The sequence below is a fragment of the Nuphar pumila genome, chromosome 7 (genome assembly GCF_984573655.1).
Source record: "Nuphar pumila chromosome 7, dmNupPumi1.hap1.1, whole genome shotgun sequence".
Classification (NCBI taxonomy): domain Eukaryota; kingdom Viridiplantae; phylum Streptophyta; class Magnoliopsida; order Nymphaeales; family Nymphaeaceae; genus Nuphar; species Nuphar pumila.
The window spans coordinates 14,021,976-14,087,759 of NC_143255.1; the positions used below are offsets into that span (position 1 = coordinate 14,021,976).

Genomic DNA, 65,784 nt, shown 5'->3' on the forward strand with positions numbered 1-65,784 from the left:
TAATATACAATATAATACTTTGTGCATATTAACATCATCAATTTATCACATATAAAAACATTTGCGAAAATTTATGAAAATTCTTCAAAAAATCGTGAGTATTACGTAGCTGCTGCAGGGAGTGTTGAGAGAAAGAGGAGAGATGAGAACAATTTCTTTTTTTGAAAATCCCCCACCGTAAACTCTGGTAATTGCATTTTGTTTTTAGGATTTGAATCTCTTAGTTCAACCGTTACCCTACTTGAGGGACCCTATATCTATCTATATATATATATATATATATATATATATATATATATATATATATATATATATATATGAAAACCTGCTCACTAAAAAATATGCCAAACCTACCAAATAAAACCTAATTGGGATCAAATGCATTATTTCACGCGGGTATGTCGTTTGACTAGACGAGCACTCATAGGTTCTAGGCTCATAGTGCGGTAGGCATGCTAACGATAATTGGTGTGTCACGAGAGGTTGCCGAACAATACCAAAAAATGATGATAAAGTCGGCCAAAAAACCAAAACTTTACAACTATGCATGGCTCGAGTACGACAAAATGGATCACATTGCAAAGTATCTCCTATCATCAATCCGAGACGACCGTTGAAAAGATCTAGATGTGTAGTATGTCAAAAAGTACTTGGCTCACCTAGATTCTGTCGGAATTGGCCAAAATCTTCGTCGAAAGTTACAACTACACCACTAGTGGGTAGGTTTGACAAGTTTTTAGTGAACAGAATCATTCCTCTCTCTCTCTCTCTCTATATATATATATATCCTAATCAAAATATGTGCAGAAAATGAATTTGTTTAGCTATTTTGTGCTAACCAAATCCAGTCCTATCCTGTTTTCATATAAATATGAAATTTGAATGTGAATTCTAATTGATTAGGGCAGATTCAATAAATGCTACATCCGAACTGAATCTGTCCCTTTTACATTTGTATGCGTGTATAGGGCCCATTTGAATTGCGAACACATGTAGACGGGGACGTCCGGTCCTGTTTTGTAGGGGCATTTACAAATGCATTGACCCGCCCTGTCTATGGTGTCAAATTTTTTTTTTGCAAGTGGTAAACAGTGTCCGGATGCTGCTATTTCGCGTGCGCGGGAGGGGGCACAGCGGCAGACGCTGTTGGAGCGTCCGCACGGGCCCAACCAAAGTGCATCCCATGGATGCCGCTGTTACTCGCGTCAAACACACCCATAGATTTGCTGGGCAGGCTTGCAAATGCGCTGGATTTGGGCTGATCCAGTGCTTACTCCAATTTTCAATAAGTGATCTAATTTTGCATGTGGATCTTACTCCAAACACATGATAGAATTATGGATCCAGATGTGATCCAACCCCCTCTCACAATGGATTTGCTAAAAAGGGGGTAAGGTATATTAGTTTTCTCCTCTAGGTCTATGCTCCTGGTGGTGGTTTATTCGTGTAAATATAAAAAAAAATATTGATTTTCTCATAGAATATATAAAATGGATTGGTTCAAATCGAGATCTGAACATATTTATCTCCCCGTTTCTATCTTAGATGAGTAAATCCTGCACTACTCATAGTGACAAATCTTGTGAGATTTATGAAAATCTCACAAAAATATCGAGAGAAATTACTCGAAAGTTAAAAATGATAAGTTTTTTTGAGTTTTTCATCAAAAACTTAAATATCGCGTTTTAAACAAAATATTTATGTTTTTATCGGTTACTTATCCTGAAAAAACTGTTAATTTTATTTTTGAATATTTTTTATTAATATTTTCTTGTAAACATTTATTTTTTATATTTTTTATTTATTTTTATTGCCAAAAAATTTCAAAAAAAATGCAAGATTTTTCATTTTTTTTTTAATTTCTTACAAGTTTTTAGCTGCCAATATTTTGCTCTCTTTAACTTTTGTCACTATGACACTACTCAATCTGAATCTAACCCATTTGAGTAGATTATCTGTCCAAGTTTCTTCACAGGTCGGAATCGGTTAAAGATCAGACTTTGTTAAAGCAACACACACAAACATATATATATATATATATATATATATATATATATAGAGAGAGAGAGAGAGAGAGAGAGAGAGAGAGAGGGCACACTTTTTTGTCAGGGTGGGCACTGCCCTCCTAGCCTTTGCTTGGCTCCGCCTCTGCTCACCACCCACTCGTGGGTTTCATACTTGTGACTTTTTGTCAACTTGTTGACATTCACAATCACCCCTCCCAGATGAGCCCAGCCCTTGCGGGTGACATGTATTTTTTTTTTCTTGAAAGGCAAGTTGAGATTAGGCAGACCCCTACCAGTTATACCATTGGGTTTTGAACATGCAACGTCTCAACATAAGGTGACGCGCACTAGCTGCTCCTACCAGACAAGCGGAGCTCCCGATTGGGTGCAGGCGACATGTTTACGATATATTAATGTACAGGAAAGAAACCATGAAACCAAGAGAGAGATAGAGAGCCGCTGATTCAGATCAAAACAGCGGGCAGATTGGATTAGGATCACCCCTCAAACCGTCCTATTATCTTATTCTCAACTTCCACGAGTAACGAAGAATTCTGCTCGGATGCGCTGTCGTCAGCACTGCTGGAATTTGGCTTAACCTCCTATGAGAGAGAGAGAGAGATGATACTCCACACGTAAAAAAGCCTGGCCTCATAAGCAGACAATCTCAACTTAGATGTGGACTAATCCGGGCCTTTCATATGCATCAATTCGACGGATAGGATCGACATAGCTCTTCTGACATGTGATAGGATCCTTTTTGGCCGTTGCTTCTGCCTATGCATGCACGATGGGATAAACATGATACGATTGTGATGATGCACCCATTAGTTTATTTTTATCCTCATTCATTTCAACATTCATGACGTCAATTATTTGAATTTTTACCAACATATATTTATTTATTTTTAGAGATTTTCATTCAAATGCAATAAGATTACTAATTTAATTTGAAAGTTCGATTTCGTGCCTCTTTCCCAAAAGGCGTGCATATGAAGTTAAGCCGTAACACTTGTTTCTTTTTTTATTAAAGATTACTATTCTTGAATTTAGTAGCATAATTTAGTCGAGAGGAAAGTTGTGAAAATCACTAAGTTGGTGAGATGTCACGAGTTCAAAACCCACGGATGACATCTCTGCCTATAATACCGTCAGAGGTGCCTTGGATGCCATCCATCCATGTGGCGAACGGCAGAACCAAACACCATCACTGCTTGTTTTCAGCCGTTCATTTTATGTGTTGTAGATTTTGTGAACGACAGATCAGGTGCACGTCAGCTAAAGACGGAGGAGGACCTGGGCAGGGACACACTCAAAGTGTGTCTAATCCACCCTAAATTTTGTGGGACTCGTCTAAGAAGCAAGCGATCAAGTCATGGTGTTTGGGTTGCACGGCATCTGATGGCCTCTATATAACCTGATCAGACCAATGAGGGTTCATCTTGTCAGGAGAGGTTAGTGTACGTCACTTTGTGTTGGGACATTGGAAGTTCGAATCCCGATGGTATGGTTGTATGACTAGTAGGGGTCTGCCTAACCCCAGCTTTCACTGCCAAAAAAAACCCTGATCATGTCTTGATTTTTTCTTCTTTGGTTTAAATCACCTTAATAAAAAAAAGAAAAATAAATTTATTCTTTAAAAAAAAATTGCTAGTCAATTGTATTATAGTTCTAAAAATAACATTTCAAGCAAACGATCGTTGTATAACCTGTTTGAAGGCTTCCAATAAGTAGTGCTACAGCAAGAAGCTTAGTCCCTTTGGTTATAGTGTCAAGCTAAAAAAGGTCACATCACTTAACAGTGGATGGGTAATCGTGGAACAATGCTTGATCAATGATTTTGCGCAAAAATCAACATTTAGGGACTGTCACAACCACCACAGAATTTCTGGGCAAAAAAATGACATTTAGCGGCCGTCACGACCAACTAATCTGTGTTACTCCACGATCTGCTTAGAAATTGAGTTTGTTGGTTTTGCCTTAAAAAAACGGCCATTTACACTAATGTAAATCAACAATGTTCAGAATAAGTTGTCTAAAAAAAATGCTAAGAATAAGAAAATATGTTGGACTTTGGATTGGATCATATCCAACTTGAATGTGACCTATATTGACACGGACATATCAAGAGACATACATGAGAGAGGCTCTTAGGTTTTGGGGGTTACATGATAGTTATGAGGTCTCATAATTGTCTATTCATGACCATTATAAACCTCCACCAGTACCCATCACCACAAGAAAAATGTCAATTAGCGATGGATAGTAGCGACAAAATTTTTTCATCGCAAATTAGTGACGGCTTAGCGAGCGACAATAATCCGTTGCGAAGTTTCGTGATATTCACAGATGTAGCGACGGAAAATATTCCGACGCTAAGCCGTCGCTACGCTGCGATGGCTTAGCGACAGATCATTTTTGTCGCAACAACACGCTGCGGTTAGCGACGGATTGGGAGACGACATTTTTCCGTTGCTACGTAGCGACGCCGTTAGCGACAAACATATTCTGTCACTAAGGAGTTGTATATATTTACGCCGGCTTAGCGACAGAATAATTCTGTCGCCCAATCCGTCGCTAGTTTTTGCGTAAATCTGATCAGAAACCCTTTTCCCTCTTTTACTGTTTCCTCTCTCCCACCCTCCCTACGCTGCCCTACGCCTTCCTCTGTCGCCCGCCGCCCCTCGTTCTGCCCGAGCCGTCGCCCCATCGACCGTCGCAATCCCCGACCCGTCGCCCCACCGACCGACGCACTCCCCGGCCCATCGCTACGCCGACCGACGCCCCGGTCCGCCGCCCATCGCACCCCGGTCCGCTGCCCCCTGCCCGCCGCATGTAAAATTTTTTTTCCAACAAAGGGGGGGGGGGGCTGCCCCTTCTATTTTTTCCGGCAGGGGCAGCAGGGGGTCCGCATTTTGTTTTTTCCGGCAGGGGGCTGACCCCCTGCCAGCGATGCAACACTTTCCGGGGTTTTTGGTATCTAATTGATAGACAATGTGATTTCCAGGTTCTGTTTTTGTACCCAATATGTTATAGATCTCTTTTTGGGGTTTTAGTTTAAATGCGTTAAAAAATTACTTGTTTGTTACATGGGTGTCAATTGGATTTGCCGTGGGAAGCATGTAAATGCGTGTTTTGGGTGTTTTTATTTTTCCATTCGACAATTAGAATAAGTAGTTGAATATAATGTTGCTTTTCAGATGTCTATCATCGTCATGCTTATGAGATTGCAGTTGTTTGGGATTTTGTGAAAAAGTATGGTTGCATTTCATTGTTATTGTGTTTGATTAGCATTTGTGTTCGATGGGTATTGATCAGATTGATGTGAAAGGTTTGGAGATGGATGTCCTGACTGAAGTTTTTAATGTCTAAATGGGTGTTATTGTCAGTTGGGGAGCCTTCTTCAACAGAGTTAATTGACCTTTCTGGTTTTTGGTCGTGTGTGCCTGAGTTCATTTTGGTATTTGATTGTTGAGTGGGTCATGAAGACCATGATCTTGTAATATTGATTTTTAAGTATTTGTGAGTGATTGCGTTAAGGATGATGAGGTTTTCTATTGACATACCATATAAAGTCCTTGGGAAACAAGAGGGCCCCCAACATTGCATTGCATTGCAGCCCTTCTCAATATTTTGCTTTCCTTTATGTCTTTTTTTTTTATGTTTGTGAGCCTACTAACACCACCACTTTCCAACTTAATTTTGATGATTCTGTGTCCGACAAAAGTCATCTGACATGTCAGGTTAGATCCTATTCTAAAATAGAGAAAGCAAGTGTGGCGGTTGGATACTCACTTTTGTAGAAGTGCAGTTGAAATAAGCATATGAGATAACATAGCTGAGAATTTTTCTGTAGCAAATTAAGTTATGAGCATTGGAAAAGTTTATGGTGTTTGAAGGTGTCGTTCTTTGTGAATGGGGAGAATTTCTACAAATCCTAGAGTCCTCTTGCTACCCAGTGATGTCTTTGTAGTCTGTTTATTTTTTCTGGTCAGGTATATGAAAACATACAAGTGAATGATGATATTATTATGATGTATGCTTGGTTGCCCAAAGTACATGACTCATTCTGTTGTTGCACTACCATTGATGAGTTGAGGTTTATGATTGGTCCATTGTGTCCCTAGGAGTTTAGGTTGGATAATTTTATGCCTTCCTTTATTCTTTGGTTTAATGTCATTCACTCTTGTTTTGATACGAAATTAAGTTTATAAGTTGTGCATTAAACAATTTGAATGTATTGCATGATATTTTTTATTTGTTAGAATATGGTTCGTGGAGGTTACAGTGGTCATTCATCCAGTGGTAGCCAGACTCACCCTTCATCTTCACGAGCTCCTTTGATAGGTATACCATTTAACTAATTGGATACTTGATTAGTTGAAATATGCATTCTAAGAATTTCTAACGTATTTTTTTACAGATGATGTTTCGTCTGTACATGACCCACCTACACCAGTTGATCATACAAGTCAGGAGCCAACACAGGATGCAGAGTCTTCCCAGACTGGCACAAGAAGACTCATTCAAATAGTGTATATCAATAATTGACCGTAAGTATTTCACTTTCACTTATTGCATATCTTATAAATATTGTATATTGATATTTATTGTGCACCAATTCATGTGAAGCACGAGATTCGAGCCATAAGAAGTAGTACGCGATATTAGGAATTCACTACTTCAACATCTAGCAGGACCGGTTGCTCAATGGAAAGAGTACCCAAAGAAGGTGTTAGACAGATTGTGGTCCTCATTCACGGTGTACATTTGTTTCTCATAGCTAATGTGTTTCATATTTTTTTTTTTTAGTCATGTCTACTAACTTTCTGAAAATATTTGTAGGCTTCGAATCGCTTCGCAACTACGGTGGAGGAAAATGATGCAAGGAAGGTGTGACAGAAGGTGGCTGCCAATTGATTTGCAAACATGCTGCACAATATGAAGACTGCAATAAAAAAACATCTGGCGGAATAGATGATCCACTACAGTGGAAGAGCCATGACCCTATTACTATCAGGAGAGATTATTGAGAGGGAATGTGTGACAAGTGGGCAGGGGATGCATTTCGAAACCGCTCAGCGAAGACTGCACAAAATTGAGCGAAAATGCCCGAAGCCCATCTACACACAGGTGGATCTAGGACTTTTGGGAGCCACCAAAAGAAAATGGTAACTCATCAATAAATATATTATCAATTTTATTAGTATTGTTGCAAACCTGTTAACTAAATCTTTTATCATTTCACTTCGCAGAAAGCAGAAAAAGGTGACATTGTGCCATACAAGGATGTATTTATTGAAACACATGAATGTAAGACCATGGGAGAGTTCATATCAGAGAAGGTGAGAACGACAACGATATGTATTTATTGTATTAATAATCATTGTAATATACAAGTTATCATAAACATCGTAATTCTTAATTATTAATGCATACTGTAAACATCATTTTGTAGGAGGCATATGAGCAACAGATGGTAGAGCGATATGGCGATGACTCTACTCAGCATCCATCATTTGATTCTGCAGCATAGGTGACTGCAGCAGGTAAATTAAAAAAGGGTCGTGTGTTTGAGTTTGGGAGTAATATGAACACCTCACCAGTCGTTGCTTCCTCCAGTCATGGCTCACAGACTTCTCCCATCAACATCAGCTCCAAGCATCCTATTCTTGACAGTGATGATGTACGCCAGATCGTTAAGGACACAATGCATGACTACTTCCATGAAACAATGCGTGACGTTCTCCGAGATGAGTTCAACAATTTTTTGCAGGACAAGGGAACTTTGATTGCAGGTGCTTCTCAGGTATGAAAGTTTCTTGTGATGTATTGCATGTCGTTAGATTTCATATAACTTTGATTGCCTTAACTTAGGCGCATTGGATATAATTTATTTCAGTATATGAGCATGGTAGAATCACATATATAATGTTTTGCCTGCCTTAGAACACATATGAGCATAGTAGAATCACATATACGGTTTTTTACTGCTTTATAACACATATGAGCATGATAGAATCACATATAAAGTTTTTTTACTGCCTTAGAATACATATGAGCATGATAGAATCATGTATGAAGTTTTTTTACTGCCTTAGAGCACATATGAGCATGATAGAATCACATATAAAGTTTTTTTACTGCCTTAGAACACATATGAGCAAGATAGAATCACGTATAAAGTTTTTTTACTGCTTTATAACACATATGAGCATGATAGAATCATGTATAAAGTTTTTTTACTGCCTTAGAACACATATGAGCATGATAGAATCACATATGAAGTTTTTTTACTGCTTTATAACACATATGAGCATGATAGAATCATGTATAAAGTTTTTTTACTGCCTTAGAACACATATGAGCATGATATAATCACATATACAGTTTTTTTACTGCTTTAGAACACATATGAGCATAATAGAATCACATATGAAGTTTTTTTACTGCTTTATAACACATATAAGCATGATAGAATCATGTATAAAGTTTTTTTACTGCCTTATAACACATATGAGCATGATAGAATCACATATGAAGTTTTTTTACTGCTTTATAACACATATGAGCATGATAGAATCATGTATAAAGTTTTTTTACTGCCTTAGAACACATATGAGCATGATAGAATCATGTATAAAGTTTTTTTACTGCCTTATAACACATATCAGCATGATAGAATCACGTATGAAGTTTTTTACTGCCTTATAACACATATCAGCATGATAGAATCACATTTAAAGTTTTTTTACTCTCTTAGAACACATATGAGCATGATAGAATCATGTATAAAGTTTTTTTACTGCCTTAGAACACATATGAGCATGATAGAATCACGTATGAAGTTTTTTTACTGCTTTATAACACATATGAGCATGATAGAATCATGTATAAAGTTTTTTTACTGCTTTATAACACTTATATGAGCATGATATAATCATGTATAAAGTTTTTTACTGCCTTAGAACACATATGTGCATGATAGAATCACATATACAGTTTTTTGCCTGCCTTATAACACATATAAGCTTGATAGAATCACATATAAAGTTTTTTGACTGCCTTAGAACACATATGAGCATGATAAAATCACGTATGAAGTTTTTTACTGCTTTATAACACATATGAGCATGATAGAATCACATATAAAGTTTTTTTACTGCCTTAGAATACATATGAGCATGATAGAATCACGTATGAAGTTTTTTTACTGCTTTATTACATATATGAGCATGATAGAATCATGTATAAAGTTTTTTTTACTGCCTTAGAACATATATGAGCATGATAGAATCACATATAAAGTTTTTTTACTGCCTTAGAGCACATATGAGTATGATAGAATCACATATAAAGTTTGTTTACTGCCTTATAACACATATCAGCATGATAGAATCACATTTAAAGTTTTTTTACTGCCTTAGAACACATATGAGCATGGTATAATCACATATACAACTTTTTGACGGTCTTAGAGCACATATGAGCATGATAGAATCACATATGCTATTTTTTTACTTCCTTTGAACACATATGAGTACAATAGAATCACATATAAAGTTTTTTTTACTGCTTTATAGTACTTATATGAGCATGATAGAATCATGTATAATGTTTTTTTACTGCCTTAGAATACATATGAGCATGATAGAATCACATATAGAGTATAATTTATTTCAGTATATTTTGTTTATCAATACTGACATTTCTTTTCTCGTGTAGGTTGCTGGCGATAATCAGCGTAGTGGAGCTGAAGGGACAGATCGAGATAACGAACAAGAGGACAAACAAAATCTTGGCGATGATTAGATTTATGTGTTAAATTTGTTTTACTTTCTTTTTGTTTCAAAAATGTAATTGTTGAATTGTAAATAATTAGAACTTGAGAATTTTATAGTGGATCAATTAATTGTTTCAGTTTCCATTTATATGTATTTTGATGTGTACTTTGTTTTGTATTCATAAGAAATATAAATTGTATCACGAGAAATTTTTTCTCGATATTAAATTTTTAAATATTTTTTTTGTTTTTTTCATTTTTTGCGATGGATTAGCGACGAATATATCCGTCGCTATTTTCTATAGTCGCTAAATTTAGCGACGGATATAAATCTGTCGCTAATCCAAACCTCCGCAGAGTAATGACGACCTTGCGACGGATTTTGGCATTCGTTAATCCATCGCAAGTTAGCGACGGAACGGGCAACATATCTATTCTGTTGCTAATTAGCGTCGAAAAATTTATGATGAAAGCTATCTGTCGCTAATCCGTCACTAAACTGTTTAGCGACGGATTGGCGATGGATTAGCGACGGATTTAGGTCATCGCTAATCCACAGATTTCTTGTAGTGCATTATGAATCCCATTACAGACCTCTACTAGACCTCCCTATAAATAGGAGACTCGTAATGGTGTGATGAGTGTCATCTATGTATTGTCAGTCTTTCTCACCATTTTTGAGTTCAAAGAGTCTTGCTCATCTCTCAACATTCTGGTATGGGCTCATGGGTGTCGATTGGCTGAGGAGAACGTCAGCCATCTACATCCACCGAGGCGTTGTTTAGATCGTCCATGACTGCTTCTGGTAAATGGCACTTCTGCGATCTATTTTATGCTACCATTGGGTTATGAGCCCACACTTCACGCATTTGGTGCACATGTTTGGTTGTGGGTGTGCCAGCATCCGTGCGACGCTCACCAAAAAAATAATGTTGGCAGACTTCTCCCATGCCAGACATCCATTCAGATTTTTGGAAAGTCGATGACGAAGGGGAGGCATTGGTCATCAACCCACCACCTATGGGTCGGAGGCAGTCGTTGCCCCCTTGCGAAGGTTGGCGGTAGTCTTCATCAATGAGAACAGTCATTGAAATCTGTTCTCAGTCAGGATTTTTGAATCCCCTTAAGGAGCTCCCCGCCACCATTAACCATAGTTGGTCGCAACCAGTCCTAGGTTGGTTGTTCACTCCCAGTGGATGACCATGGATAACGATGACAGACGACAAGCGATGGTGGATGACCAAGCATGATGGCGACTGGTCATCGGATGTAGTCGACGACATCTGGGGCCAGTCACCGAAGGCCATCACTAGGGGCAGTGGTCGAATGTGAAGGGGAAAGGGGGCAGTACCCTGAGAATCTGTTGGGTTTCGGTTTGAGGTTTAACCCCCTTCCATCACTGGCCTCCACTAGAGTTTGGCTGCTGGAGGGTGGTCATTGTTGATGGTGACTGTAGTCGATCACCGAATGGATTCTAAAGGGGTATGGGGGGCGGTATCCTGAGAAACCAAAAAGTCAGAGCCACAATTTTCATCTGTTGGGCCATTGCCTAGCTCCCATCTTTGGCGAATGATCGCGGTCGATGGTAGTTGTCTGCCTGAGGCTGGCAGTCGCCGACGGTGGATGTGGCTTGTCCTGGTGGCGGGTGTAGTATGATAGAACAAAGAACACCCCCCATTTTCACCACTACAGTCGTTGATGGATGACTAAGAGGTTGCTGGAGGAGAGGGTGTAACCCTCAACAAAATAAAAGAATCGTGTTGAGGGAGAGGAGTAGTCGGGTTACACTATAGCAGCTAGAGTGGATCTCGACCAGGGTGGGAACTCGATCTAAACCTGGAACCGCCAACAGGTCCTGGTGGATCAAGTCTGTGTCCATCCCAGGGGGGACTCGAAAACTATTTCTGGGTGGATCAGGTCGGCACCCTACTCAGAGAGACCCGATTTGGGCTAAAAAATTTATTAAAGGGTTTTCGGGTGGATCAGGTCTACACCTTACCCAATGGGACTCGATTTGGGCCCAACTTTCAATGAAACTAAGTCATGTTTGGATCAGTTCGAGGATTTCTAGACCAAGCCAGGTTCCTTGGGTCAGTTCATGTCCAGACCCAGACCCTTTTGATTGGAATAAAATCAGTTCAAAACCAATTCGGTCCATCTGGGACTGATTCAGGTATTATGAAAATCAATTTTGGGGTTTCTAGAACCACTTCAGCCATTCTGAAACTAATTCAGGCATCCTGAAAACCAGTTCAATGGTTTTTTTTATCGATTCATGCATTATGTGACCGGTTTAGGAGTTTTCTTGACTGGTTCAATTATTTTCTGGACAAATTCAAGTTTTTCTGATTGGTTCAAGACCTTTAGTGATCGGTTAAGGGTCTTTAAGGACCCTTTTAGGTCATTTTAAGACCTCAATCCTGGATATGACATGTAAATACATGTCTTTGTCATTGATCTCATACTTTTAGGAAACTTTAGTATGATATAAGATGTGTTTCATATTATTTTTGAGTTATCCATGATTATTTATGCATGAAATTATGAATGTATGAACTTTATTTGTGTTATGACTTGTTTTACATATGCTTATAGCAAAAGATCTTGAACAACTCACTCTTGCAATCACCAAAATGATCATAGTTGTGTTGATAGAGGGTTCTATAAACTGCGTTGAGATTCAGTATTGTGATTGTGTGTGACTTTATGAAACAGTAATTTTACTCAAAGGTAGGTCATTATGTTCCAAATTCAGACATGGTGTAATAGACACCAGCCTGTAAAGCAGGATTGTAACCAAATGTATAATGCTGAATTGTCTCTCATTATATGACCAATTAGTTTTATCAATTGAAATCAATTCCTTAAGAATTAAGAAGGCAAAACAAGTTTGAGTATTATTGTTTTCATCAAAGTGGAACGATAATGACTCTATTATGCTTGCCTTAGAAAAGGTAAATTAAATTGTTTCATGTTTACCTTTTCAATATGAATATCATATAGAGCCATTAACCTCCTACTCATAAAGAGAATAAAATAACTTATCAGAAGAATGTCTATGAGAAGTGATAAGTTTATGAGAAGTGAGAGTACTCATAAGGCTGTCTATGAGAAGTGAGAACGCTCAAAAAGGTTGTCTATGATAAGTGAGAGCACTCAAATAGTCTTAGCCTACTGCTGTTGCAATCATGAGTAAATAAGAATATTCGATGTTCATCTCTCACTGTAGGATAGTAAAAGAATTTCTAAAAGTCATTAAGGCAGAAATTATTGATTTAAATGAGATTTCATCTTAGGCCATATGGATAAGAAACTTTATTTAGGATCTTGGTATTGTGGACTCTATTGAAAGACCACTGAAGGTCTTTTATAATAATGAAGTTGTTGTTCTTTACTTTGTTGTTAAAGAAAGAACATAGAATCATTTAGTGTGTATTGATACAATTGGTATCAAAGAAATAATTGTTGATCCTCTTACTAAATGGCTAACACCAAGATTATATTCTCAACATGTAATGAGAATGAGTTTATTTGATTTCTTCTTATGTATGATAATACATTATGGTCATACGTGATCACATTTATGAAACTAAATTGATTCTCTATAGTTTTGTGCATTGTTAATTCTGTGTAAAGTGTCGATCATTTTGAAAAGAGAGAATAACAAAATAACAATATTTAAAAGACCAATAGAACGGGTTAGAGACCGGCCTATTCATAAAGGTATTATTAATATGCTAATCACGAAAAATGAATAATACTATAGTACATGAAAATATAACATCTCATATAGAGATGTTCATCTCCATGACTCATGATTCATTCATGTGATACAGGATAGAATGTGAACCCACATGAAAATTAAATCAAGATAAAGGTAGTAAAACCTCGATAAAGTGTTTTTTCATATCAATGGGTCAAGTGGGAAAATGTTGAATTTTAGATTGGATCGGATCCAACTTGAATGTGACCCATATTGACATGGGCACATCAAGGAACATACATGAGAGAGGCTCTTGGGTTTTGGGGGTTGCAGAACAGTTATGAGGTCTCATAATTGTCCATTCATGCCCATTATAGACCTCCACCAATGCTTATTATGAATTTGTTATGGTTTTTTACCAGATCTCCCTACAAATAGGAAATCCGTAGTGGTGTGATGAGTGTCATCTATATATTGTTGGTCTTTCTCATTGTTTCTGGGTTCAAAAGATCTTGCTCACCTTTCGACACTCTGGCCTTGGCTCATTGTGGACATTGATTGGCTGAGGAGAACGCCGACCACCCGCATCTACCAAAGCGCCATTCAGATAATCCATGACCGCATCCGGTAAGTGAATATTCTTAAATTCAAATATATAAGATTCGCTCCCTCCAAGTTTGTCAAATATCACAAATGACCTTGAGATTCTAGACTTACAAATTGATAGACCAAAAATACTTATTTTGCCTTGACAAAGTTTCCTTTTCTTAGCAATTGTTGTCAGTTTGTACCTCATAAGTGACTCATTTAGTCAGTAAATGAGCCTTATTGTTTTGCATGGGCACTATGATGATTAAGGAATCATGGTCTCTATATTGCCTGTTTAAGAAATAAGACATAAAACAGTGAATCTCAATCTTGACTTGGTTTACCTATTTCTTTGATTGAGACTTAGTTTACCAATTTGCTTCTGATGTTTAAAACAACACCTCATTTTGGAATCTAAACATTCAATCAATTAGAGGTGAAAGAAAAAATAAGATTTATAAAGTTGACTAAATTAAAAAGTATTAGTAATTAATAGTAGTTAAGGAAAATTTGAAACAAATACATAATGAATCAATACAAAGCAAGATTTGAAACTCTAATGATAATAGGAACAAAGAAAATCGGCTTGTGCCCAACCTCATTGGCAAATGTGGCATTGTTTGCAAAGTATTTCTAACTAGCAATAATTAACTTATTAGATATATGATCAAATTTGTTATGATAATAAGTGTGAGTTTGACAATATAATGACATAAAAACAATCAACATGCATGTGAAATACATAACTTTGAAACATTAATGGGGTACCCTTGAAGATTATCAAGTTTAAGATTTTGTGAAAGACACAATAAGTTGCATCATAGATCAATTGTTCATCCTGTTTATCAAAAATGATTAGCTCACTAACCATTACATTTTTGTTCCTTAAATTTGTGTTCATGATTCATTAGGGAACTGTCAATTGTTCCATTCCGATTAATGTTGAATACCAATTTGCATAACAGTAAGAGGCAAAGGATTTGTTCATTGACCCATCCAAAATTTCTTTTTTTCTTCTTGGATAATCAGTGAAAAACTGCCTTAATTACTCATCACTGGGTCCATTGATATATAATCTAAGTCACTTGTTTACAGAGATTGCACACAATGTTTGCCTTGTGGCAGCACCAGCGGGCTTCGAACTCGTCATGTCCTGTCAACTTGGTGATGTTCATGATAAAGAAAAGAAGAAACAGAATATACGTTGGTCGGTTCGTATTAACCTACATCCACGGCTCAACACACACAAACTGTATCTTTCATTATACCAAAGGCATATATATACATTCTGTGTGATAATCTGTACTCATCTATATCTTAACAATAGATTTAGACAACTCAACCTTTCCCTTAATATACGACTTCTTTCCTTTATCTCTTTCCTTTATTTTACGATTCTGCTGAACAACCTTCTTAACATGATAAGATCCAAGACTATCGTGTTTATAGAAATAACCGACCTTATCATTATCATAATGAGCATAACTGCACACCTTTCTTTCATGCTCCCTCAAACTGAGCAGACTAGATTCATGGAGGCCGAGTTTGCTTCAAATCATATGAAATTCCCTTTTTCCAAGAGCCTTAGTGAATAAGTCTGCAAATTGCGCTTCAGATCTGACAAATCGAACATCAAGCTGCCATTCAGTGACCTTTTCACGAACATAATGAAAATCTATATCAATATGTTTAGATCATTGATGATGAACCAGGTTGGTTTTCATATGGATAGCACTGATATTGTCACAAAAGAGAAGAGGCACTTTAATAATTTGGACCTTCAAATTTTGTAAAATAAATTGAATCCATGTTAACTCTACAACGGCTGAGGTCATTGCACGGTATTCTGCTTCCGCACTTGATCTGGCAACTGTCCTTTGTTTCTTAGCACTCCATGAAACACAATTAGCACCCAAAAAAGTGCAAAAAACGGAAGTGGACCTTCTAGTGGTTTGACATCCTGCCCAATCGAAATATGAGAAAGCATAGATATCCAACAAACTTTGAGATACAATATGAAGCCCAAGATTTATTGCTTCTTTCACATAACGAAGGATCCTTTTGACTAATTGAAAATGCCAATCAAAAGGCTTATGCATAAATTGACTGACATAATTGACTGCAAAGGAGATTTCTGGCTTTGTAAGGGTTAAATATTGTAAAGAACCAACAATTTTTTGGTATAGGGTAGCATTTTCAAAAACTTTTCCTCCTTTTTTGTTCTGAATTTTGGAACTCATGGGCGTGTTACATGGTTTACAATCTAGCATGTCTGCCCTCTCAAGGATATCAGTGGCATACTTAGATTGAGTTAACATAAGGCCATTACTTTGCCAATTGACTTTAATCCCAAGAAAATAATGCAATCTTCCAAGATCCTTTATCAGAAATTCCTTTTGTAAATCTTTAATAAAATTTTCTAGCAAAATTAAGGCACTCCCAGTAAGAACCATGTCATCAACATAAACAAGAAGAACAATGATATTTGTCTCATGGTTATAAACAAACATGGATGGATCAGCAGTACTCCCTTGAAAACCATAGTCAAGAAGAAAACTACTAAGATGAGCAAACCAAGCTCGTGAAGCTTGTTTCAACCCATAGAGGGCCCTTGAAAGCTTGCAAACATACTCAGAATGAATAGCAACCTCATAACCAATGGGTTGCTTCATATAAACTTCTTCATGTAATGACCCGTGAAGAAAGACATTTTTAACATCAAGTTGACGTATTTCACACTTGCGAACTGTGGCAACTGTAAGAACAATACGAATGCTACTAGGTTTTATCACAGGAGAAAAGGTGTCATGAAAATCAACACCTTCGATTTGAGAGAATCCTCTAGCTACAAGACGAGCCTTGAGTTTATCAAGAGTGCCATCAGAATTTAACTTAGTCTTAAAAACCCACTTTGATCCAACAATGTTCATATTGTGACATGGTTCAATAAGTTCCCAAGTATTGTTAGACCATAATACCATCATTTCTTCATCCATAGCGCGTTTCCATCTAGGATGAGAAAGAGCTTCATGAATAGACTTAGGCTCTTTAGGAATATGCTGAATGACATCATGAAGGTTAGCATACTTGGGATTGGGTTTCGATATACCTGCCATGGCCCTTGTTACCATGGTTCATGACTCAACGGGTTCTTTAGTGTGAACATTAGCTTCATGAGATACATCTCTTGGTTCTTCACTGAGGCCATTTTCGGCTTACCTTGCTCTATTCGGATCAATGTCTGGACTGAAGGCTGACACCAATGGATCCGAGACGTTAGATTGACTAAGGGAAAGGTTGCTTCCAATATCCTCAGATGTTGGAGATCCTTCATTAATTGCAATCGATGATGACGGCTTGTCTTGTTCAACAAAGGTATTCTGAGTAGAGGCCAAAAATGGAGAACTTGAATCCTTAGGACATCTTTCTTCCTGTTTAACAATTTGTTGTTCACCAAAAATCAGACTCAACAAAAGGATTGGAATACAAAGACGAAGGGTCTCGATAATGTGGTGAGGAGTTTTTACCTTGATTATTTTGATAATAGCCTCGACCACTTCCACGTCCACCTCGTCCTCGACCATAACCACGGCCTCTCTGATTAAACATGGCCATGATAGGTTGAGCTGAAGTAATTTTATGTCTGGCATCATAGCTTTGGAGAAGAGGAATCACATCCTTGAATGAAGGAACATGGGGTTTCAACATGATTGTAATAAAAGACTCATAACCATCTCCAAGTCCTTGAAGGAGCAAGAAAACATGATCCCGATCATTCACTGGTTTCCCAATGGCAGAGAGGTCATCAGAAATCCCCTTAAACTTGCGTATATACTCATTGATAGAATCATCCCCTTTCTTTAGAGAGGTTAGGAGCTGTGTGAGATGAAACTCACGCTCCTGAGATTCTTGGGCAAAAGCCTCCAAGAGTGCATCCCAAAGATCTTTGGAATTGTCGAGACCAACAACAAGACCTAGCACACTTTCAGACAATGTGCTCGTTATCCAGCCCTTTAGAAGCCTGTCAGTTTTTCGCCAAGCAATGAAGAGAGGGTTGACACGTTTCTGAGATGGTGTAACTTCATCACTGGTAAAAGGAACTTCAATAGGTTCATCCGACGATTTGATCTCTCCTGTAATAAGACCCTGAAGGGCTTGGCTCTCAATAAGAGCAAGAATCTGAGTCTTCCAAAGTAAATAATTTTTTGGGTTTAGTTTCAATGACACAAAATTGGACACATTGATGAAAGACGGGTAAGGGTAGGGAGAAATGGCAGAGCTGCTTGATGCCATGGCAAAAATGTAGAGAAGGAATATGATCTTCAATACGTTGGCTTTGATACCATAAAGAAAAGAAGAAGCAGAATATACGTGGTTCGGTTCTTATGAACCTACATCCACGGCTCAACACACACAAACTGTATCTTTCATTATACCAAAGGCATATATATACATTCTGTGTGATAATCTGTACTCATCTGTATCTTAACAACAGATTTAGACAGCTCAACCTTTCCCTTAATATATGACTTCTTTCCTTTATTTTACGATTTTGCTGAACAACCTTCTTAACATGATAAGATCCAAGACTATCGTGTTTACAGAAATAACCGACCTTATCATTATCATAATGAGCATAACTGCACACCTTTCTTTCACATGAGTTGCCTGAACATAGATTCCATCAATTGAAATGCCATCCAGATGAGCTGAACACTTGTGGGCCAAGATTACAATTTTTTTGAAATCTTTGGTATATTTTTTCACTAAAATCCATTCAAATAATAAATATTTTCCCGCTTAAAGCTAAACCCTGATTGCATCGTGAGCCGAGACTACCTTAAACAGGCTTGTTTACCCCCAAAAAAAGCATTATTTAATTTTTTTTTAAAAGAACATTGTTTCAAAGCTGAAAGCAACAGGATTTGAACTCTGTACTTTTGAGTTGAGCTTGAGCTGGCTTCATAAGAAAAAAAAAAGACTCGAAAATAAAGAAAATAGATTTTGAATAGTAAACCCATAGTTACCAAACAAACACTAACCATTTGTTTTTACACTAAATATCTGGTATGGTATAAATTATGTTAAAAAATTAATTGTGGGTTAATGAGCCTATACAAGTCAAGCTGAGCTAACCACCCTATATCCTTCGTGTTTGTCTGGTTGAACCTATTTTACGAGTTCAAATGAGTAATTTGCCAGCCAAGCCATGAGTGGCTCTTGTTTTTCCACCCCATTTTAAAGCTGGGTCTGACCGATTAGGTTAATCAGATATGGGATGAGCTACCAAATTCGACTAAATGGCAATCTATCTGAAAGATATCCAAACAAAAGCTTCTAACATAAGCTTTTTATAAATATCAAAACGGAAACCAGGCTTTGTGGAAATATTTTATCAAGGAGTGTTAATGGTTCTTGCCCCCAAACTCTGTCTACATCCCCCAGCCAAAAACAACTGCCTACTCTTTCGGGTAAATCTTTTTCTTGTCATAAGTTTTATAATTTTCTTATCTTTTAAGTTTACACTTATCTGTGTCCTTGTCCGGCAGCCATTTTCATTGGATAAATCAGTATAGTTTAGCTGACTGGTAAATGGATAGGAATTCAATACGTCGGCATCAACAGAGTGGAGGAGGTTACATGGGGTCGTCACCACAGAGGAGGGGAGGTACCCCACCTCTAACTATAAATTGGTCACACTCCCTCACTCTTTCCTCACCATCAAGAGCCCTCTCCACTCCAATCGAGAGAGAGAGAGAGAGAGAGAGAGAGAGAGAGAGAGAGAGAGAGAGAGAGAGAGAGAGAGATGGGTAGTGGGTCTGTGGGGTTATTGCTTCTGTTTCTGCTAATCTTCTGCTCAAGGCTCTACCCTACGAAGGGTGACGTTCTGGGACATGGGTACAGCATGCAGTCCATCGCCACCAGTCCTGATGGCAAGAGCTTGACGGCCAAGCTCGCCCTTATCCAGAAGACAGACAAGTATGGGCCTGATATCCAGAACCTCGACCTCAATGTCTGGTAATTTCCTGATCCTGCCGCTTAATTAGTTCCTATACTCATCTTGTGTTTCTCTTTTCATGGCATTATCTCGCGTTTAGATTTTACGCTAAGTCCTTTTTATTCGCTCCATGGGGTTTGGCACAGTGGGGTGAGGCCTTAGCCACTGGAAGGTGGTCCGGGTTCCATTATCATCGGCCGATATGATATCTTATCGGCAGAAAATCGATACGATACTGACCTGAATCAGCTAAATTTTAATAAATATAAAAATAGTTAAAATTAATTTTTTAATATTATTTTAATAGCTTTAACACTTGTCACGTTCTGATTGATAATTAATATTTTTTTATTATTTTTTCGCCAATGAACAATAATTTACTTGAGTATCGGTATCAAAACATTCACCTGAATCATTGGCCAAATGATACAGAGACGATAAGACAACATTGCACGGGTGGCATGTTTGAGAAATTTTCTACTAGTATCTAGCTTTCGCTTGTCTGGTAGGAGCAGCTAGTGCACGCCATCTTGTGTTGGGATGTTGCCGGTTCAAAACCCAATGGTATAGTTGTATAACTGGTAGGGGTCAGATTAAACCCAGCCTGCCTTTAGAAAAAAAAAAAGCTATACATGAACTTAATTTTCGAGAAATTTGTAAAAGGAGATAAAGTTTTTTTTAGTGTAAATAAAGAAAAATAGACGTAAGGTTTGGATATAAAGTATAACATTAAACAAAGAATAGAATCGTCTCACTTTTTTTTTTGGCAGTCGTTGGTCATTTCTAGTTTTTTGTCTGACCCTCGTGGTAAAATTTGGTTCCAGGTACGAGTCACCCACCAGATTGAGGGTGAAGATAACCGACTCGGACAGCCCGAGATGGGAGGTCCCTCAGGATATCATCCCCCGTGGGACCCAGAAACCTTTCGTCCACAACCGATTCTTTCTAAGTGGGACCGTTCCGCCACAGAACGGTGTGTTCTCCAACCCGGACTCGGACCTCGTGTTTGCATACGCCTCTTCCCCGTTCAACTTCGTGATCACGAGACGGTCCTCGGGCGAGACGCTCTTTGACACCAACACCGATACAAGCAACGACCCGGATGGTTCGGTCACCGGGCTCGTATTCAAAGACCAATTCCTGTCTGTCTCATCGTCTCTGCCGGCCGGTACGTCATCCATCTATGGACTCGGAGAGCACACACTGAGGTCGTTCCGACTCGGGGGCAATGACTACTTGACTTTGACTATGTGGAATGCGGACATAGGAAGCTCGGCCGTCGGCCTGAACCTGTATGGGACCCACCCTTTCTATGTGGACCTAAGGGCCTCGAGCGGTAGGGCCCACGGGGTGCTGCTGCTTAACAGCAATGGGATGGACATCATCTACCGTCCATCACGAATCACGTATAAAATCGATGGTGGGATCTTTGACTTCTACTTCTTTGCCGGCGATACACCCGCAGGCGTGGTCCAGCAGTACACCGAGCTCGTGGGCAGGCCCTCTCCCATGCCTTATTGGTCATTTGGTAAGCTTTTGTTTTCAAGCATTTTATTGGTAGGTCTTAAATGGATACTTTCCTGTCTGGACATGATCCAGTACATAGGGGATCCAATAATAAATTGTTTGGCTGCTATGGATCAACTTGGCACATATTTGGTCCCGACTCCTGATTAAGCCAGGTCCAGTCGAACTCAAACATGGGTTCAGTACCAGCTCTTCAAAGAACCAACTAATTAACTTGATCTAAAGCACTGTGTTATTCTAGTTTATAGGGATATAATTTGATGAGCCAGATTCAGCTGAGGCTTACAACATGGTTTATTTACTTGGATCTGGGCCAGACCCAATTGATAGCCCTAGACCCATCTGATTCTGTGTAGACATAGCCAACATGTACCAAGTCCTGAAAGGCTTGGGTACTCTGTGCAAGACCATTGACAACCCTTGAATCTGATTATGTGAGGCTAACAAAGAGTTTTGTGTGTGCAAGGCTTTCACCAATGCCGGTATGGTTACAAGAATGTGGAGGACCTTGAGGGTGTGGTCGATGGCTATGCGAAGGCCGGCATCCCATTGGAAGTGATGTGGACCGATATCGACTATATGGACCAATTCAGAGATTTCACGTTGGATCCGGTCAACTTTCCGGTGGACAAGATGAAGTCCTTCCTCGACAGACTGCACCAAAGTGGTCAGAAGTATGTACTCATAGTGGACCCAGGTAATCCAGCAATCTAACTTCTATTCTGATCTTCTTTGCTCATATATAAGGACCTACTCGATCGCTTAATTATATAGTAGCGCATTTTGGAGGTGTGATGGGTCAAGCTGTAGTCATATAATCTAGAAACTCCAATTCAGGTGAACATACACATGTACGTGTGCACGCGCCCTCGCACACACGTGTTAATGCAGACATGCACATGCAGGTACACAAAAAGGCACTGCTTAAGCTTGCCAATTGCACATGGTAATATCATACTAAATGTTCTAGGTGTCAGCTTAGCTTAATATATAGCCAATAATAAGTGAGTGATCAATTGTTGAGATTTAAGAAACAATGTTACTAAGTCCATGAATTTGAACTTTTAAATCTTAAGTGTGCCCAAACTAGACACTGTGTGTGTCTAGTTCTTGCCCACACACGCACGATGCAATATAGATGCATAAATGCAACCTCTGATTGGGTGCATATGCAGGGATCAATGTGCACCAGAGCTACCAGTCGTACGTTCGTGGCCTCGAGGCAGATATCTACATCAAACGCAATGGCCAACCATATCTGGCACAAGTCTGGCCCGGTCCGGTCAACTTCCCAGATTTCATGAACCCGGCAACCCTCCCATACTGGCAACGAGAGATCCAGGAGTTCCACGACGTGATCCCCTTCGATGGCATCTGGATCGATATGAACGAGGTCTCCAACTTCTGCTCAGGCACATCTTGCAAGCTGCCACCCAATGGCCCGTGCCCGCGGCCATGGTCACAGACACAGTGCTGCCTCATCTGTGATAACTCCAACATGACAATCTATGATGACCCACCTTACAAGATCAATGCAGGTGGGTCAAGGCGCCCACTTGGTGACCGGACCCTCGCACCCAGCACGGTGCACTATGGCAATGTGCTGGAGTACAATGCTCATGGGCTGTATGGCCTGACTGAGGCTAGAGCCACACGGATGGCCTTGGCCAATGTCACTCAGAAGAGGCCATTCGTGTTGTCTCGGTCTACATTTGTGGGGTCAGGAGTGCACACTGCCCATTGGACAGGTGACAACTCTGCCACTTGGGATGACCTTGCCTTCTCAATCTCTGGCATACTCAACTTTGGCCTCTTTGGGGTGCCCATGGTTGGAGCAGACATTTGTGGCTTCAATGGCAACACCAATGAGGAGCTCTGCAACCGCTGGATTCAGCTCGGTGCGTTCTATCCGTTTTCTCGAGATCATTTTAACATTAACTCACAGAGGCAAGAGCTCTACGTATGGCAGTCTGTTGCTGAGTCTGCGAAGAAGGCGCTCGGGCTTCGGTATAGGCTGCTGCCATACTACTACACACTCATGTATGAGGCACACCTGACAGGGGCTCCGATCGCGAGACCTCTCTTCTTCTCTTTTGCGAATGATGTCAACACTCATGGAATTGACAAGCAGTTCTTGATCGGTGAAGGCGTGATGGTATCTCCGGTGCTGAGACAGGGACAGACGAATGTTGATGCATACTTCCCAGCCGGGACTTGGTTTGACATGTTTGATCTTAACACAAGCTTGAGTGTGCCAAGTGGAAGGACAATTACACTTGATGCACCAGTGGATAAGGTCAATGTCCATGTACGTGCTGGTAGCATACTGCCGATGCAGGAAGTAGCAGCAACAACAGCTGAAGCTAGGAAGACACCATTCACGTTGGTGGTGGCATTGGGTTACAGTGAGGGGGCACAAGGGGAGCTGTTTTTGGATGATGGGGAGCAGTTGGAGATGGGTGAAGGAGACAATTGGACCTTTGTGCAGTTCAATGCTGGGATCCAAGGGAATGCAGTGAAGCTGTCGTCCGATGTGCAAAGCGGCACATATGCTCTGAACCAGAAATGGTTCATACAAACAGTGGTTGTTGTTGGATTGAAACCTGGATCACAGTCTAAGCAATTGGTTTTGACAGTTGATGGAAAACCGGTGGACGTGTCCAAAGTTAAGGTGACCATGGAGGGGAAGGGTGACAATGGTGTAGCAGTGATCACTGGACTGTCTCTGCTGGTAGGACAGAAGTTTGAGTTGAATATGCAATTAGCCTAAATGAACCTTAGGCGTGGACGTGGAACTTCAATTTAATAAGGAGACTCGATCGTGCATGTTAGTCCCACAGTAACAAATTGTTGCTTTAATTCTGTATTTCTGAGTGTGCTATGAATTCACGTTTCACATTTGCTATTAATTGATAATCGTAATTTTCTCTGTTTTCCCTTTTTCATATCAGAGATCTATGAATTTCCAATGCATGTTGCGACTCATGGGATTTGAGATCCAAGGTAATCAAATCAAATGCACCCTCAAGGTGATAGTTGGCTTTCTGAAACATTAGTTGATGGTTCCAAAAACTAAGATCAATTGGCCTTTCATACCGCTGCACATTATTACCGAAGGCATTTATGGTTTTTAATCCTTCCTATAAAAACTCACACCAAATAATATAAACAAAAAAATCGGAAAAATATAGTCTGAAGCAGAGGATAGAAATACCCAAGAATGAAGACTAAAGATCTTAATGACAGTATTTGTTTCATGCACCTATTTTCACTGATCATACTATGCATTCTATAATGACTCGTCAATTGTGGCACAACAAAAGAGCAGAAGTGCATCATGAATGAAACAAAAAGTGTGATGATAGACCATCTAAATGGGTACATTAAGAACTTTGACCTTTCCTTTGTAGGTATTAAGAAATGCAGAGAATTCTTTCAGTTAATTTTCAACACCATCGGATTATTTTGCTCTGGTCCCTAAGATCACAAGTGAGATATCAGGCGTAAAAAGGATCTTCTTGAACCATCTAAACTCAAAAGCATGGTCCTACTCAGAATAAATGCTTTGAGTTTTCATGCATATATATATATATATATATATATATATATATATATATATATATATATATATAGCATTCATCAATAACATTTCTGTTTCACTTTTGCTAGATGTTGCAAACTGCTGCTATAAACAGATTCCTATGAGTTTCCAACTCAATAAGGTGATGGCAACCACCATGCTTATATGCCACCAACTCACAACTAAGATATCAGAATCAAACCAAAGGACAGGAAATCAGCATCAGAACAGAGTAAGTCCTTCGTCAGATTCTCTTCGTTGCTTTAACTTCAACAAGCATTGTCACCGGACTAGCTTGTAAACCATAAGGTTGTAAAGAACGGAGTTACGGAGGGGACAAGGCATTTACATTATCAACTTTATTAGACTAAACAATGATAACATTTATAGAGCAATATCCAGACATAGAAGAGAGCTGGAGTTCCAATTCAAGTGGTTCAAGACTACCCTAAGACAAGTAGCTCTTTGGTACTCAAACTAGGATACATACAAAATTGTAATACCAGATTTGGGACCTTTAGAGTCCAGGTTCGTGGGTATTACTTTCGAGAGAAAAATACCAAAGCAGCGCACAAAAACATAGCACCAATTATTTTCTTTCTAAATTAAATAAACATTATCATTTAAATTTAAATAAAGAAATCTTACATAAGTCATAAAGGCTACATCATTCAAATGAGGTATCACCTATCAAGTTCAATAAATAAATAAAGAAAAAAGAAAAAACTGCTTTGTCGAAAGACGAGGCCACCTATGTCTTGCAAAAGGCTAGCAACGTCCTACACCAAGTTCTGTCTCACAAGTCACCTGAAACTTACAGTTATAATAATTAAAAGTGGTGAGTTTAAAACTCAGTAAATATTTAATTACAACTCTAGTGGGATCTAAGCCCCTAGTTTTATTTTAGTTTTTTTTCACACATCACACATAGATTTGTGTCTTTTAATTCCTCCCGTTTCTCACTCGATTCTCACAAGTCAGCATAGTCTCGACGGTCATCAGGTAGCCATTTTCACTCATTACTCCTTGGTAATTTATGAGATTTTAGCATGTAAAAGTATTTCAAATCATAGTAGCACCTCTATAACTAGTATGAGACTCAATTCTCATCCCAAGAACTATGTTCTCATGCATATATTTATAGGTTTTTCACAAACTCAAGCATGCATTTCATCTAAAATACAATAATTCAATACATGCAACTCATGTTGAAGTATCACACATACATGAAATCATTTATAATATTCAAGACTAATTAACATGCATTTGTTCTCTAATCATAAATAAAATATATTTCTAATTTGCAGTTGTAATCTTAAGTAAACATGATTTCATGTAGTCTAATTCACAAGTACGTTGGCATAAAATATTTTATTAACTAAAATGCTTATAGTTTTTCTTACTTCAAATGCAAACACTGCAATCTAGTCTACAATCGAGTCTCATGTGATTCTAATAATAGAATATGATCATCACACAATCATATTTATATCAATAAAAAAACATTCTTTATACTTGTCAAAATTACCAAAACACCTCTTCTGAGATTGTCTGTTAGACGTTGAATTCTATGTCTCTGATTTGGTCAGAACCATAGAACAAGCATATTCCTCTTTGTGATACGAACCCAATGCACCAAAACTCACTCAATTTTGAGCTTGAAGTGCAAAGTTATGTCTGTTTTACTAAATACCAGGTCACATATACAAGGATAATTTGGTCATTTCAACTTTTTATGATTTGACTTGACTTAGCTTAAGTCAGATCAGACTCGGTTTAGGTTTAGAATACTATGTTTACTGAACCTAGTCTAGACCCAACTAGGTTTGTGTTAAGACTAATCTGGAATCTCTAAAATTCATCTCGGATATGCTTACTAAATGGTATATATCCATATCCAGTTTAGTGTAACTAGACTGGACCCGAGCTAGACTGATTTAGTTTTGTTCTAGTCGTGAACTAGAATTGATCCAGTCCAGAACAGATTGGGCTGGATCTAGTCGTGAACAAGAACTGGTCCAACTAGTCACAGAGTAGATCCAGACCTAGTTTTGATTTGGATTAATAACTGTCAGATCGAATTCATAACCAGTTCTGATCTGGATCTATAACCGATCAATTTAGCTATGGAATGAATTTAGATCTAGTTACCTTCTGGATCCATAACTGATCCAACTAATCATAGATTCGATCTAGATCCAGTTCTGATCTGAATCCAAAACTAGTCCAACTAGTCACAGATTAGATCCAGATCCAATTTTGATATGGATTTAAGACAAGTTCTTTGAGTCATAGACTGGATCCAAACTCAGAGCAGTATGGGTTTGGTCCAATCTAATCGATCTAGACTAACTAGATCAAACTGTACCTAGACCCAGTCTCATCTAGTTCAATCCATACCCAAAATAGTAATTGAGACTCTGTCAGAGCCATCCCGATCTGGGTTCACACCCAGACTGGTTTAGTCAGACCGACTCAGATTGGTTCAGTCCATACCAGTTTGATCGACCGAGACAAGCTTAATAGTGTATTGACCAAAATCAGTCTGGACTGAACCTGGACCAAGTCACTCTCAGTAATCAGACCCGACCCGATCTAGCTTCACACCCAGTCCGGTTCAGTCAGAGCAACTTGATCTAGTTTAGCCCAGACGGGTTCGATCGACTGAGACATCCCTTTTTATTTTCTGAGCTGGTTCAGTTTGGGTCTTACCCAGACTGACCCAACTAATAAGAAAAGACCCGACTCGGTCTAGTTTACCCCCAAGACCGAGTCAGTCTTCTCGAATCATTTTGTCGACCATACAAAGGTTGTCGACTCTCTCTCTCTTTCTCTCTCTCTCTCTCTCTCTCTCTCAATGACAATGCCATTAGCTATGGCTGCTAGCCTCCTAAGAAAAAAAGTAGGAAAAAGAAAAAAAAATGGGAAAGGAGTGTTAGTTGCCGATGGCAGCTCCTCCCATCGGCGGTGCTCCGATGTCTCTCTCTTATTCTTACAAACTCTCTTTCTCTCTTTGTCAACTCTCTCACTCTTTTTTTTTTCTCTCATCAAGTGGGGCAGGGAAGCTCACCGTGAGGACTCTCACAGTGGGTGAGCATAAACCTCACCCCACCCAATGATCATGGGGGACGAGGTTTATCCTCACCCCCCCCCCCCTCTATAACGAAAAAGGGGGGAGATGGTTCCGCCATTGAGGGAACCATCTTCCCCCACATTTTTTTAATGTTTATCTTTCCTCACCCGACTCTGTCAAGTAGGTTTTAGAAAAATACTAAAACAATTGTGCATAAACTAAGGATATGTTCGGTTCAACCCTTTTAGAATCACTCTCTCACAACCGTGAGAGATAGGGATGGCAGTGGGGCGGGGGACAAGGTCTCCACCCCGCCCCGCCTTAAGATTAGAACCTCCATCCTCGGAGGGGATGGATTTTAACCTCCACCCCCGCCTTCACCCTGTTTCATGTCCTCCATCCCCGGTTCAAACGGGGATGAGGCAGGGCGGGGCGGGGATGAGGCGGGGAAAAGTGGCGGGGACGGGGGCGGGGATGAGGTGGGGATCTTGGCGTGGACGGGGCTGAGCGGGGAAAAGGGTACATCCATCCCCACCTCTATCCCCAAACGGGGATGAATTTTAATCTTTGTCCCGCCTCCATCCCCGTTTCATACCCTTCATTCTCGGTCCAAACGGGGCGAGACGGGGCCCCGCTTTCCCCCGGTCCACTGCCATCTCTAGTGAAAGAGTGATTCTAAAAGTAGCTAAGATGACCTTCCTTTTACATGTGATTTTGAATCACAACATCCTGTGAGATTTCAAATCTCAAGGGATGCCTTGTGATTTCGAATAAAAAGATTTGAAATAAAAAAAAATCGTGAACCTTTGCAAATATGTGGTTCATGGGTGAGATGAATGTTGGGTTCCTCCTCTTGCCTATTTGAATAACATCATAGGGTGGTTGCCAGAGAAAAAGGAAACTTGCCGAAAATATCAAAGATAAATGATTTTTTTCTTATTTTTTTTTGCATGGCTGCTAAAGTTGTCGAGGGGGAGGAGCTCGCCGGAATGGATTCCTTGAACCAACTTCTCTCATTGGTCTCTGGCACATAGTTGCCATGACTCATCAAAATATGAGTTTTGTTCATTCATACCCGGGAATTTTGATGTGCGAATTTTAGAAATATTTCATGACTCATTGAAAGTATGAAATATTTGGGATAAAAAGGGTATTCGAGCACATTCTCATAAAGAATATCATAAGTGTTAATTTAAAACATTTTCAGACATTTGAGGAGAAATATTTGGAATTTTGTGTTAGCCTAAATGATTTTGTAAAAAAATCCTTTCAAATGCTTGGTGCTTCGGGTCTTTTGAACCCAAACTCGGTTTTGATCATATTTCTGACTTATGAAATAACATCTTCAATTATTTTGATAAAAGAGGTAGAGGGTTTCAGCTTTCAAACAAGATGAAAATCAAGTCATTTGGGTATCATAGTGAAAAGATATAACCAAAACAAGGTGTCCTTAAAAAAATTCTTATTTTGAAAGAAGGCTTATTTTGAGTATTTTTTTACCTAGAAAACTATGAAATTAGTTTTTTATATTCTAACTTAGAAGAGGATGTTAACTTTCCAATGCATTAAACCTCAAAGGATGTCCAAATAAAAAAAATACCATAAAGTTATGAAACTAGCCAATGCCACCGCTGAAGCTAGCAGCAGTTAGGCTACTGGATCCAGCCTGTTTAGCTAATGGGATTAGAAATTTGACTGAATGGGCAGTCAGCCGGTGGGATACCCTATCCAAACCCAGTTCGTTGGCATCCCCGTGAGACTTCCCCAGGCTTCTCATAAATATCAAAACTGTCGAGTGGCTTTATAGAAATATTTGATCATGGTGGAGGGAAATTGTTAAGCCTTAGCCAAGCCAATCGAATCTTTGTTGGTAAAGTCGCCTCTTGTGATAATTTATTTCTTGTTTTTTAGCTTTTTTTAAGTTGACCTCGCCTGTGAGTTTGTCCGGCGGCTCCGGCCATCGTTCCCATTGTCTAAATGAGCATATTTTTTAGCACTCTCTGGTAAATGGTGTCACCACTGAGATAAAGGTGGAGAGGTCCGACCTCTAAACCATAAATTCATCTTACTCCCTCACTCTTTCCCCCACCATCAAGAGCCCTCTCTACTCCAATCTAGAGAGAGAGAGAGATGAGGAGTGGGTATGTAGGTTTACTGCTGCTCAGTTTCTGCTCAACGCTCTACCCTACGAGAGGTGACGTTCTGGGGCATGGATACACCATCCGTTCCATGGCCATCAACCATGATGGCATGAGCATGACGGCCAAGCTCGCCCTTATCCAGAAATCCCAAAAGTATGGGCCTGATATCCGGAATCTCGACCTCAATGTCTGGTAATTTCCCGATCTCGCCAATAATTCCCATGCTCATGGATGCCTTTTGTATTTCTTTTCCAGTTTTCTTTTGAATTTTAGGCAGTTATATCGTGCTTTAATCCTCTTTGTTTGTTTTGCTTTTGTGTTTGTTTTTTTTGTCAAACAAAGTCGTTGGGTGGAGATATTTTTCAAGGAAAGGTTTATTTAGGGGCCAACCTTTTGAAGTTCTAAATATGGGCCTCTGTTTTTCTACAAACTGTCAAATATTTGCCTGCATTTATTTTTGTCCTTTAACTCAGGTTACATCACAAGCCAAATTATAACAGTGACCTTCATCATGAAACTTTAACCCTTTTTTTTAGAGGATGAAGGTAGGGTTGTCAATAGGTGGGTTTGATTCAGATTAGGTGAAACTAGAGCCAAACCTGATTTGAGATGATGGTAGCGAGTCCGGACCTGGGTTTAATCGGAACCATAAGAGAAGCCATATTCGGATCCTGTAAGAATTACATGAATCAAGCTTGAACCATACTCGATAAAACAATAATAAATTTTTTTTTATCATTTTTATGTTGACAAATTGAGAATCTTAATCAAATTAAACTCAAGTTGAGCCCGTGTTTGCTATGAAATTTCACAAACCATACCTCACTTCATATATTAATCAGACTCTTCAGGTTTGACCCGAATTCTAATCAAGCTTTCTTATTTATCACTAAAGGGCTTGTTTAGTCAGGTCTGGGGTCAAACACGACCCATTGACACGAATGTGCACTTTTCAATTTTCAAGAGACAACACAAGAAACAAAAAGGAAATCATGTTTTCCCATGTGATAGACGTTAGCATGGGGTCCCTTTTTTATTGTTTTTTGGAAAAGTTAATCTCATATTTGAAATTTCAGAAAGGTGAGGCCCATATTTGAAATTATGAGCAAAAGTTGGCCTTAATTGTTTTTTTTTATATTTTTATTTTTTGAGATTTTTTTTCATATTCGTGGCTCACTCTTTGCAAAATTAAAAGATGCCCTAACTTTCTGAAGATTTTTTCAAATTGCCCAAGAAACATTTTTAAATCAAGTGCAACATCTACCGACCTATTGAGTGGTTAGTACAAAGGTGTGTTGTTTTTAGGGTACGTTTGGTTCGATCAAATGATGCTTGACGTGATGGAAGTGAGTGGAGCAAATTTGTTTTTTTAACCTTTTTTTTTGTCTCAAGGCTGGCATTAGGGGTGCACGCGACTCAAGTTAGAGCTGAGCCTAGGATGATCTAACTCAGCTAGGTTCAAAATCACTTTGTTCAAGTTTGACTCAAGCTCGGAGCCGAACTTGTAAGGCAACTCAGCTCAGTTTCAAGCTCGAGTCGAGCCAAACTTAAACAAAATTTATTAAAAATAAAATTTTGCCAAAGAGGAATTTGATTCCCCAACTTCCTTAACCTTAACCAAAGGACCTTAAGCCAAAACAAGTCTTTCAATTATTATTATTGAAAAAATGTTATACATACTAAAAATTCTCAACAAAAAAAGGTGCAAAAAATGAACCCATTACAGTCACAATGCAATGCAGTTCTGATTTTTTTTTTTGCAAAGATATTATATATATGGGGATTGCCATGAGCCGAGCCTTATCAAGCCTGTTGAGCTTTATCGGGTTCAATAGGTCATTCAAGCTCGGCTTATAGCTCGTCCAAGCTTCGCGGACGAGCTCGAGCCAAGTTTTAACCGAGCTGAGCCCAAGCAGAACCCAAACCCGCTTGGTTTGGTGTGCATCCCTAGTTGGCATAGTGGAGTGATGCTTTATCTGCTCCGAGTGGTTGGTAGGGGCTGTCAGTGCACGTCTCCATGCAGTGGAAAGTTGCAGGGTCAAAACCCCATGGTTGGTTGAATAATAACTGGTGGGGGTCTGCCTAACCCCAGCTTGCTTTAAAAAAGAAGAAGAAGAATAAGCTATTTTGTGGATTCCATCCCAGACATAAATGTTATGTAACATCCAAATATGAACAAGGATATAACAGTCTTCTTTCTTTGGCATGAGATGTTGGTCATTCTTGACTTTGTCTCTAGTCTTTTTCGTAAAATCTGCTTATAGGTACGAGACGCACACCAGATTGAGGGTGAAGATAACCGACTCGAACCGCCCGAGATGGGAGGTCCCACAGGATATCATCCCCCGTGGGCCCCAGAGGCCTTTCGTCCATCTCCGATACTTGCAGACCCCACCACAGAACGGTGTGTTCTTCGACCCAAACTCGGACCTCGTGTTTGCCTACACCTCTTCCCCCTTCAACTTCGCCATCTCGAGACGGTCCTCGGGTGAGACACTCTTTGACACCAATACTGATACAAGCAACGACACAGATGGTTCGGTCACCGGGCTCGTATTCAAAGACCAATTCCTGTCTGTCTCGTCCTCTCTTCCGGCTGGTACATCGTCCATCTATGGACTCGGCGAGCACACACTGAGATCATTTCGACTCGGGGCCGATGACTACTTGACTTTGACTATGTGGAATGCGGACATAGGCAGCTCAAACGTGGGCCTGAACCTGTATGGGACCCACCCTTTCTATGTGGACCTAAGGGCCCCGAGCCATAGGGCCCATGGGGTGCTGCTGCTTAACAGCAACGGGATGGACATCATCTACCGCCCATCACGGATCACGTACAAGATCAACGGTGGGATCTTTGACTTCTACTTCTTTGCCGGTGATACGCCCATAGGTGTGGTCCAACAGTACACTGAGCTCGTCGGCCGGCCTGCTCCGATGCCTTACTGGTCATTTGGTAAGACTTTTGACTTTTGTTTTCAAGCATTTTATTTGTAGGTCTTAAATGGATACTTTCCTGGCTGGACATGATCCAAAATAGGGGATCCAATAATAAATAGTTTGGCTGTTATGGAACTTGGCCCAGATTTGGTCCTGCCTTAGCCAAATCCAGTCGAACTCAGACATGTGTTCAGTACCACCACTTCAAAGAACCAACTCGCTCGCTCGATCTAAAATACTGTATAGCACCAATTCAAAGTTGGGTGACACTGAACCAACTCACTAAAGCTAAAATATTGGGTTCTTGACCTGTGTTTATAGAGGTCTAGCTAGTTTGATGAATCTAGATTCAGCTGAGGCTTACAGTATGGTGGTTTTTTCAGATCTGGGAAAAACCCAATTGATGTCCCAAGAGCCATTTAGTTTATGTAGACGTAGCCAACATATACCAAGTCTTGAAAGACTTGCATACTCTGTGCATGCAGGACCATTAGCCCTTGCATGTAGGGATGAAAATGGTTCGGATCCTGAGCAGCTAATTACATGAGAGAGTCAGATCCTGCCAGATCGGGCATCAGTTTCGGATCTGCATTCTTTTAACCAGCTTGAGTCTTTTGTGTGCAAGGCTTTCACCAATGCCGGTGGGGTTACAAGAATGTAGAGGACCTCGAGGGTGTGGTCGACGGCTACGCGAAAGCCAGCATCCCGTTGGAAGTGATGTGGACCGACATCGACCACATGGACCGGTTTAAGGACTTCACATTAGATCCAGTCAACTTCCCGGTTGACAAGATGAAGTCCTTCCTTGACAGACTACACCAAAGAGGACAGAAGTATGTGCTGATACTGGACCCAGGTAAACAAGCAATCTGAGTTCTATTATCTACTTAGTTCATGTGGAGCTACTGGTCTATGCAGTACATCCTTTTTTTTTTCAAGCTTAGCATAATTACCAAATACAATAAATAGAGGTATAAACACATGTTGAGCTCTTGAATCAAGGCTAACGTGTGTATATGCATGCACGCACTATGCATATAGATGCATCAGTGCAACCTCTGATTGGGTTCATCTGCAGGCATCAACGTGAACCAGAGCTACAAGTCATACGTTCGTGGCCTCGAGGCAGATATCTACATCAAACGCAATGGCCAACCATATCTAGCACAAGTCTGGCCCGGTCCGGTCAACTTCCCAGACTTCATGCACCCGGCAACCCTCCCATACTGGCAACGTGAGATCCAAGAGTTCCACGACTTGATCGCCTTTGACGGCCTCTGGATAGACATGAACGAACTCTCCAACTTTTGCTCGGGCACGTCCTGCAAGCTCCCACCTAATGGCAGCCTCTGCCCGCAGCAGTGCTGTCTCATCTGTGACAACTCCAACATGACAGTCTATGATGACCCACCTTACAAGATCAATGCAGGTGGGTCAAGGCGCCCACTTGGTGACCGGACCCTCGCACCAAGCACGGTGCACTATGGCAATGTGCTGGAGTACAATGCTCATGGGCTGTATGGCCTGACTGAGGCTAGAGCCACACGGATGGCCTTGGCCAATGTCACTCAGAAGAGGCCATTCGTGCTGTCTCGGTCTACATTTGTGGGGTCAGGAGTGCACACTGCCCATTGGACAGGTGACAACTCTGCCACTTGGGATGACCTTGCCTTCTCAATCTCTGGCATACTCAACTTTGGCCTCTTTGGGGTGCCCATGGTTGGAGCAGACATTTGTGGCTTCAATGGCAACACCAATGAGGAGCTCTGCAACCGCTGGATTCAGCTCGGCGCGTTCTATCCATTTTCTCGAGATCATTCCGCCATTAACTCACAGAGGCAAGAGCTCTATTTATGGCAGTCTGTTACTGAGTCTGCGAAGAAGGCGCTCGGGCTTCGGTATGGGCTGCTGCCATACTACTACACACTCATGTATGAGGCACACCTGACAGGGGCTCCGATCGCGCGACCTCTCTTCTTCTCTTTTGCGAATGATGTCAACACTCATGGAATTGACAAGCAGTTCTTGATCGGTGAAGGCGTGATGGTATCTCCGGTGCTGAGACAGGGACAGACGAATGTTGATGCATACTTCCCAGCCGGGACTTGGTTTGACATGTTTGATCTTAACACAAGCTTGAGTGTGCCAAGTGGAAGGACAATTACACTTGATGCACCAGTGGATAAGGTCAATGTGCATGTACGTGCTGGTAGCATACTGCCGATGCAGGAAGTAGCAGCAACAACAGCTGAAGCTAGGAAGACACCATTCACGTTGGTGGTGGCATTGGGTTACAGTGAGGGGGCACAAGGGGAGCTGTTTTTGGATGATGGGGAGCAGTTGGAGATGGGTGAAGGAGACAGTTGGACCTTTGTGCAGTTCAATGCTGGGATCCAAGGGAATGCAGTGAAGCTGTCGTCCGATGTGCAAAGCGGCACATATGCTCTGAACCAGAAATGGTTCATACAAACAGTGGTTGTTGTTGGATTGAAACCTGGATCACAGTCTAAGCAATTGGTTTTGACAGTTGATGGAAAACCGGTTTATGTGTCCAAAGTTAAGGTGACCATGGAGGGGAAGGGTGACAATGGTGTAGCAGTGATCACTGGACTGTCTCTGCTGGTAGGACAGAAGTTTGAGCTGAGCATGCAATTGGCCTGAATGAACCTTAGGCGTGGATGTGGAACTTCAATTCAATAAGGAGACGTGGATCGTGGATGTTAATCCCACAGTCACAAATTGTTGCCTTAATTCTGTACTTCTGAATGTGCTATGTTTCACATTTTGCTAGTATTAAATATGATATTTGTCTCTGTTTTTCCTTTTTTTCATGATAGTAAGGCTCATGTTTCACTGTTTGGCATATTCTAACTACTAACTCAGTGACACTGATGGTTGCAAAGAGTAACTTGTGACATGCCACTGGTTGCCTTTTCCAGTTCTTAGACAGGCGCCTTTACCTTGCCACTGATGAAAATCAATTGAATTCAACCTTGAATATTTGTGATACACAAAGCAATAGTCCGCTTTCGGGTGCAATAGTGCATGGTCGCAAAAGCCTGTACCAATGGTCCTTGCATATTGCACATTTACGGTGTGCATAATTATCAAATGTGTTTCTGGTTTTTAACGAGCTCCATCTGAGTATTTATAACGAAGTCAGCAATAACTCAGTCAAAAAGTAATAGAAACCGAAAATCCGAAAACTTTTTCGTGGGCAATGAAGGTGAATTTAGATATTAGTGTAGAGGAGATAGAACGTTCAAGGGCCCAAAGCTCACTTGAGAACATAAACACAAGCACAGACGAACATGAAAAAATGCACAATTTTTTTAAAGTGGTTTGGTCCAACAATGACCAACATCCTCTCTCTCTCTCACACACGAGGAGATCTTTATTTATAGATGTATGTATATGCTCAAAGTTGGAGAGGTCTCTCATGGGTTTAATCTTCTCAAGAATACAAGACTCTTACACTATTGGTTTGTCGTGGAGTTTAGGTTGGACTTGATCTTCTCTCTTGGATTCGCATTGAGAGGAGTCCTCTCATTGAGAGAGGACTCCATGTTGGACTCTCTTGGATTCATGTTGGGACTTACTGCTATCTTAACATGCCCCCTCAAGCTAAATTTTGAGAGATTGAGCTTGTCTTTAAAGAAGTCAAACTTAGGTTCGAAAGAAGCACAGTGAGAATATCAACAACTTAAATTTAAGAAAGAATAAACTGCACATCAATTTTGCCTTTGAAAACCTTTTCTCCAAAGAAATGATAGTCAATATCAATATGTTTGGTTCAAGCTTGAAACATGGGATTTGCAGCTAGATACATGGCAGTGGGATTATCACACCATAGAGTAAGGGCGTCACCAGGAACGACATCCAATTCTGTCAACAACTCTTTGAGCCAAATTAGTTCAGAGATAACACCTGCAACTGCTTTATGTTCCGCTTATGTAATAGATATGACAACAATACGTTATTTGGTTGAGCTCCTGGATCACATATTTATTCTCATAAATATCAAATAATCACTCATAGACTTTCAATCATCTGGGCTTGACCTGTAGACCCAAATTTAAAGTTTCCTTGAGATATCTCATAATTCTTTTTACATAGGCTCAATAATCTTGACTTGGTTCATGCATGAACTAACAAGCTTTGTTAACTAAATAAGCTATATCAGGTTTGGTAAAGATGACATACTAGGTAACCCCAATGATACTTTTGTACTTAATGGCGTCTTCTAACAATGTTCTCTCGTATCTAAACACAACATTTGGTGCAACTGGGATAACTATAGGTTTATAACCTGTCGTACTTGTTTTGAGTAAGACATCCAAAATATATTGTCTGGTATAACACAATTCCTATGAACTCATGAACCACTTTAATTGCAAGAAAATAACCTAGAAGAACTAAGTCTTTGATAAAAAAATCTGGACCGTTTGTACCGTGTGCATATGTTTTGGGTTACTGGATCCGGAAGTACCATGGAAAATATGGATGCAGATCCATATCTGCTTCATCGGATTTATCTGAACTTGCCTCTTCAAATTTGGTTTTCGGTTCAGAACGATCATGAGTCGGTCCGTATCCGATCTGTTGTCTGAAACCAAACCGACCTAGCTCGGCTGCAGGGTGGGTTCGGTTCGACCCACCTAATTCCGAGCCCACCGTCTGCGGCTCAAGTTTGATCCGTTTCTTTGGGTTCTCAATCTTTGTGGATCAAGCAAACGTTATCCATCTCCCTCCCCTCCTCACTCTCCGTTTTCCGGTCGACCGGAATCGGAGAAAAACCGGCCGCCGGCGCCAGAACTCCGATCCCATGGTAATGGAAAATCGGTAAAGCCGTGTTTGGCTTCTCTTGTTTTTTGCTCAGAAGGCCTCGATTTTGTTGATCGTCTCGCTACACGTTTTTCATCTGAACCTGGATTTTTAAGGTTTCATGAATTCTAGGGTTCTGGAAAGTTCCTCTTTTGTTCCGATGTTCGTTTTTCTGGTTTAATTCTTAGATTGTTCTTGGATTTACAGTTTTTTTTTTGGGTAAGAATTGAGATGCTTTGAAAAATTTTCAGTCTGTGTAACCTGGATTTTAAGGGTCGCATGAATTGTAGGGTTCTCGAGAGTTCCTATTTGGTTCCGATGTCTGTTTTTGAGCTTAATTTTAAGGTTTTCTTTGGGGGAATTGAGAAGTGCGATTCCTAGCGGAATTTTCGCGTTTGATCTTTTTTTCATCTGTGGTGTTCCTCTTTGATATGCCTGTTCTGAAAACAATTCTGGATCCCTAAACCTTGAGTCTGGATTTAGTTAGAAATATGGAAGTTCGTTTGCGATTTGTTTAAGTTTCCTTGTGTGTTTTCGTTGGTTTTCTTGGTAATTGTTGGCCATTTTGGTTGATTGGTAGTTCTGCTAGTGCTTCCTTAGGTACTGTTAGAGATGTGAACATGCAATCTTGGTTTTGATTATTTCGCTCTCATGGTCGCCTAGGCGCCATATCTATCCCCTCCCATCATGTTTGTCTTTAATGTTTTCATGGTTTGGTTGATTTCTCGTAGTAGTGATGGTGGTGGTGGTGAGATTAGTATCAATAATAGAAGAGGTGGCAGTGGTGCTTGTTATTATTTTTGTTGGTAGTAGCAACAGTAACAGTAATAGTGGTCGACCTGGCTGTTGTATTAATAGAACTAATCATTGTTTTCATGGTGATAGTGATGGTACTTGAAGTAGAGCTGGTTTGTTTGTGTTTGTCACAGTAGTAGTAGTGGCAGTGGGAGGAGGAGGTCTCTAGTAGTAGGAGAAATGGTGGTCGTAGTCATCGTTGTGGTAGTATTAGCAGCAGACGAGTAACAGTAGCACTGTAGTGGCAAATTGGTTTTAGTTTAGTCTATGGTTCATCATGTGCTTCTTGAATCTTGTGCAAATCTTACTATGGCACTAGTTTCGATTAAAACCTTGATACTGTGGTAGTAGTAGTAGCACCGGCGGCAGTAGCAACAGTAGTTGGTTGTGTCTATAATGCTCAGTCTATGGTTCATCACAAGTGACCAGACTGTAGAATCAACTAGTTCCCTGTTAATCATGTTCAGCCATTTTCACTGTGAGGGCAGAATAAAGCCAACTACTTTAGTTACTGGGTAGGTGTCCCCCCACCTTAACTGCTGTCAGTGTTATGGAACTAAGATAGGATCATATGATGTGATTCATGATCAGATCATGTGATTGATGACTTACCCTAGAACTGCATTCAAAGGAGAATGTTGTAAATTGTATTAATTATAAGATCTGGAGACATACTTCACAGAAATATAGGAGTCATTATGAATCACAGGGTCCAGGTCAGAACTGTATAGCATGTTCTTTCTTTCCTTTTTTACCTGAATGATGGCTTGTTCAGAATTGATACTTTATGATATGAATGATAGGTGGCTTTAGGCTGTTGTGCATCAAAAGCCTTTCACCGATTGCTCCATATGTTTTCCATTTCGGGGGTTTCTGATTTCGACGATGACTTAAATCTGCTCCATGCTTCAGGACAAACAGCATATCTGTTGGAGTCTGTCAGTTGGACTTGATAGAAAAAAGAGGCATCGTGCAGTCATTGTTTTTTTCCCTTCATTAGGTAATTGACACATTCTTTTTTAGTCTTCCTTCATAGTAGTTGATTTACTCTACTTTGTCTGTTTGTGATGTCTAACAGGTTACAGTTGTGAAGAGCAGCACTTTGGCTATCATTGAGTTCTCATATTCAAAGGTTTTAATAATCAACTGCATCTGTGTTCATCTAATAAATTTTTTCAGGGATTGAATGGTTGTTCCCTGTTCTTCATTCCAACTGCACCTGTTAATTGTAAAGTTCTTGCCTGCTGAAATTACAGATTGCAATGTCTTTCTTGGGCTTCCTTTATACCTCAAATATTTGATCTATGGTCTGCTTATTTTTAAAATATTAACAATTTTGAAACTTCCTTTTATGATATTTTTTTTATTGTCAACTTTGGAAACTATCACATTTGCACTCGTTCTCTGCTGTGTAAGAATTTCTTGTCTGAAGAAAGAGAAAATAGACAGGGAGGAATCAAAGGTAATAAATATAGACAAGATTGTTTTGCAGGGAAAAATATCAGTTTCATAATCTGCAATCGTCTCATATTAAAGAGATTTGGATAGCTACGTAGATACATTGTCCATCTGTATTGTCCATCCCTGTCAGAAATATTTTTGTTGGAAATTTTCTTGGCTACAAATATCTAGGCAGATTTTAGGAAAGAAAAAAGGAAATGTTAAAAGTCTTGAACTTTTAAGAAAAGCAGTAAGACAGAGAAACAGACGTTTGTGATAAATTGAAAATTGAGATTTTATTTCTCTAAAAAGAGAGATTTTAGAATATTACTTGAATTTTCTGATATTTTCAATATATTTCTCTCTTCCACCTATACTGTACATACCTACACACACATACATACATGCATACATACATGCCTATATATAGGGTAAATATTTGCTACTATTGAGCTGCAAATCATGGATGCTAGCTGTATCAACTCAATTTGACCACATATGTGTCTTTTAGCATGGATTGTTTTCCAAGGACTATCATATTTTTTCTGACATAAAAGCGTAATTTTTTGAGCTACATAGCATGGATAGTTCTGTTAAATTATGTATCAATATTTGTAATCTCATATATATATATATATATATATATTCTTATCCACCCAAAAAGGGTATTTCTGTAAATTCCTGTTTTACACTTGTAACCTTTCTTTTTATTTTATTTTTTCCTTTTTTCTTTTTTTTTTGTATTTCGTGCCACATAGGGAGGCTCCCCAAAGAGTCGTTGGGGAGCCTCCAACGGTCACATATGTGACCATTGGAGGCTCCCAACGACTCTCTTGGGAGCCCCCTATGTGGCTCCTTTGCTTTCTTATAAATAGGGGATTCCCTCTCTTGTATTTTTATGACTTTGAATCAAAGCCCAAGTGCTCAATAAAGTGATTCCAATATTTTTTATGCTGTTGTGCATTTGTGAGTTGTGCTTTTGTGCACAAGTGTTCTTATTGTGCATGCATGCCAAGTTTATTATCAAGAATATTAAGGTCTTGATCTTAGTATCTTGTTGGAGATACTTTTACATGGTATTAGAGCCTCGTTGAAGAAGGGGAATCGTGCATCTTTTCATTTTTGAAGTGCCTCGAAAAATGTGCCTTCAAGCTATTGAAGTTTGAAGTGGATAATCTTCTTCGGGCAATATTTTAGAAGCCTCTTTTATCTAGAAAGACTTGAAAATCTTTTGAGGTACGTGTTATTTTTTATCTTCTACCCTCTCTAATGGGTGAAAAAGACTCCCACTTCTCCCTTGGTTTTAAACTTAGTGGTTCAAACTATCATGTTTGGGCCAGCAATATGGAAGCCCATATCAAAGGAAAGGGTTTTTTGAGGTACGTTCAAGGTTCAATATCAGAACCCGAACCCAAACTTACAATCATTGAAAAAGGAGATATTAAGATTCTTGAGGGGAAAGATAGACAAAAGGCTCTAGAAGATTATTCAAAGAGGCATGATGAGTGGGAGATGAAGAACTTCAAGATCTTGTCTTGGATTTTTTCGTCTGTAGAAACCAAGGTCAACGCCAACATCATTAAGTTCAAAAAGGCCTCCGAAGCTTGGTTGTACCTTGAAAAAATGTATACTTCAAGGGACTTATCACAAAAGTATTACCTCCAAAAGAAGGCTTTGACCCTTCAACAAAACGATTTGTCTATTCGGGAATATTTTGCCGAACTATCGTCTATTTGGGATGAGCTTGCTATGCTCGAACCAAAATGGAGCGGAGAAGCAATTGAGTTAAGACACAAACAACTAGAGGAAGATCGATTCTTCAATTTTCTAAATGGACTTAGACCCGAATTTGAACAAATTTGGTCCTCTCTTCTATCCTCCTTCACATCTCCCTCTATTGAAGATGTAATCACTAAGCTTAGGGGTGAGGAGTCCCGTATAAGGATTAGTAAGAATAATCCTAGCATCCTTGCTACATCTTCTTCTCAAGATGATTGTGAAGGGGTTAATGCCGTGTCAAGACCCGGGAACAATATGAAGGCTTACAAACCTCCTCATTTCAAAAATCAAGGACAAGGAGGAAATGATCGATATGGCAAAAGAGACTATAGCAAATTAACTTGCCATTTTTGTAAAGAACCTGGGCATATCAAACCCATTTGCCCCAAATGGAAGAAAATCCTTGATGCGGCTATGGCATCCCAACCAAAAGAACGACCATCTTCATCAAATGAGCCTCTTTCCCTTCAACAAATTGTGGATGCTCTACAACCTCTTCTCAAGGGAGGCATTTCCGGAGCCACTATGACATCCTCCTCATCTCTCGGTAAAACATCTTGGCTCCTAGATTTCGGTGCATCTTTTCACATGACTCCAAGTGCTTATTTTCTTTTCGATTTTTCTAAAAATTCTCTTCTATCTTTTGTCTCAACGGCGGATGGAACACCTCTTGAAATTAAAGGAATAGACAATTTTGATTCAAAAAATTCGTCTTATACCAAAACTTAACTTAAACCTCCTTTCCGTCTCTCAACTCTCGGACTATGGTTGCGATATAAAATTCTCTTCTAATAAATGTTGGATACAGGATCGCCAGTCCGGGAAGTTGATTGGGGAAGGCTCTAGGAGAGAAGACCTCTACTATGTTGATTTTCTCTAAATCCCCAAGAACCAGTTTTGTAATGTTGCGCAAAACAAAGATATTCATGTATGACATAAGAGACTGGGGCATCCCAACATTGTTAAAATCTCTTATTTGTCTTTTATTAAGCATCTTTGTAATGAGAATTTTGTATGTAATGAATGTATTCTTGGGAAAATGAAAAGTCTACCATTTACTCAAAGATCCATGTTTACAGCAAAATCTTTTGAAATTGTTCACTCTGATGTATGGGGTCCGACTCCTGTGATATCTAAAGGAGGTTTCACATACTATGTTATTTTTGTGGACGATTTAACTAGATTTTGTTGGATATATTTTCTTAAATATAAACATGAAGTTTTTTCAATTTTTAAAACATTTCATATGATGATTTTAAATCAATTCAATGGAAGTTTAAAAATTCTTAGAATAGACTCTGGTGGCGAATATCTTTCAAATGAATTCAAAAGTTATCTTGATAGTTATGGTATTCTTTATCAAAAATCTTGTCCAAAAACCCCACAACAAAATGGGTTGGCTGAATGAAAACATAGACATATCATTGAAACAACTAGAACCTCGCTCATCTCTCAGAATATTCCAAAAAGACTCTGGGCTGAGACAACCCTTACATCGGTCTATCTCATAAATAGATTCCCATCAAAAAATTTGAACAAGGTTTCTCCGTTTGAACGATTGTATGAAAAAAACCCTGATTATAGCAGGTTACGGGTTTTTGGATGTAAATGTTTTGTCCTTACTGACAAAAATGATAAACTCTCCCCCAAGGCCATTCCTTGTGCCTTTCTTGGTTATTTCAAAACTCAAAAGGGTTTTCGGTGTTATGATATTAAAAATGATAAACTATATGTTTCCAGAAATGTAAGTTTTTTGGAAAATCTAAGTGGTTTTGAAAAACTTGAATCTAATGACGAGAATGTAGACTATTCTTTTCTATTTGATCTTTTAACTGAAGGTGATGAAATTAGTGATGATGAGTCAAATCAGAATGACTCAAGTGATAATGAAACCAGTCTTGTGTCCTCTTCATTTCATCAACATGTCAATGAGGAACTGCATAGAGATCCCATAACCTATACTCATAGAGATAGAAATACTTTCAGAAGTGCTCTTGAAAGATATGATGATAGGACTGCTCCTCAAAGTGAGAAAAACCTTTGTAGTACCGAAAGATAGAGAAAAACCCCTTCTAAGTTCATCTCATATGAGTCTTTTTCACCTAAACATAGAGCTTGTTTAAGCGCCATTCATTCTTACATAGAACCTAAAAACTTCGAAGAAGCATGAAAATGTTCTGAATAGGTAGCCACAATGGATAATAAACTCGAATCTCTGAGAAGAGTTAAGACATGAGTATTTCAAGACCTTCCTAAAGGTAAGAAAGCAATAGGGTGTAGATGGGTATTTAAGGTTAAGACTAAGAGTGATGGGACCCTCGAGATATATAAGACCCGTTTGATGGCAAAAGGATATAGTCAAGAATATGAGATTGATTATGAAGAGACCTTTGCCCCGGTAACTCGAATGGTCATTGTATGATGTCTTATAACTGTTGCCTCAATCAACAAATGAAACATCTATCAAATGGATGTTAAGAATGCATTTCTAAACGAAGATCTAAATGAAGAAGTATATATGGATGCTCCTCCTGGAATGAAGTTTGCTATAGGAACGGTGTTTCGCCTTCGTAAAACACTTTATGGTCTGAAACAAGCCCCCAAGGCTTGGTATGATAGGCTTAATTTCGTAATGATAGAAAATGTTTTTTCATTCTGTTTTACTGATATTGCTTTGTTTGTTAGAAAATCCAATGCAGGGATTGTTATTTTACTTCTATATATGGATGACATGCTTATAACCGGAAGCGATTCTAAAGGGGTTAACAACATAAAATCAATTTTAAAGGATATGTTTGAATTATCTGACTTGGGATTTCTAACTTATTTTTTGGTTATTGAAGTAGCATACTCTCATAGAGGGTATTTTTTGTCTCAAACTAAGCTTGCATCTGAGATTATTGACAGGTCAGGTATTACTGATGATAAGGTTTGTGAAACTCCTACTATAGTAGAAGCTAAAATGAAAATTGATGATGGTGTTTCTCTCTCCGATCCTACCTCCTACAGACATATTGTAGGATCGTTGATGTACCTGAGTATTACCAGACCAGATATCTCACATGCAATTCATACGGCAAGTCAGTTTCAACATGCACCTACTTCTGTTCACATGAGTGTCGTCTTACGAGTCGTAAGATACCTAAAGGGTACTCTAAATAAGAGAGTTTTTCTGTCATCTTCTTCTGAGTTAAAATTAATTGCTTATACTGACTCTGATTGGGGAGGTGACCCAAATAACCGTTGCTCTACTACTGGTTTTTGTGTATTCTTAGGCGATTCACTGATCTCGTGGAGATGTAAGAAACAACAAAAAGTTTCTCTATCTTCGACTGAAGCTGAATATCGTGACGTGGCAACTACTACCATGAAAATTGTATGGATTCATCAGTTGCTTAAAGACATGTAGATCACTATTGAAGGGCCTACTAAGCTTTGCTGTGATAACAAGAGTATAATTTAAATTGCCAAAAATCATACTTTCCATGAGCAGACTAAGCACATTGAAATGGACTGCCATTATGTTCGTGAAGTCTACTTGAAAGGAGTCATTGATCTACTTTATGTTACTTCAGAATATCAGTTGGCAGATTTTTTCACTAAAGCCTTATATGCACCAAGATTCAACTTTCTCCTTGGCAGACTTCCGGTCATTATGCCCTAAGTTTGAGAGGGGGGGGGGGGGGTGTTAAATTATGTATCGATATTTGTAATCTCATATATATATATATATTCTTATCCACCCGAAAAGGGTATTTCTATAAATTTCTGTTTTACGCATATTTCATTTTGGAATATGCTTGTAACCTTTCTTTTTATTTTATTTTTTCCTTTTATTTTATTTATTTTTTTTTTTGTATTTCGTGCCACATAGGGAGACTCCCCAAAGAGTCATTGGGGAGCCTCCAACGGTCACATATGTGACCGTTGGGGGCTCCCAACGACTCTCTTGGGAGCCCCCTATGTGGCTCCTTTGCTTTCTTATAAATAGGGGATTCCCCCTCTTGTATTTTTATGGCTTTGAGTCAAAGCCCAAGTGCTCAATAAAATTATTCCAATATTTTTTATGCTGTTGTGCATTTGTGAGATTTTGTGAGTTGTGCTTTTGTGCACAAGTGTTCTTATTGTTCGTGTATGCCAAGTTTATTATCAAGAATATTAAGGTCTTGATCTTGGTATCTTGTTGGAGATACTTTTACAAGTTCTACCAAGCCCTATATCTGTGTCATGCACCCATCTCATACACATATTGGTATCAAGCACTCCTAGGTATGGGTTTACTAGATTTCAAATTTAACTCGATCAATTTTTCATCTTGTGATCCACTCAATGTGTAGCTTAAGCTCAACATGAAATGTCTTGTTCATTACATATTTCATTTTTTGTTACTTAACTATATACCTTTGGCATTCATTAGACTTTTTAGCTTGTAATTGACAGTCTATAACTTCATGTCTAGAACATTTTGTAAAATGAACCATAATTGTGCATTTTTGCATGTGTATTTGTGTATGTATGTACACACACATGCACACATGCTTGCTTGCTCGCTTGCTTTTATGCTCTGGGACCATATCATACCTGTACCCCTACCTACATGACAGTTTTTGAATCATGAATTTTTCACACACTGTGAGCCAGTGAGCCTTGTTTTTTGCAGCCCTTAAAAGACCTGATTAAGCATTGCAAAGTGCAAACACATGATCAAAAACCCATTTTCTGCTAATAAACCATGTACATCACATCTGTACCATCTGATTTAAAAAAGAAATAAAAAATATGAAAAAATAGTGCCTTCAATAGAAGCCAATATTTACCCTTTATATATATAGTTACTTTTGAATATCATAAACCATATATGGTACCTTCTTGTTGTAATGGTGCCGTTGTAATGTGTTTGTCTTTTCTAAAACCGTTCCATGTTTTTTAATTTGTCATGCTATATAGTATTTTAAGTGGGATACCTTTCTTATCTATATTGTGATTTTGTATTACAATATTTTAGGACAAATTTCTCATGATTGCGTTTGCAACATGCTTTTGAGTGAGTTTATGGATTGTGCATTTGTTGCTTAAATACACTGATTTTGGTATTAATCTGTTGGTTGTAGGTCCTAATGATCATAAAATGGTTATTTAGGAGGTATGAGCGATGGAACCCTGTGCATCCCACATCTGGAACATTTTGGGGCATGGGGATAGGAATTGGGTGTGGAGCTGGTTGGGGTCCAGGATTTGGTCCTGAGGTCATTGGCTATGTTGGAGCTGGTTGTGGCGTTGGGTTTAGTGTTGGCATCACCCTGGCTGGAGTTGGAGTTGGACTTCCTGCAAATGGCCTCATGCAAGTTCCTTATAATGGTATGCAGCTTTTATTTGGGTGTCCTATGTTTTTTTTCAGTTTTTCACTTTATTTCTTCGACTCTTTTTACTCCAAGGTATATGTTTCTTTTGTTTATGTTATCATGAGTTTATGCATGAACAGTTGTTCAATATATACAATCTTATCTGATTTGAATATAATGTTTGTATAGTTGAAAGCAGGCGCTAGGTTTTTTCTTCATAGATTTGTACAAAATAACATCATTAAACCAAGCTTAGGGAACTTCCGTTATAAATTATTTGACCGCCCTGGACACTTGTGAAACATTGAAATCATGTTACCAATTTTATGGCCTCTTGTTAAACATATTATGCATTCTGTATAATCGTAATCCTTTCTGTTGTATTTGTGATTGATAACAACCACGTGCTGCGATGAAATGTTGCATATGTTGATCATTTGTGTTCAAATGGTTCATATTATATTATGGTTTGAAAGGCAGGCCCCTATTGATGCTAAGTTAATTCTCTTCAAAGTTTGTACTATTTTGTTAAGCCAGCCACTTCTACTGGGTCATGGACCAAAAACCTAGTCTAATATATCAAGGCAACAAAATTTAATCTATTGTCACGTGGATATGGCTATGAATATTTCACGTATAGGTGGCAAATAAGAGAATTTTATGAAAATGAAGATGCATTTGAAAATTATAGTTTCTAAAATTATATTATTCAAAAATAATATGAATAAAATATAGAAGAAACATATTGGCTGTGTTCAACGTGTCACGCACGTCATGTTACCTTAGATGCATGGCTTAAAATCTTGTGTTATTGTAGCTAAGATTTTAGTGGAAAAGCAAATAAAGATATTTCTGCAGTTTCTGAGATTGTATTTTATTTATGGAGATAAATATCATCCTTTTTTTACAGCTTTTGCAGCAACAGGCAACAATACCTTGGAGTTTGCCAGATCTAGTGTGATTCCTGCCATGAATGCAGCAGCAGATGGGTGGAGCCATGTGTCACACCACTTCCATTGATTCCAGATGGAAGCCAATAGAAGGTTATCCATGGTCAAGGTCCCTGTTGGTGTTGACCCTGTGGAGTTGAAGAACTTTACAGTGGCTTCTGAATTATTTGTACGACTCAGAAATACATGCTTATGTAGGTGTTGCATCCATTGAAAATAAGATGAGTGAGAATCGTTTACGATGGTTTGGGCATATTCGGCGAAGGCCTAATGATGCTCCGGTTAGAAGGATGGAGAAATGGAAAAATATATTAGCTAAAAGAGGTCGGGGTAGGCCTAAGAAGACTTGGATGGAGATGATAAGAAAGGATATGAATGCTTTGAACCTCACCGAGGACATGACATTGGATAAAAATGATTGGAGAAGGATTCATGTGGAGGACCCAGAATGATTTTCTTTTTGGTTCATATTGCCGACCCCAATTGTTTGGGATGAAGGCGTTGTTGTTGTAGAAATACATGTTTATTTGTTAGTCAACGGTCAGGATCCGACTTCAAATAATGTTTTCACTTTTTGTATAAAGAATTGGTGTAATAATTCCTGAACTATGTTAGTTAGTGGAAATGAATGAGCCGTATCGTTTTTCAATGCCAATATGTGTCATCTCTTACAGTACAACTGAAATACCAGGCGGAATAGAACATTGAGGAACAATGTTGAAAAAAGAGTAAAGAACCATGTCAATAACACGGAGACTGTGCAGTGCTGTTGAAATTTTCGAAACATTTGTTTAGAAAGAACCTCCAGATTTGTGGTGTTGCCATGCTTTTTCATTGAGCATTGCTTTATGAAGAAAAAGCACTACAATGTCCAATTTATTAGTTTTTTCAGCTAGTATCTCCATTGAAAATTCTCAATTGGTTGTACTTTTGTCATGGTCACTCAAGTGCGAAATCAATGTTTTCTGTTGTTCACTTTCATGAAAAAATTGAATTAATATATCATGTGGTAGTGGATTTCCAAAAACTGCTCAGCAACAGTCTGACAAGTGCAATGACATGTTTGGTGCATATCAATCAAAATCCACATGCTGAATTAGTACAACAACAACAACAACAACAACATGCTGAATTAGTATCAGTTTAAAATAGTTAGTTTAATATGAGGCCGATAGGGCTTTCAAACAGATAAATTTTGGACAGAGTTTTGCCTGGACTTATCCTATTTTGAACAACTTTACCACAGGTTGGATATGGGATGTAATGATTTTCACGGCATGTTTGAAGACATTGGGCTTGGTGTCCAAATCAATGTTGCCAGAGAAACAATACAAGAAGCAAAAGCGAGAAGCAATGCATTTTAAAATGTATAAGGAGCGAGAAGCGAGGAATAAAAAAAATAATATAAGAATTGAATGAGAATCAAAATGGAACACAAATAAAAACTAAAATAAAAGTAACTATTCTTAAATTTTATGATTTTTTGGTGTAAGAATTAAATTTGTAACAAAATCTAAAAATGATGATTGTCAATTTACATGAAAGTGAATGAGAAGCATGAGAGAAAACACATAAAAAACATGAAAAGTAGAGTGAGAAAACATATAAGAAAAATAGATGAAGCATGTGAAAAGAATAGGAGAAATGTGGAGAATCGAGATTCCTATCAAGTTTTGGAAGTGAAGAGTATTGCGATTCCGAAGCGAGTTTCCTGGAAGCGGGCGCTTTCAGTAACTTTGGTCCAAACTGGATCTGGTGTTGGTTCCACACCGCATCCGAGTTTTAGGATGGGAGATATCTAAAAAGAATCTGTGGTCACTAACTAGCCTATCTAAGCCAAATGCAAAACTATACCTGGTGGGCAAGGGGGGGTGAGGGGTTAGTACTCATGGAGTTTGACACTGCAGACGCTGACTCTGGTACATGGTCAACGTGACACCTCTCGGCCTGTACAAGGACATTCTAACCATAATAGTGGTTTCTCCATGTTACATGTAAAACAGATTAACAGTTGAAGCATCAATTCATACTAATGCTCATAATCAACAAATGAGTGGTACGGATGTCCTACAATATGGAACTTTGAGCAATTTCACCATGTAATGCTCCATTTACTCTAAAGTCATTCAAAAGACTAGTTATGAAATCTGCGTGTGTTATTCCTTCATTGTTCTGAGACTCAAAAGAGCAGAACAGAGTGCTAACGATGTCAAGAGGAGCATCAGCATCTGTGACTTGGTCTCTAGGCTTCTGAACCATAACACAGAAAATGAAGAATTCTTTGACAATCACTTGTTAACAGAAAATGGTAAAGACAGAATTGATGCCAAAAAAGTAAAAGCTGCAAGTTGTCGTATGCTTTGCTCATCTGGTAGGGGCAACTTGTGAATGTCATCAAGTTGACAGGACGTCGGCATCCCTTGCCGCAAGGTCGAGGCTGTGTGTACTCCCAGGTGGGCAAGGGAGACCTCAAGGGTTTTACCAACCGGGGGTCGGTGATTGGGGGAGGGAGGGAGTGTATGTGTGTGTGTTTATATTTACAGAGATACAGTTCCCCGTTGAATCATTTTAAGCAGCACAAAAGGCTCGAGAAGAACTCAATATGATGAAACCTCTGGCAGTTAAAGTCATCCAGAAGGTAATATCTGCCTTTCTCATAAACCAAGAAAATATCAGGATAATGCTAACAGAGCCCAGCTACATACATATAATATAGCAAGAAATACCATAAACAAAATAAAACTTCTGGTTGCAAAAATGTATACAAAACCAACTTTTTGAATTGGCATGATTTTTTGCAGGAACATATCTCAACAATTTTTCATACTTTCAGTAGAAAAACAGCATTTCATCATGAATAGAGAAATAGCATGTAACTGCAAACTTGCAATAAAAATCATAAGAATCTAAGTAGCTAGTTTGCATGTAATCGATACTTAGAAGCTCATTGCTAGGCACCAGCTTCATTCATCCCAGGTTAGTTGCACTATTTTTCACTAAAACAAGTATACTTTACCAAAAACATTAAGGCTGTGTTTGGGGGCCTTGAATCGGAGGTTGTGTTGTGGTTTCTGCAATGCTTTCTTGCTGTTTGGGAGCAGTGGCTTTGCTGAAACAATACGTTGGGACTGGTGTTGGCAGGCCTAACACCACATTTCAACACCTTTCACGAGAGGATGTTTTTAGCAACTCCATCTCTCAACATCACACATTGGAAAATCGGTATTTTGACAACACACTGAAACTGTATTTCCATCCCATTGCAAGACTCCCAAAAAATAGCCTAAAGCGTTCACATTTTTTTTTCGATGAGTAAGCTGGGGAGAGGCCCCCTACCCTTTATTCAGACTATATGCAAAATATACACAAAAATAATACAGCATCTACAAAGAATACTGCACATCTTGCTTGAATAGGGAGATGAGCTAACCCGGACTCTGCTGAGGCTTGATTGTTTCAGGCAAGCTCGAACTCATCCATGTAAATGAGCTGAGCTCGAGCATGGGCTCAAGCTCATTATATGTAAACGAGTTGAGCTTGATTAGCCCAATTAAGGTTGGCTCATATAGTTATATCAGAGATGCTAGGTTTTGTTGATCAAAAGACAGAAAATACATGTTATACCCTAATGGGTAAAACATGGGACTTTCATGAAATGGGTGGCGAGCTTGAATCCTGCCCACTCTGCAATATGTTTCGAGATTTTTTTTGGCAATCCATGCTCAGCTTGTGCGGCCTCGCCCGGGTTTTTTCTCGCTTTGGCAAGGGTTCTACGTCATAAAAAAAAATACTGCGCTAATTTCTTAAAAAAAAAAACCTACTCTGCTGAAGATAGGCTTGATAAACAAAGGGAACTGTTTGTGGCTCAGATCAGTTTGGTTTTGCATGAAGCTCATTCAAGCTCATCAAGCCAACTTGTAAACCTGAGTTATGAGCACTCGTACTGGTGTGGTGTACAAGCAAGCTGAGTGTGAACAAAGAGTGTTCAACTCGGCTTAACTCATCCAAGTTTGTGTGGATTTTGCATACATAGTATTTAAACGTAATTAGTGATGCAACTGATTTGGACAGTATGCTTGTAGCCAATATCTCAACCGGCCCCATTCTCACTTTGGTCTCTACCCAGTTTATCAAGGTCCAACCAGTACCTAACTAGGTTAGTTTCTAGTTTAGTTACCTTTTTGTTTTTGTTTGATTACCTTTTTCTACTAACCCTTAATTAAATTCTGAAAAAGAATCTGCATTGCATTAGGTGGCTCAAGCTCAGATCCACATCCACTTGGTCAAGCGAGACTCGCTGTGCCTGGACAATATCTCACTGAAGACAAGCTAAGCCTGAACAGACTATGTTCAGTTCGTTCGGCTGGTTAACCAGCTGTAGTCTACATCACAGGGATACACCATTTTGGTGGCACGTCTCTGGTGACACGCTCGGACACGAACACTGATACGTACAGATAATATTTTTATATTATTTTATTTTTTAATCTTTTTAATGGTTCATTTCAATACAAAATGCTTTTTTGCATTAAAATAACAAAAACTATTTTTTTATTAATTAAAAAATTTTGTTCCCTCATGTCCTAGTTTCCAACAAAATTTCAAACTTGCTAGTCGAACTTGCAATACGGGTCCTTGTGTCCGCGTGTCTTTGTGACATAGGCCCAGTTCTCATGGTGGTAGAACAATATAAGGGCTTATTTTTAAAACCTACAGCATGGTGCATCAAGTCCTTTTTTTTTGTACACACAAAACGCCATTAATCCTCTCTGGAAAGCCTGACCGCATCACTGCCAAATGTGTAAAATATGCTCTTCAAGAGCAGGAGAGGGGGCAGTCACCGTATCACTGCCCCGGGTGCTGCTGCCCCACATCTATATCGAACCCATGTGGGTCCAGGTCGGTCCGGATTATTCCGTGTGAGATCCGGACAGTTCAGGTTGGAACAGGTTGGATCCAGGTTGGATACTGTCTATGGTGATGGGATAAGGGCAGACCAAGTGGGGTCGGCTGCAGATCCGAATCGGTAAAAGTGAACCCGGTTCGGACCCTGCACCGGGCCCCTCTCATTATTCGTTTCCATTATTTTGGGTGCATCACGTGCCATGTCAGCTTCCCCCTGTTGCCTTTCAGGAATTGGAAGCTAATGATTGGCTTTCAACGGTCAAGTACTCACGTTCAACACATTTAAAAAAAAAATCAAATCCAGAGAAGGAATCCCATTTAAGGAAAATGTTGTTTATTTTATTTTTTTTAAAGTAAATAAAAATATTTGTTTACTCTTTTTTTAATTACAGTCCTGAGATTGGATCGGGTCAGAGTGTGAGCACTTCTGGATGCCATTGATCTCAAGAGGAATGACATCCAAATCCTGTAAGAATGAGATGCCCATGGCTTAGATGGGTCCTACTCTTTTTTCCAATGTCGTTAGTGTTTTAGATGGATGGCATAGGTATGGTTTAAAATGAACTGGTCACAATGAGATTGTTCACTGTTTTGATTGGTGTCTTTCATTTTTAAAGACAGACGACAGACATCCAAGGCGCCTCTGATGCGATCTTCTCTTAGCTCCTGGCATGTAAAACCAAAATTCTCATAAAACCAAATTACTGTCTACTAAGATGTCTAGGGATGGCAGTAGACCAGGGCGGGGGACAAGGTCTCCACCCCCGCCCCATCTCAAAATCCAGACCGCCAACCCGGCATAGGTTTAGATTTTAACCTTCATCTTTGTCTTCATCGCCGTTTCATGTCCTCCATCCCCGGTCCAAACGGGGCGTGGCGGGGCAGGACCTATTTTCCCTCAATCCATTATCATCTCTAAAGAAGGATTGTGGATGGGATGGGATGGGGCGGGGCGGGGCGGGGCAGGAGAAAGCGTAAATCCATCCCGGCCTCCATCCTTGTTTCATGTCCTCCATCCCTGGTCCAAACTGGCCAAGGCTGGGCAGGGCCTGTGCCTCCCCCTCCCCCCCTTTTGGAGTAAAAAAATTTCAGTATGCACCTAGTTTTTATATGAATTTGAAGAACATGACTACATTTTGATGCAACCCACTTTTCACCAAATGCCATATAGAGTTTTTTTTTTCTTATGGGGTCTCTTTGTGAAATTTGTTTATGACAGAGACGTAGATGGCGCTTACTTTTGGTACCCTTCCATGGCTTGGCCAGGACACTCCAACTTCTATTTCATGAAGTCTAACTGAGGTTGTCTGCCAGATCTTTTGATCCACGTATCTTCTCAAGTGATAGTACCCCAACAATCAACAAATCATGAATAAAGTGATACTTTATCTAAATGTGCTTTGTTCTGGCTTAAAATGTTGAATTCTTTGCCGGATGAATCACATTTTGATTGTTATAGAAAAGGACATTATTGCTATGCTTTTTGCCAAACTCTTTTAAAAAATTCTTCAACTAGATCATCACCTTGCTAGCTTCAGTAACAACAACATATTCAACTTCAGTGGTGGAGAGAGACACAATCTTTTGCAACTGAGAAACCTAGCTTGTAGCAATGACACCTAAGGTATAGACATAACATGTGGTGTTTTTATATTGTCAACATCACCACCTAAATTTGCATCAACAAAGCCTTGCAAATTCATGTCAGCTTTGTCAAAAAAAAGTGTTATGTTTGTGGTATCTCTTAAGTATTGAAGGATTCACTTCACAACTTTCCAATATTGCTTCATTAGATATGTCATGTATCTGCTTATGACTCTCACTGCTTGAACAATGTCTAACTTGGTATAAACTATAACATACATCAAGCTACCAAATGTTGAAGCATATAGAGCTTTGGATATATACTCATAGTCGTCATCTGACTTGGGTGACTGCTCTTTCGATAATTTGAAATGATTTGTCAAAGGAGTACTTATGGGTTTTGAAAACTGCATACAAAACATACTTAACACCTTTTTAATATAGTCTGTTCGAGATAACTTCAAAGAGCCAATTTCTCGATCTCAAGAAATTCTCAACCCAAGTATTTTCTTTGCAGCTTCTAGATCATTTATTGCAAACTCCTTTGATAATTGTTGTTTGAATTTGTTAATCTTTTGAACATTAGATCCTGCAATGAGCATATCATCTACATACAAGAGCAAAATAATATAGCAATCATCAAACCTTTTAAGGTAGCAACTGATATCTCATGAATTCGTGGTTACACATGAATTCATCAGACTTCTTATACCATTATCTAGGGGTTTACTTTAAAACATACAAGCTTTTATTCAACTTGCATACAATCTCTTCCTTACCCTGGATGGTAAACCCTTTTTGTTGCATTATGTAAATGTCTTCTTCCATATAACCATGAAGAAGAGCAAGTTTTTACATCTAATTCCTACAAGTGAAAGTTTTCAACTGCAACAATACTTAATACAAGTATGTAGTCAATTTAACGACATGAGACAAAATCTCAGTATAGTCAATACCTTCCTTTGGTTGAAATCCTTTTACAACCAACCTAGCTTTGGTTCATGCTGAAATCTCAGTATAGTTAATACAAGTATGGTTCATGCTGAAATCTCATATATTACATTCATAATAGAAATTAACATAAAAATCAAGGATCTCATATAGTTGATTTTTTAAAATAATGTGATTTTTACCAAAAATAATTTATATTCTTAGATTTTTTAATCAATCATGCGCATCTAATATCAAATCATCAAGAATCTAATGTAACACATGTTGAACAATCTAATACAAAGTATAGATCAAGAATCCCATAAACCGTTTTTTTAAAAACACCCATTGATTCATATAAAAAATCCCCAAAAACGATTTTAGAGTTCCAAAAACATTCATCCTCGATATGATATTAGTCCATGCATGAATATATATATATATATATATATTGGTGTGCATAAGAAAATCCTTCCATAGCACTAACATCCTTCTAAGCACCATACATACATTCATAATTATAATAAACCTACCTTGAATGTTGAAAATCGAAAAAGAACACTGAAAGCGAAAATTGAAACCGTAGAAACTCTTCTTCCTTGTCTAGGCAGCACCACCTTGAAGCATCCAATACCAGCTTCAGACCTCCAATGGGGGGCCATGGATGAGGGAGAAGAAGAGGAAAAAGGGAGAAGAAAATAGATAGATAGATAGAGAGAGAGAGAGAGAGAGAGAGAGAGAGAGAGAGAGAGAGAGACTTGGGAAAAAATAAAAAAGATAGAAAAAAGGGGTGGGGGTGTGCGTGAATAGGGCCTTTTATAGGTCTCTTGGGATTCTCTCCTCTTTAAGGTAAGTCTCTCAACTCTATTTATTGGATTCCTAATTGGCTTATCCAATTGGGATTTCCAACTATATTTGATTTTTATTTTATTTATTTATTTATTTTATTAAAATAGGGTAGGTGGGAACGTCCCACCCCTTAGGAATTTGTTTATATATGGGAGTCCAAACTTACCTTAAAATAAGACAAAGACTTTTAGTTACATAACCTATTTTTGAGTTAAAAAATTATTGGCTTTTAATTTCTATGGGATCCTATGTAATTGAATTAAAGAGGTAAAATGTTTCAACCAAGTAAGATGGGACCACATAGGGAGGGGCGTCCCACCCTCTTGAGATCTCCTTTTACTTAATTAAATTAATTAGCTAATTTAAATCTAATTAATTTTATATTTTAATTAAATTCTAAATTGAATCTAAATCCAAATGAGATCCAATTAAGTTCACATTTTAATCCAAACCCAATTTACATCTAAATCAAGTTCAAATCCAAATTTACCTTTAATTAAATTCAAATTAAATTAATTATCAAATTCAAATTTATGTTAAATTAAATTCAAATGAAAGTCAAATTCACTTTGAATTAAACTCTAATTAAATCTTAATTGAAATACATATTCACTTAAGATTTCAATTCGAAATAACATTTATACTAAAGTCTAACTAAAACGTAAATTCAAATAAAATTAAATCCATAATTGAGATATAAAATTTTCTTTATTAATTTAATAATTACTGAAAAATTAGCAGGTATTACAGACACTCCTCTAACAACCTCATTTGGGTCTGACCACTTTTACCTCTATAATCAGATTTGAAAGAACAAAGTTAACGCTATTTCTAGATCCGATTAACTAAATAGCTAATCTAATATGCCTTTTACATATGATCGGATTCAAATACTTCTCTGATCCAGATCAAATTCCAGATATAAAATCGTACACTAAATTCAAATCTAAATTTTCTTAGTACTTGATTGGTTTTTAATTTACTAAATCTAACTTACCAACTTCAAATTTGAACGTGTATTGGATCCAAATCGCAATAGGTGAACCCCTACTTGATAATGGTCGCATTAGTGCCTTTTACTAAGGGTGTCAACCTGTCAGATCTAGTTCGGAATTAGGTAGGACTAAATCTAGATCTGATTTAAGGTGCTGTACCCGTTCTAAACCAGTGTCTATTGGAACTCACCATAAAAAAAAAAAACCATACCGGTATACTATAAGGATTGCACACACCATAACCGGTAAAATAATAAATTTTATCGTTTCTACATTGAAAAAATGTGGATCATAATTGAAACTCGGGTCTAGCATGAAATTTCACAAACTCCACCCGGTTCCATTTACTAATCGGACTCCTGATTCTTCTTCTTTATCACCAAAGCCTGACCTTATAAGGTTTGGTACGGGTGGGTCGGGTCTGGGTCAAACCCGACTCGTTATAGGAGGGTAAAGTGTAATAAAAGAACATAATACCTCTTGTATGAATAACGATAAGATTGATGTCCTTTTTTGTGATTTTAATCACCCCGTTTGGGTTGCGCTGGCGAGGTCAGTTGGGTGGTGGGCCCGTCGTGACAGGTTGCAGGGGCAGTGATCCTACGTAGCATGCTATATGGGTCCCACGGATCCATCATGAGGCCCACTTGCCTCGTGGCATGAAAGGGAATTCCGAATTCCCGAGCTGACAGAGCCTCCTCAAAGTTTTCCCTTTTTTTTATTCCCTTATTAAAAAATTGTCAGGATGGAAAAAAAAATTCCCTTTCTTGGAAAAGCTAAATGGAGGACGGGCGTGGGGGTGCGCATAGGACAAAATGACGGAAAAGGACCTCACTTCTGAGACAAGGACATCTCGTTGGCTTCCGCGGGAAATGGACCTCCTTAGGCTTTGACCGTGCAGCTAGGGTTTCGATTTTTGAACGAAGGTCGGGTGATAATTTCCTATTTTACCCTTGGAGTCCGTCTCATATCGGTCATTTGAGTTGGTTTCTGAGTCGAGGAAGGAATCGGGCGAGTCGCACTTGGTTGGCACCAATGCCACAAATTTCTTTTTCTCTTGAGAAAATTTTGTTTAGTGAACGTACTCAATACTAACAAAAAATTGGAAGCTTTTTTTTAAAAAATCCGAACACGTACACAAGTGCAGTAACACATAGCCATGAGGTCACCCGTCTCAATACTACTCTTGTCCAAACATGCTTAACTTCGGAGTTCTAGTGAGATCCAGCACACGGTAATGCATAACTACCATTTTATAACTTAACCGGGCCTATATCCATCTTCTTGCAAGCCCTGACCAATTGTTAACGAGTCGGATATGACTTGATCCCAACTCACACCGGATTCATGTAGTTTGGCAATGAAGAAAGAGGTTCTATCAAATATTTAGGTCAGACCCGTGAAGTCTGATTAGCATATAGAGATCCAGGTATGGTATATCAAAATTCATGCCACACCTGGGTTCTACCCAAGTCCTAAGTAAGATCCACAATTTTCTTATGTCAAAGTTATAACATAACTATTATTTTACCAACTCTAGTCTGGATCTAGTTTATATGATCCTTGCAGCCTTGCAGGACCTACTGCTGGTTTTGCCTTTGGTAGGTCTGATCAGATCCTGACATGAAACCGGTATCAGTATTTCAGAGTCCTAAGCCACTGGGTCTGGTGAAGGTCCGACCGGTTGACACCCCTACTGATCTTGTTCAAGATTCTTTTGTCATCACAGAGCCTCATTGCACCCTGATGTGGTCGGCTTCTTTTAGAAATGCAAACAGACAGGATACTGGATCATGACATATCTGAATTTGAATTTTGTCTAATCGATGTGAATTTGTATCAGGATCAGAATAAGCTTTGAATGTAGATTTGAAATATACGTGTGATATTGCTGGATCTAATAAAAGAAGATCAAAACCAAGATTTTCATGTGTAAAAAATGGAAATGGATCAAATTGAATATAAATCTGAAATAGATCTGGCTTAAACTGATTCATATCTAATACAAATCCATATGTGTGAACATAATCCATCTTATTTTAAGAATCTGTTTTCGGAAATAAAGTGCGAGATTGAGGACCAAGCCCAACCCATTTGTACTTTGGTTCCTATTTAAAGCCTGGTCCATACCATGAAGTTGGTTCAACACCAGATAGGTCACCTGTGAGTTCAAGTCTGGGTTTGACCCATGAGGCGATAGGTTGTATTGGAATGGCTAAACCACTTCTTTTAAACAAAGTTTACATGAATAGGTTGTCAATGCAAGTTACATGGATCAAAGTTTACTATATAAAATTGTATACCCATTTAGCTTTATGACCTTATATAATTTAAAAATAAAAAGTACAAAATAAGAATAAAAAGGACAAGAATAATTTAGCAAAAAGTATGCAACTGATAAAAAAAAAAATCACCCATGCTCTTTAGGGATGGCAGTGGACGGGGGGGGGGGGAAAGCGGGCCCCGCCTCGCCACGTTTGGACCAGGGATGAAGGGTATGAAACGGAGGAGGGGGGGAGGCGGGGACGAAGGTTAAAATCCATCCCCGTTCGGGGATGGAGGCGGGGATGGACGTACACTTTTCCCCGCCCCAGCTCGTCCCGGCCATGATCCTCGCCTCATCCCCAACCCAACCCATCCCCGTCACTTTTCCTCGCAATATCCCCGCCCCGCCCCACCTCATCCCCATTTGAACCGGGGATGGAGGACATGAAATGGGGATGAAGGTGGGGGTGGAGGTTAAAATCCATCCCCGCCGGGGATGGAGGTTCTAATCTTGAGGCGGGGCGAGGGTGGAGACCTTGTCCCCCGCCCCGCCCCGCCCCGCCCCGCCCCACTGCCATCCCTAATGCTCTTGCACTATTAATCTCAGTTTTTGTGTCATTGATTTTAATTAGCTTATAAGAATCCATAAATAATATTGTCTACTAATATCTAGTCCTTATGTTGACATGATAAATGCAAGTAATACTGTTTTTTACTGGTATTTGATTATTTTTTAAACATTAAGGAGTTAAAGTCTAATATTGTGTGTGGTTAGGTGTATTTTATATTAATTATTTTGGTTATATTTTATATATAAACAATGCTTTTTAGTATCTTATATTTCATAATATTTTTAATCCTTATGGGTCGTGGATATCCAAGCTTACAACTCATCAATAGACCTCAAGGTCTTAATGCCTTTAAAAGCCTTGATCATGTCCACCCATAGGATCCAACAAGTTATATCACAAATCTTGGGACACATCCAATCCATTGATCGCCGGACTCCCAAATTTCATAAATCTCGATATCGGGTTCTTAGTGAGAGAAAATCTAGTAATGAATTAAAAATAAAGTATTATCGTCGTCAAAATATCAGCATATATGAAATTTAAAATGTAAATGTAAGCAACAATGAGAAATACATAAAATTCAAAAGTTTAAACAATTATTAACATGTTGATGAATTCATGATTTTTTAATCATGGAAATTTGAAAAATATCTTGTTCTTTTTGGCATTTCATCAGCCTTGAAGAGCAATATCATCAAAATCGGTTTCTGAATTGCATTGATTTAAAAAAAAAAAACAGGGAATCACTTGATTCAGGTTCGAATCCAATTCGGTTGAAACAGTAGCTAGATTCATTTTTTTGTAAATTCAAGAAATCATAAAAATTGAAGAAATAAAGAACTACAAAAAATTAAAAAAGGGACAATTCAGCCCCATTCTGCCAATTCAAGGTTGAATCAGTGGATTTTTAAGTATGGCAACAATTCGACCCTAAAATGAATCGATTTGGGACCAATCCGATTCGAACTGACCGATTCAGACCTAAATTCTGATAACAATGTTTAAAAATACCATGATAAAATTAAAGTATTTTTAACAATATCACTAATATTTGTGTCTGTCCTTAAACTTCTTCTGTGAAGCCTCTTTCTAAGAAAAGGACTCAACAGTCAACATGACTTTGCAACCAAAGCTACTAAATGAGCCCTAAAAAACAGTGGTAGCTTTTATGCATGACTAGGCTACGATTGTTTAGTGTGATTGGACCAATGAGGGTAAGCTAAATTGCTTGAGCCAAGGATATATAGGACCGGGTCAGGTCCAGATCCAATCCTTACCCATATCCAAGTTCAGATTCAACAGGATAGGAGCTAGGCCTGACCAAGGTCTGAGCTGATAGTCGATAGGTCAATTCTTTTTCTGACTCGTTTTCTCCAACATGCTGTGTTGGGTCCAGCATAGGGTCTATCAAAAGCCCCAACTGGATCATGCTTTTCAGCAGGTCCATATCCAGATACAATCCACTGACAACCACCAACTGATCAACATTAGTAAACTTGCTTATGAATTCCATGCATTAAGCCTCTGACTGATCAACAAGGTGCCAGGCCATAATTGCAGACTCACATGGGGTGATCAGTATGAGACCTGACATGTGGTTCCGGTTCTTGGACCCCCAGAGTGGCCCGACTCGAATCCTCAAATTCTGCTAGAGGCTGTTACAATTAGGGTTAAGGGTATTGTTGTCATTATTGTCTTAGTAAAAAATAACATACGTATAACATTCAAAACATTTTTTCTGTTATAATATGGTTTAATGGGTAACCATACAACTTCAAATAGATAACATTTTTTTTTATGAAAAATGGGATATCCAGAAAGTTCTTAAAAATCCCATCTTATTCATCTCTTCTTCAATTGACCTTAGTGGCCGAATTAAACACTCAGCCAATAATACCGACCATCAAATTAAGAAAGGATACACACAGCATCGTATACAAAGTCAACCGATCTCAAATAATGCATGTAATAGGATTTATGGCTATATATATATATATATATATATATATATATATATATATATATATATATATATATATAAGTGACAATGCTAACGTTTAATTAAGGATAAATTTACACCATCATGTTGTGAAGCCACTGGTGGGAACTGCTCCCTTTGCCAGAGAAAATGGTCTTTTGAGCCAAATACAGAGACTTGTTGGTCATTTTCTGCAGAAAAGAAAATTCTAGAACTGCCCAAAAGATTAGGTTTTTCTTTACCATCATAATCTATTTAAAAAAACTCCCAATTGACTGAGGTGGTATCCCATGTGGTAAGCAGGGTCCTGTGCCAAGCTAAAGGCCCAGGTTCGAATACACATGGGGCTTAAGAGATATCTGGTAGGGGTCTGCCTAACCCCAGCTTGCCTATAAAAAAAAATCTCCTAATTGACAGAATTAACCTCCACCTAATCTCTTTTGACTACATCTAATCTCAACCTCTGAAGCTTCAACTTTCTTAGTTGTGCAAAACTGAGCTACACCAGCAAAAACTGAGTCCATGCTCCCGTAGGGTATGAAGAAATCTGACGAGTTCGCAGAACCACTAGGCTTCAATGAGCCAACAGCCAGTCAAGACTTTTTTTTTGAAGGGAAACAACCAGTCAAGACTTGATGAAGGGGCAATTTGGGCAACTGTTAAAGAGGCATATTTTCAGCAAGATTCCATGTGTGCTAAATAGTGTAACGCTAGTTAGGACAGTCATGGCATAGCATTATGTGCCCTAAACTTTATTTTTTTGAGAGAAATATGTGCCCGAAACTTTAGGTTCTGAGTCTTCTGACACCATTAAATGGTAAAAGTGACCTAATTTCTTTTATAATCTTTGTTATTTTAAGACAAGATTTAATTAGTTAATGTCATTGATATGGTAGTAGATATATAAATGTGACCGATAGCAAAAGGTGGGATTTCGTGTAAGGGTCATAGTAGGGAGGGGGCGGGTTAGTAGGCATGAAGAATCCAAAATCCATCCAAACGCTCCAGACAAATATGCTTCAGAAGAGAAAAGCAGACTGCTTTCGAGGAAAGTAAAGCAAGACCAATCGAGGCGCAGTGGAGCTGGCCAGCCATTCTTTCCTCTTAAGCAAACCCCTCTCTCTCTCTCTCTCTCTCTCTCTCTCTCCTAATTATTTCGGTGCTTCCTTCTTCCATCTATGACCACACATACTGGCCCCTCAATCTGTATATATTTAGAGAGAGAGAGAGAGAGTGTGTGTACTAGAAATGTTTATATGGAAGAGAACATTATTAGTGCTCTCTCTCTCCTTTAAACCTTTATTGCTTTAATGGAGCAAATCCCTACTCTGCCTTGGTCTGTCCCCTAATTCCTTTAATGGCAGACGATGCGATGTCTCTCTCTCTCTCTCTCTCTCTCTCTCTCTCTCTCTCTCCATATATTATTCTACTTCTATTCCTTCAGCAACTATTGGATGATGCTTGTCTGCATTTTTTTCCAAACAATCCTTTATCGACTCAATAAATCCACAAACATCCGCTCATTTCCCATATTCGTGCTCTCTCTCTCTAGAGAGAGATAGGGAGGCGCTGTTGAACCGACCTGACAAAGAGGATAATTTAGAGGAAGAGGAGGAGAGAAAGGAAGGAAGGAGTCTGTTGGGGGCGGTAGAAGAAAGGTGAATGGAGTTGTGCCTGGCTCCCTGTATGCCACTTGTGGTTCGAGTCCTGTCCGAGTGAGATGGGCTCCTGTGCGTGGCGTGCGAGGAGCCATGCATACTCTCTCTCTCTCTCTCTCTCTCTCTCTCTCTCTCTCTCTCTCTCTCTCTCTCTCTCTCTCTCTCTCATTTTGATGTCTTAACTATATTTCTTTGAAGCAGGCGATGCGTTTGAAGAGAAGACGATGGCTTTGTTTCACATACTACATCATTTTCCCTCTTCGAGGCTACGGTCGCTCAGTGGTTTAACTTAGGTACCTTGATGATAGATCACCATCACAAAATACTAGCCAGTGATTTTGAAATGTTTATGTGAATGCAAGTTTATTTGAAAATTAGTGTAGTGGGTTTCTGTTTTTTCCCATTCCTTTATTTTCTAGTAAACCAGGTTCATTTTTTTTACATGTCCTTTATAACATGATCAAGCAAAAAACTTTGTAGACTGTAAGTCTTCTGTTTGTGTTTGTGAACATCTATTTGCTACAACTACGGTGGCAGCCCGACCTTTTGGCCAACAAAAACTACATATTGTGGCAGAGATTGAAGGTGGCTTCAGTTTAAATATAAAATTAATATTCGTGTTCTTTCTTACAATTTTAATATCTTTTGAACAAAGTTGGCATTTTATTTATATCTTTACATTATTGAAATTTTTTGATATTTGTTTGAATGAACCCTATTACCCATTTGCTAGATCAAAGTTGTATGTTCTAGTTATCTCTCTCTCTCTATCGATATATGTGTGTGTCTGGTGTCTGTGCGTGCGTGTGTCTGCACTTGAAACTTCGCATTTGAATGGAACAAAAATGGGAGGTGTTTGCGCCTGCTTTTTGCAGGTCAAATAAATAAAAGGAAAGAAACATCCCATACAAATATTAGTTCCTACTCAGAGAATGCTTTCCTTTTTCATTTCATAGGAGTATTTGACCTCTATTATATTGTTTTTCCACGTTATTCAAGATGAACAAATCATTCTTTATGTCCTTGACAAGATATTTTACATTCTCTTTCTTTGACTATTCAATTTAATGTTTCTCTTTCACCATGTTCTTTGTGAGGGGTTGTACAATATTTCAGGCACAAAGGGCCACCTTCCCCCGGATTTAAGGTATGTATGAGTTCATACATCAAGGTTATTTAGACAAAAAGCAGATTGGGGTGCTTTTTTTTATTGAGCTTCATATCGGTGGTTGTTTACTCCGATAAATGTGCTACATGCATATGTTTATATTGTATTCAGCTGTCATTAAAACCCCGCTGTTTTTTCAATTTTTCTAACAGTATGGATCTAAACCATTGATTGAACGTCATTAACTTTAATATACTCAAGCTATAGGCAAGTAGAATGGTTAGATCTACTAAGGTTTAGACTAGTGGTGTTAGCATTGGCCATACAGCCCCATTCTAACCCTTCTGAGAAATAAACTACTGGTGTTAGCATTTGACAAACAGCCCTCTACATACCTTAGTCCTCTCTCTCTCTCTCTCACACACACATACACACACGCACGCACGTGTACTTGCACTTGCATGCATG

The 65,784-nt window shown here is 38.9% G+C and overlaps 2 protein-coding genes and 1 long non-coding RNA gene across 3 annotated transcripts; all 3 read left to right on the forward strand.

The window, feature by feature from the left end:
* The first annotated feature begins 19,886 nt into the window (after nt 1-19,886).
* On the forward strand, nt 19,887-24,688 carry LOC149831212 (putative alpha-glucosidase Os06g0675700). The gene is made up of 4 exons (XM_090012957.1): nt 19,887-20,098; nt 20,903-21,606; nt 22,072-22,302; nt 22,781-24,688. Exons 1-4 carry the CDS (start codon nt 19,887-19,889, stop codon nt 24,373-24,375), a joined length of 2,742 nt encoding a protein of 913 aa, XP_089869083.1. The 3' UTR covers nt 24,376-24,688.
* Nucleotides 24,689-30,160: 5,472 nt separating this feature from the next.
* LOC149831213 (alpha-glucosidase-like) lies at nt 30,161-36,172 on the forward strand. Its single transcript, XM_090012006.1, has 4 exons — nt 30,161-30,591; nt 32,664-33,358; nt 33,968-34,198; nt 34,421-36,172. Exons 1-4 carry the CDS (start codon nt 30,389-30,391, stop codon nt 36,001-36,003), a joined length of 2,712 nt encoding a protein of 903 aa, XP_089868132.1. The 5' UTR covers nt 30,161-30,388; the 3' UTR covers nt 36,004-36,172.
* A 1,898-nt stretch (nt 36,173-38,070) lies between these two features.
* On the forward strand, nt 38,071-49,127 carry LOC149831214 (uncharacterized). The gene is made up of 5 exons (XR_016432998.1): nt 38,071-38,170; nt 39,874-39,961; nt 40,040-40,093; nt 47,292-47,538; nt 48,433-49,127. It is a non-coding gene; the product is annotated as an uncharacterized LOC149831214 (long non-coding RNA).
* Nucleotides 49,128-65,784: the final 16,657 nt, after the last annotated feature.

Coding starts and splice junctions, on each gene's coding strand:
- LOC149831212 (XM_090012957.1), top strand. CDS start 19,887: ATGGGTAGTGGGTCTGTGGGGTTATTGCTTCTGTTTCTGCTAATCTTC. Junction 20,099..20,902: donor AACCTCGACCTCAATGTCTG/GTAATTTCCTGA, acceptor ATTTGGTTCCAG/GTACGAGTCACCCACCAGAT. Junction 21,607..22,071: donor CATGCCTTATTGGTCATTTG/GTAAGCTTTTGT, acceptor TGTGTGTGCAAG/GCTTTCACCAATGCCGGTAT.
- LOC149831213 (XM_090012006.1), top strand. CDS start 30,389: ATGAGGAGTGGGTATGTAGGTTTACTGCTGCTCAGTTTCTGCTCAACG. Junction 30,592..32,663: donor AATCTCGACCTCAATGTCTG/GTAATTTCCCGA, acceptor ATCTGCTTATAG/GTACGAGACGCACACCAGAT. Junction 33,359..33,967: donor GATGCCTTACTGGTCATTTG/GTAAGACTTTTG, acceptor TTTGTGTGCAAG/GCTTTCACCAATGCCGGTGG.